We start from the raw sequence: 72,089 nt of genomic DNA on the forward strand, positions 1-72,089 counted from the left end.
GCCATATTTGCACCCCTCTTTTGAAGTCACAGAGCAGTCTTTTTGGTTAATCTCACTTTTGACACCTCTTTGGCACTAAAAGAATCTAAAATGCATTTACAATAGCAGTCACGCATTCTGAATGCAAGCACTGCCTTGTCAAACTTTCCTGAAAAACAGTAAAAATGACTTTCCCTTTTCAAACATTTTTTTAAAAGCTAGGGGACCTCTACCATAGTTAATACACTAAGGACTCCCCAACTTCCTCTTATTTGGTCAGTTTTTCAGAAGTTTCAACGGGCTATAACTCTGCAATGCCTATGACCCCAAATGTCTAGTTTTTTTTATTCCACAGAGAATGTTGACTACTTTTATGTTTTAATAGTTTTATTGAAGTTTATAACTGACGCTCTAGCCTTTACCGTACCTTAAACAGACTAAACGCGCACATGTATCATGAATATGCATCGTACGCGTAATAAACACACGAGAGTGAGTTCAGTTTTGCCACAGACATGTGAGCTTCGCCACACAAGTGAGGCAACAAACAATTCAAAGATACATATCATTGAGATTGAATGGGCAAACGTTGAGACAGCGACGCATACTTAGTGAGGTTTATCAAACACACAAGTGACTTCAGACACACAGGTGAGGTGGGCCCCACTCATATTCTAGGAAAATCCTCTGCATAATACACAAGTGACTTCAGACACACAAGTGAGGGGCGTTCCATTCATATCATTGGAAAATTGTCTGCATGTTAATATTACTGACATAGAATATATATGCGTCATTGTGAACAGTGGCGTACGAGTGAGACTGCTCACAGTTGTTGGGAAAGTTTTATAAATTTGCTATTCAAACTATATTGCTCAGGTTTCTATAGTTTTGATAGGTCTTGTGCATGGAGTGCATAGTGGAGCATGCTATGTTTGATTTAAGGTGTGTGCGAAGGTTTAAAGATCAACAAATAAATGCAATGATTAGTGGTGAAATAAAAGACCTGACGAGACTTCAACAACGAAGAATAAGCCCCCCTCCCCTACCACTCATCGGAATGATACTGGAACCCGGAGGTACAAATCGATAAAGCATTGGCATTACTCCGGTCAACATAAATTAAAAAGCAAGCACAAATATCGCGACCAATGACTACAAACACCAAATGTCTGTTACTGTGTCGACCCAAGCTGTATTTGCACTTCCGGAACTTGAATTCATTTTAGAAGTTTTTTTTTAATCCGCGAATTCATAAATTTCCAAAATACAGCCGGGCAAAAACATTATTTGGAGGCATGATTGCAAAGATAAAGGAAACAAATTGCTAGACAAATTATAACAATGAATAACAGAGTTTGAACTTATGTACAGGTGTAAATTTTGGTCTGTAGAAGAAGTAATGCAAATGAAAACATACAAAGTTTTTTGGCCGTCATCGATTATAATTCATTATGGAAAGACTGCATAAATTGCATGGTACCTGAAACCCGGGTCTTTGCCTGACCACCTCTTGTGAAAAAAGACGACTTTTAATACCCTCAGGGTGTAAATGTTCCATTGTCATGTTTATCTAACCCAGCTGGTGCCATTGTAGGACAGGCAGGTCTGTGAAATTGATCCTCTGATAACTAAGTAGGAAAGTAGGGTATTCCTAAGTTAATGGAGCCTTCCCGTAATGTTGCATTTTAAAGAACTCTGAATTCTGTTAGGTAACAGTTTACCATCTTTGGCAACTGCTCTATTGGAAAGGGGTCAATATGGCCTTTGCCGTAGGGGTCAGTTTGTACATGACAACAACTTTGATGAATAAAACATGACAGGAGACATATTGTACTCGGAATGAGACGGAATTCCAGTGTCCATGAACTAACTAACCCTAATCCTAAAAAGTCAGTGATGGTATTCATTTGCTTGATTTTGTGTTGGGTGCAACACAATGGGGCCAGGAATTGGGGTTAGCTGACCAAATTGTCGGAACGGAGCGAGCGTAAGCGAGCGGCAGTCAGCAATTGTGACAGTGTTTCAAAGAAAGTGCAAATTTATATTTTTTAACCTTATTAGTTGGTCAGTGCCGCAGTTACGGCATGTCTGTGTTTTATGGACGGCGATTTTGATGTCATCGGTTTGTAACTATATCACTTGTAAAATGGTGCCCGCTCTGCGTCTATGCGCCCCATAGACGTGTGCACATATGCCTTCTTCTCAGGCATAAGTACACATGTCTATGGGATGCATAGACGCAGAGCGGAATAGACCACAGTTGACTGTGAGCAAGGCTATAATACGGCCACGGCGTAGTCATAGCAGAGCATTCTTGACTCATACCGGCCGTAGGGCTAATAGCTGACCATCGTGCATCGGTTGCTACCGTGACAGAAAATTACTTTATGGTAACCTCCGTCGTTTTATTTTTTGGGGTCACGCGTACGTCAGTTCAAGGAGGTAGTGGTTAGTCATGGAGCCAGGAGCGGAGCTAGTACTTCCATGCTATACGGCAAGCATTGTTGAATATCTTGGTCATTACATGCTCACTGTGTTTCGAATATCATTACAAACGGCTTTGCCAGGTCTGCATAGTTTTCATTGATTGATGTACCTTAGTGTTGTGGTTATTGGGAAATTAGTGAAATCAACAAATTTGTCTTGCTTTATTCGAAATTTCAACTGTCTTACAAAGACGCATGGAGTTAGCCCCGTGCAAAGAGTAATCTTAATCTTAAGAGTAATCTTAATTCGCTGCCCACATGTGGGGGGTTGTCAAACTGATGTAATAGCCATTCCCCAGATTTCAAATCTATAAACTGTATGCGTAAACAAGAAAAGTAAACTCAAAAATTTTAAAAGACTTTGTCGGTATGGCCGATTTGGCCCAAAGAGACTATGCCCACCACGTCTAAATCTGTGTGGGGAAAATATATCAAGTTTGCTTTCAGGTATTCGACTTTATTTTCTCTCCACGACCGGTCGTAAGGCCGTGTCCGTAAAGTGTTAATTTTTTTTTCCGACATTTTCTCAATGACCGGTCGTGAGGTGATGCACGGCTTCAGGCTTCGACCTTTTTCCATCAATTTTTCTCCACGAACATGTCGTGGTCTAAAGTTTGATTTTCCAGATATTAACAAATGGGCACTGTAGGTTGTTAATTTTAAAGTAATTTTAAAATAATTTTAAAATAATTCATGGCGAGACGTGTGTTGTATACAGCCATGACCCTTGACCCTTTCACCCAAAGTTCGAAACAGAGCCTCTCTTCCTCAGTCGCCTATAGCTATATCTTTTCTTTTTTATGTTGTGTCGATATTGTTGAGTCTCCTGGTTTTCTAGGAGTATTGCAGAGAACAATAGTCTCTATGTAATTGCCCAATAAGCTGCTTCAATTTTAAATAATTTAAGAAAGTGGGTGCATGGGAAATATGAGTTATCAGAATAGTAAGTCAAGACTAGGGACAAGCAAAGAACAGTTTATTTAACTAGGCCACTCTCAGGTCAAACATTCGTCACGGTTTGTCTGTATCTTATACCATCCTTTGTATCTTATGTCTTTTTCATGAGAATAAAAAAAATGGTCTGATTTCATATGTGAATCCAGTACAAATATTCCTCTTAGATTGTCACAAGTAACCGTATAAAAATGTCACAGGTTTGAGATATTCAAGAAACATACATTTTCGTCACAGACTGAACAGTGAGTGAATTTACTGACATTTACAAATAGGGTCTGTTTAGACATTGCATGGTACATTGTGAAATGCCTTGTACCAGTTGTGCAATTGATACTTAAAGGGATATAGTTATCAGAACTGCACTCAAAGGTCGTACGGGAGCCATAAGACAAATGTAAACACTGTATCCAAGGTACAAAGGTTATTGATGGAAGCTAAAACAAGTTTGTCATAATCTAAATCGTATAATTTATATGTTGCAGCTATGATGATGAGTTGCATCTAGATATAGTGCACGAAATAGATTGCAAAGATGAAAACTCCTAAGATGCAGTTCTGACGACTGTTTCCCTAAGTTCCAAACATTTACATTCCAACGGTAATTACCGGTATAGTGATCTACACTCATCAGACGTATAACGTTGCTTGCCTCTGCAGGACCTCCGAGGCAACAACTTATCATAGCCACAAACACAAGTGAAAAGCGGCATAAACTAAAATTACATCATAGGTAGGCAATAGTTGACACTTAAGTAATCATAAAACAACAAATCCTGAAATTTACATTTGAATCTGGTTTCTATCTTTCATGATGGACAAACTTCCATGACAGTCAACAGTGAATAAAGTCACTCAAAAGGCTTTGATACATAACCCTTTATCATATCTTTGCCAAAAATCTCGCTTAGTCCCATCAATGTACAATGTGAAGGGCGTGTAGCTTTCACTGATAATCCGCGCGCAGTCGCCACGTCAAATATCGACCGTTGTCATTAAAAAAATGTGTTTTAAAAATGTTACCAAGTGGGAGTGCCACTTTAATGTCATTATACTTGTATATAAAACATTCGAATTTGACAACAATACTGGAGACAAATTTGTGGTTGAACAGTGGGACTCACAGCCACGCCAGACTAGCCGACATTACATTCCATTGAACGAAAATGAAAAACTACGTCAATACAAATCGAAAAAATATTATTATAAAGGGCTCAGCTCTTGGTTTCGCGCCAGGGGTTAAGATTGGCAATGTTGATTTATGATAAAATGTAATTAATTGTTACTTTCATATACGTTTACATGACAACTGTGCCCAGTGTCACTTTGATGAAAGCAGTTCACAGTGCAGGTATAGGTTTTCTGTAATGTGTAAAATTGTTGGACAGGATTGGCAATTTTTTACCATGATAACAGCCTATTTCGTTAAACAATGGACGTATTATGCAATTATTATCATTGGCAATGGTACCGCACTGCCCACCTTCCACTTGCAAGTTGAAAACTATAGCGTTCCGTCTAAAAACTGGCAATTTTTGAATCTAATTATTGATACAGGGGGCGCTTTCCTAAAATTCAATCCCAGAATTCTTAACATATGCCTCGCACGACAGTCCTCTCCCTTTTTCTATTTTTTATGCGTGATATTAACGATATTTTGTATCAGCGACAAGGTGGATAATTACTGGCTAATAAAAAAGATACATTTTATAAACAGCACGTTATAAAATAATAATTTGCACGTTTCGAATTTGTTTATTTACGAGTACTAAAACAAAACATGGCGGCGCCCATGAAAGTAGGGTACACTAACCGGTTACTCGCATAGTATATTATGAACTGCGCATGCGTAGTCAGCAAGAACCGCTGGCGCGATTATTACTCTGGCTTAGATTCAGAGACGACATTTCATGATCTTTTTATTTGAGTAAAACACGAACTGAACGAATTCACATCAGGTTTAACCAAACGCACCCTACCTTCATATTTTCGTTTGAAAGATCGACACACGAGATAACATATTTCGACCTTGTGTTATACAAAGGTCAACGGCATAACAGTGAAAAATAAAGCTTACTGGACATCAAAGCTCACACGAAAACCAAACGGATACATTTCAATTCCTACATAAAACATCGTCCATCAACAATCTGCGTTTAAAGGCCTGACCAAAGGCGAATCACTAAGATACATCATAGCTTGTAAAAATGACCAGATATGAACTGAAATGCTCACGTGTTTTCATTATATATTGCAGTTATGTGTAAATATGAACCCTTGACACATGTTGGCAACTTCATTGATAGTGGTTGTAGTCAACATAATGAACATTATTATACATCTACCATCGAGAACAATAGAACTGTTCGTGCGCTAAAAAAGCCGTACGGAACGCACGTTCAGTAACACGTATGGTTTAAAGGCGCCCCATTTCCTGCGGCTGTATCTGCACGTGTAGAATGGTTTCAAGGAACCCTTTGGACGAGTGCCAGAACAAGGCTCGCGCGTGCTCTGTACGTGTGTGTGTAGTGCACACACACACACACACACACACACACACACTCCAAAACTTGCAGAAGCGCGTCCGAGATAGCGTTCCACACTGGCGCGATAAAATCGGAAGAAAACTTGTTGACATTGCACGAAAACGGTCACTACTCTGACAAATTTGATGCCCTTACCAGGAATGTAAGATGTATTATGATAAGGTTATCACAGAAATACCGCAAATGATGCACTAGGACATTGGCGACGCGCATCGCCGTCCGCTTCGCGAAACGCTGCGCCAATGTCCTCGTGCAACCTTTGCGGTATTTTCGTAATAACCTCATAATATTCACCACAGATTAATTCAAAAGGTCACTAAGTATTCAAATATGTAATTAGCTGAAAAAATAGTCAATTTCTTTGACTGCTTGCATTGTATCACCACTTTATATAGCAAGTCTTCATGCTATATATGCCAAACTGTGAAATCTCATTTCAATTCATTTCATTTCAAGTAATTTAAAAGGTGTTTTTTCATGAGTAAATTGATAGTAAACAAAAGGCAGTATTGGTTACTATTAGCCATGGTTTCATGGTTTCAATGTTAAAAATGTCCTATCATATCAATCAGCTCTATCAAACAATTAACTCTGTGTGGCTTCTCAGGAGATTTAATTTGATGACTGGCAACAGTCTCATTACTTGCTGAAATTGTATTAACTGCTGCTCCTTGATTGATATTAATGATTAACATACATTTATGCACGACAGTTCTGGACAGTTAGTTTTGCACAGAAAGTATGGAATACGTTCACAGCTCATTCAAATACTGTATCCTGACTTTAAAATTGAAACTTTAAAATTACTATCGTACACCCGACATGTCAACAATTTAACAAAAACACAGAACAGATATAAGCATGCACTACATAGGTCTACTTTACACCTCAGTGTACTCAATGTTTTCCTTCCTTTTCTGACCCAAGAAATCATATTTGAGAATTTCTGTTGCATAATCTCAATGGCATCATAAGGCAACATCTATAGGGGACTATTTGACTTCTGTATATAAAGGGTCGCATTACACATGCAAGATATTTTCTTCTTGTTCCTGGTACTACTATGATGGCTTAAAAAAAGCAATTCACAGGGGTCAGGAGTACAGCACTCAGATCATTTAGCTCCTCAGAGATATTATACCAGTTCCTCTTGTACATAAAAAATTTAAGTCGCAAAAGTATAGTTGGTAGTCATCTTTCATACAAACTGCTAGTTCTTTCTACTTGCACAGAACAAGATATTTATAGGTACAGTTGTGTGAACCAGTGACGTGGTATTGTTAAGCAATAAAGCACACCAAGCGAAGGTATACCAGTTCACAACATATATGCACGAGCGATAGCGAGTGCATATATGTTGTGAACTGGTCAAAATCGAGTGGCATACCATCGCTGGGTGTGATTAACTGTTATTATACCATAAGAGTATATTGAAATTCTGGCGTGGAACGTCAGAAACGGATTTTTGCTCAAATTGAGAGCTCGCGCGTATGCCAGTCGTGGTATATCGCCGATATACCATGGTGCTTTTCGCGTCTCGACCAATCAGATTGCTGTATTTGGGACATCAATATACAGGTATGATATAATTATGAACAACGCATTCCTAACTTGATGACCAATTAAGAAAAATTGCCCTGCTACTTCCATTTGAAAACAAAATTGATGCAGGTCGGACAGTAGAAAAAAATGCAGATACTCTGACTGCAATTAAAAAATTGCTCCCATACCCACTTCCTCTATACGCCTCCCCAGAAATCAACGGTTCTCTCCCTAATCACAGTAAGATAGATAATGGTTTGACTATGATTACATTGTCAATCGGGACTTTAACAGTGTCAGAAGACTTCAAGGATCTCAAAGGTCGAATAGAATGGGGCCCTTCAACTCAGTACTGAATAGTATAGACAATATGTCTACCGGCCGCGGGTGGAATGTTGCTGGTTTGTTTTCTGTGTTCGTTTCTGTGGCGTTTGGATTATGATTTCGAACGTGGCTACAACAACAGGGAATCTCTAGAATCACATCAAAACAAAACTCGCCTCTTGAATAACGCAACAAGAACATCAGCGAACAAAAAAGAACACAAAAAACACACAATGTGTTACAATAAGATCTAGCCGATAAATAAAAACACGATCTATAAAACTAGCACAGTGTGAAAACTTGGAACACATAGAAAAGGACGAAATATTTAGGAATGTATTCCGTAAAATAACCGATCGAGGCATACAAAAGAAATGCAAACATCAGCGGTAAACTGATAAAGGCCAAAGTCCTCGGCCTTAGGAACAAGTCGACGAACGAACGAACACATTACGATCAAAACATAAATATTCTGGCTTTACCACTAGAAAAATAGGAGATTACCAACTTCGACACAATATTAAAAAATAAAGAAATATATCTACCGGCGGCTGAGGAAGATTCCGCTCTGGTTTCCAAACGTGGGGTCAAAGGTCATGGATGCATAAGGCACACTTAACTACGTCTCGCCATGGCTTAGTTAAAATTAACAAAGCGTTTGTTAATGTTCACACTAACAGCCAAACAACGGTATAAACTACAGGGACTCTGCGAAAAGATTTATGTTAGCTTAACTTGTCTTCATTTTTTGCCACAACTCATCGTACAAAATCAAGATGCAATCTGTCATCTAATCGGTACTACAATCAACCTACATTGCTGAGCAAAACAAAAAACTTATCCGGCAAAAAAAATCAAAAACTGAGAAAGCTGTCATATAACAAATCAAGGTTGGTAACTTCAGTTAAATAAACTAATACTCCCCTCAAATCAAACCAAAGTGATTTAAAGGCCGTCTATAGCTGATATTGTTACCGGAACCATTAAACCCGGGAATGGTTAAAAACTGAGAAATAAGATGTGGTATTTCTCAAAACAGCCTTTCACAACATGCTTTTCAAACACAGGAAAGCAGGCACTAATATTGATCCGAAATTACAAAGCACACGAAAAATTGACACAAAACCAAAGGTTTGGATAATCGATTTAAATGTCTAAAACAAACCAATCGTTGACAGATTAGTACAGCATTTACTGATAACATGACAAGCACTAACAACGCTCAAAATATGCCCTAATACAAAAATCCATATAAGCGACCAGAAACTCCGGTCGATGGTGGGTAATTATAATCATGTCACCACACATCGGATCGCTCACTATGAAATCAGTCAACAGCGACTAACATCCTTAATAACGAATCTGGTTTCTCCTCTTTGAGGGAAGATAATTTTATCCCTACAACCAAGTGTAGGGAATACATAACAAGGGAACGACTAATGAAGGAACCAAATTTTTGTTCCGAAACAATGTTAGGACGACTGACTCTGTCAAAGCACACATATTCAATGGTGTCTCGCCCTGTATTCCACACGAAATAACTACATTGATCCTATTATTCACCATATTGTAACATTAAAGAAAATTGGTGAGCCGATGTGTGAAGTAGCCTTCATTTCCTTTGTATAATATAGCTATATTACCATATATAACCATAATTCAAACACTTTGAGCTGTTGAAAGATATGAACTTTGCTCAACCTTTAACTGATAATAAACTCCATAAAACAACCACGAAAATACTATAACATAACAGATTTTCTTTCACTGATCGGTTCATTCATGTTGTACCTTCTTTCACACATCTCAAGCAATCGTGTAAGCAATGTTGCATAGATATTTAGTTTGTTTGCTGACTCAGCGGTATTTGTTAGCACGACTTTTCGAACACTCAATGATAAACGTTTTGGTGATAAATAGCCCGGGTTTGTTATGTTATTATTTACAACAATCGATTATATACTCACATTGCACTTCCATCACTAAAGATTCATTGCACATAAGTAAGTCTTCTTCCTCTTTGGACAAGCTGGAGGTGTTTTATTCCACAGTTGAAAACAGTTCCTATCATCGTGTCTACTGAATGTCGTCGTGTACAAATGTTCCGGTGTACTTTCTGTGGACATTGCTGTGTCGTCTTGGGTCCAGACTGTTTTACCAGGAGGCACGCCATTGTCGACAGTACAGTTAAAGTACGTAGGTCTGTTTACTATTGCAATATGTCCGGGTTGGACCGTACAGATAGGAACCTTCTCTGCAATTGTAGAGGTTCGAATACATTTCATAAATCCCATTGTCTATTACAGATATGCTCATACAGGCAATGGTGCTTGTATGCAGGTGACTTAGAAAGGACAATTAAAAAGTTTATAACGTACCTATAATGTAAAGGGTCGCATTGGTAGTCAGATCCACTGTTAGGACGCATATGTACACAGCTTGTAAATCTGATGTTGCATTTGATATTACCAAATTGTACTCTCCTTGATCTTGATTGCCATCGATACTGTATAGATCAGGCTTATAAACAAAGTCCCCATCGGTGAGTATATTGCTTACCACTGTCGCATCATGGATGTACCATTTCATTGACGGCGCCGGATCATCGAGTTCAAAAGTACAGTTCAGTTGTACTTCACGTCCTTCTATCGCCAATGTATCAATCGGATGATGAATAATTTTATGTTCTGTAAATACTGAAGAAAGAGTAATTTGATTTTACCTCAGTCAAAGTGGGATATCTGCACAAAGTGTCAGCGACAAAAAGAGAGAAATTCTATCCTACTGATTACAAAAGTAACTCTTTCATTACTCTAGATAAGTCATTGGGGTCGAACCAAATATTTGGAAACTACGTTTTTGAAATTTTACAAAACATGCTTACCTAAACGAACCATACAAGCTACAGCCGCACACAAACAGAATAGTCCAGTCACAACATGGCTCGGCATTTCTTGTTTTTGGTTCTGACAGAGACTGTAAAGGTAACTGAGAGGTTTTTAGTTCAGTACATGTATATCCAAAGGACGCAGGAACTTACTCTCGCCGTAAAACGGTGTCAGTGCCAGTGAGGTAGAGTAAGATGATGGGCGCGCTCTGACGAATGAGAGCTCTTTAGAGAAACAAGAGATTAATTCACAGTAAAAATGACTCTTGATAAATTCATAGGAAAGAAAAAAGCAAAACAAACCAGTCGTTACAAAATAGCTTAACCCGTTTAATTAATAACACATGTTATGAACTATTTGCCATAAAAAAGGTAGAGTGAGACCGAAAAACGGTAAAGGAATGTAGGGGCGAAGATATGAAAACACCTACGCTAGGAAATTGATGTTCACCCTGGGAGAGCTGATGCTAACTTTTAAATGTCGGAATGATGAAGGCGTAATAATCTAAAAAAAAAAAAAAAAAAAAATCTAAAAAACACTCGCCCGCAAACCACCTTTTGTGGTACTCGCTGTCTATCATCCGGCACACAATCAAGTACGTGATATGAACTAAAGAAGCTCACGTGTTTCATTATTTATTGCAGTTATGTGTAAATTTATACTTTTGCCACATGTTGAAACTTCATTGAAAGTATTATGATCAACGTAATAACACAAAATCACCGCACAGGTCATGAAGTATACAAATATGTAATTAGCTGAAATAAAAATATTAAAGTTCTTTTACTGCTGTCATTGTATCACCACTTTATATAGCAAGTGTAATACCGTTGGCCAAGTCCTTCAAGCTTTATATGCCGAACTGTAAAAAGTCATTAGATATACAAATTATAAATAAGCTGACATGAAATGTGAAATGACATTCAATACTGTTTTAACCTTGTGTAATCATCAATGTACATAGCATGTTTTGCCACCTTTGATCAAGTAAATCCCAGTATATATCCGTAATTTGAAAAGATCATTAAAATGCAAATTAGGAATAGGCTGAAGAAAATATGCTTAATGACTTTCAATAACGTTTTATCATAGTATCTTCAATATATGTAGCAAGTGTCGTGAACTTGGTCAAGTCAACTCAGATATATATATATAACTTATTAGAAAAATTCATTTAATATGCAAATTTGGAATTGGCTGATATAAAATGTCTTTTGACTGTCAATAATATGTATCATAGTATCTTTGATGTACATAGCAGGTTTCAACAACTGCAATCATGATATATCCCTAATTATGAAAATTCGTTAAATGTGCAAATTAGGAATAGGCTGAAGTAAAAATGCTTATTGACTTTTAAGAAGGTTGTATCATAGTAGCTTCAATATATGTAGCAAGTTTTATCAACTTTGGTCCACTCAATTTAGTTATAAATCCCCAATTAGCAAAGTTCATTAAATATGCAAATTAGGAATTGGCTGAAGTTAAAACGCTTAATGACTTTCAATAATGTTAAATCATAGTATCTTTAATATACATACCAAGTTTGGTTATTTTGATCAAGTCAAATCAGATATATGTCCCTAATAAGGAAAGTCATTAAATATGCAAATTAGCAACTATGTTTCATGTCACCTTTTAATGGATTCCCACTGCTGATATATCTTGTATGATCAACATTTGTAGCAAATTTCATCAAATTGTGTGCAGTCGGTCTGAATGTATAGCCGTTTTTTCCTAAAATCATCGATTTTGCAAATGAGCAAAAAGTAAGCAAGCTACACCAACCAAAAACTAATCAGTTCTTGCGATTTGCAAACTGAATCTCTGTATCTATTACGCGTAATCAAGGCCAATATTCAGACTTTCTTTTCGGATCCGCACTCCCATTTCGAATGTATAAATGAAATTTCAACTTTCGATCTCAACGTTTTTGGATTCATACTCGCAATGTTCAACTTTCGTACCCACAATGTTCGAACTCCCATTGGAAGTCCCACCATCGACGTTTTTTCTTAGCGGTCTTCAGTACAGTATTTGTGTAGGCATCCCTAAGTTGCTTCAGCATAGTTAGCCACGTTTTTCCTTCTTGGCCATTCTACGTCAGAATGCGTCATAGATACGTCACATGACGTTATCGGATTTCTCGGGTTATTCCTGTGTGATGCTCTAGAGGGTCCACGAAAATGTGAACCGGCGCAGTGCAGTTTTTATCCCTGCCGATCTTATCCCCGCACATTCTTCGCCGGGATTAGATTGACAGCTGCCGATCCGATTCTGTTGCTAATGTATATGCAGTGGTAATACTGCTGAATGTTTACTTATCAGAATATGTTCTAGTTTTAAAAAGTGATAAAAGGTTTACAAAATATGAAAGTCTGTTCATTCTTGGGGCAATGATGACAATCGATTTAATGACTGATTCATTTTCAGTCTTCCAACCCTACTTGACACCACTATGTCTGACACATAGTATATGTCAATTTTTTTTTAAATATGTAAAATCCTATTTTAAACGTTAATGTTTAGAGAGTTGGTGTACATTTCTACCACAATATAATATTTTCGGTCCTATTTAAAAACATTAATGTACATAAAAATATTCCAGAAAAATGTAAGAGCCGCCTTTTCAAAATCATGCGCAAAGCAGTATTTAGAAAACCCTTATGTGAACCTAACTAAATGGAATATAAACCATGTGAAAAATATCATGAAAAAATGACATGGCATCCCAAGCTGGTGACTATACTTCGTCTCAGTAATCGATTTCGGGATGTAAACAGGGCGGAACTTCTTACCCATTTCTAGACAAAATTTACTTACTCCATGATATGTCTAGATCTTGAGTTGAATAAATTTAACTTGTTACACTGTAAAATGTCTTTTTGGCATCGTTTTAGGTTCATGGACAAGAAGTAGCCACTAATAAGAATTCTCTGACAAATATTGTTATAGAAAGACTCTATCAACTATGTTATCAGTGACTCCAATAGTATCCATTTAGGTATAATTCTTACTGCAAATGTTTTAATTCCAAGAGTTTTTAGAGAAAAGGAACGAAAACATGATCTTATCGCCGACAGGTTCGTGGTGATCATGCAAACGTAAAGTTATTTTACTAGCTAAATTGTGCAAAATTGTATCCATGAACATCCAGTAGGTTTATGCTTGATGCGGCCCATATACAGGTGCAAAGCGTATCTAATTAGCAACCCATCTTTAGTCACTTCGTTGTCATTTTATAAAGAGGGATATATGATAGGAAATTTAAGCACTGTTTCAGAAATCAAATTTTAGTACTTCCTTTGACAACCATGCGATATTTCCGATCGAAATTTGCACCTTATCAAAAAGTATGTCTGCGATTTTCATTTCGTTTGTGTTCTAAAGTTAAGCGCATATAAATGTTCAAGACACTTTTAATTGCTCAAAATAGATATTCCGTTATAAAAAATTATTAAAGGGCCACAACGAAAAATCTTTCAGGTAGTAGCATACAGAAAACGCATTCTTACTGACAATAAAATACATCTAAAAATGCGAATCATATACCACAAAAGACAATGAAAAACAGCTCTCCGACAGAAAGTGGTTTCAGGTTCCAAGTTGGATTGTTCACCCATGCGTGGGGATGAGATCGGCAAGGCATAAAAACGGCACTGCACCGGAAGCACCTGCACGAGACAAACGACACGCTCCTCACAAATTCCAATAACATTTAACTGTGACAAGCATCCATCAAGACTCTCACACGTATTATATATATATATATATATATATATATATATATATATATATATATATATATATATATATATATATATATATATATATATATATACACTTCTCTTCATCTGTCAGGCTCGCCACGTTCATGTAGCAACCTTGTTCTATATCTATTGCCAGTTTAAATTGTTTACAAAACATGTAATAAATCGAGTTATGAATTAGTAAATAACACTGGCAATATTGGAAGCAAGAAGTAATATCTTACAGCTAACCGAGTCTGGCCCATCTCTCATTACATTGCATTATATACGAGGGCTTAAATGAGACAGTTACAGGTAAAAATACAACATGTTAATACAAGAAATAAGAAATCAATAGACAGATATCTACGTGATTTTGTACATATTCAAAAGATTCTTTGCTAGGGAATGTGTAAATGCATTTCGTAAGGTACTTTCTTTTACATTATGTGGTAAATTATGCCAGAGTCTGGAGCCTGCATACGAAATTGCAAACTGACCAGTTCTCGTTCTCGCTTTTTTGGCAGATATAATTTAAACCTTGTTTGAAACGTGTTTCGTGACAATGATCAACATTTTCAAAGAAGTCATTCAAGCTTTGCGGCAAATTATGATGATGTAAATCAAACATGGACTTTCCTAAAAGTAACGAGTGAAGTTAATATATATCTAACAAACCTAATTTTTTGAAAAAAGGTGAATTACTTTCTCGAAAAGCAGAGAATGTAATGATTCGTACAATCTTTTTTGGATGATTTAGACGGGTTTAAGGTAGAATGAGTAGGTGCTACCCAAACTTCCAGACCATATGTAAGAATGGGTTGAATGAAAGCCTTATAAAGTAAAATTAAAATATGCTGTGGTACATAACTTATTAATTTGAAAAGACTTCCATTTTTTTTGTGATTATTTATCTTATCAATGTGTTGCTTCCAAGTGAGATATTCATCAAATATTACACCCACAAATGATACTCGGGAGGCAATATTTATGACAATGTTTTTTACAAATTAGTTACCCTTTAAAAGTACTGTTTTGTGCTTGCTACAAAAGAGTATATAGTTTGTTTTACTGATATTTATTGTTAATTTGTTGGTATCACACCAACGCACAACATTTAGGAAGTGAGTATTAACTATAGAAAGATCCACTGTATGTGTTTCACTGGAGAATGTATGGAAAATGTTGGAGCCATCAGCAAGCAGGCGAAAGTCAAAGAAATCAGACGAGTAGGGGAGATCATTAATATAAATTAAAAACAATGTTGGCCCCAGAACTGACCCTTGGGTACCCCACACGTAATCGGTAAGTATTCAGACATGGTTTCATCAGCAAGAACATATTGTGATCTATTATTTAGGTAGTCGGCAAACCAAAGTAGGGGAGTGCCTCTGATACCATAATGTTGTAATTTTCAGATAAGTCTAATATGATCTATAGTATCAAACGCCTTGGTGAAGTCGATACAAATTTAAATTGTTTACTTTCCCTGGTCCATCTACTCAACTAAGGTATTCGTAAGATTAGTGAGGGAAAGCTTAGTACTAAACTTTTCTCGAAAGCCATACTGATGTTTATACAATAAATCATACTTATCTAAAAAAGAAACCACTCGCTTGTTTACAGCTTTTTCGAGAATTGTACCAATTAAGGACAATACTGAGATAGGGCGATAGTCCCAAGGCATGTCTTTGTACCCTTTTTAAAAACTGGGACAACCCTAGTTATTTTCAGCGCATCCGGGAATTTGCCATACTGAAAGGAAATATTGAAGATATATGATAAGGTCTTTGCAATTTGATAAGCGGCATCATAAAGAAGTTTTGCGGGACAAACTTGCAATAATCTGGACGAACTTGCAATAATGTTATCACTAACTAACTCGACGTCGTCCACGTTTAAATTTAACTTCAGTGCCATCACGTGTTTTGGACTCCCTAAAAAGTGATGAATAACTTGATGTAAAATGACACTTTCGATATTTGAAAGTGGCATTTAACTATTCGTAAATTTACTTGACTATTTTTAAAGAAGTGTTCACTTGCTAGGCTTAGAGGGGCCTCTATGGGTTTATAGCCAAAAATGAGAGGATAAAAAGTTGGATATACAACTCCAAAATGGACTTTGAAGACGAAAAGGGATATACGAAAGTAAAATGGGTAGTTCGAAAGTTGAAAAGTGCGTTTACAAATCCGAAATGGAGAATTTAAATATTGGCATTGATTACACGCCAAAATGTACCAGATTTGATTCTGATCTGGCACAAGACCACTAATTCATTTCCAATAGGCCAACACACTAGCGTTGAGCTCAATTTTCCCATTTTAAAACATACAGCGGCACGAATCCTTATAACAGGTGCCGGGTCAAGTCAGCTTGACCACTGATGAATCTTTCATGTGGGAAAGTCAAAAGAAATGTTGAGATTGCCATGAAAATAGCGCACTCAAACGTGTTTTTGATAAAATTCTAGCTTATTGTTATGATTTCTATGTACCCTAGAACTTCTCATATTACCACCGAATGCTTCAGCCGTTATTCACAACAGTCTGCATTTTGATTTTAGGCAGAAAAATACCTTTACAAAAATACTTGTCATTTTGGTTCCAACTTGACAAGCATCCATGCAGGTATCAAACCCTCAAGGTCTCCAGTATTTTTCTTCCAAACTCTCTTCTTGGGTAACGAACCCAGAAGTGAATCAGTGGTCTTGTGCCATCTGATGAGCCGTTTTCGAGATATCGGGCGCACAGACGGACGGACAGACAGACATACAGACACAGACAGACATCTCTGCGACATGAGCCCACGTGTGTGAACACGTGAGCTAAAAATATGCTAGTATGCGGCAGTTATTTTCTGCGATAGGATAGTTTGTGTGTGAATGACTAATATAAACATTAGGGCGTCAAATTCCATCAACAGCTAACGCGTCCAGCTTTCTTGTCTGCTCGGCAGACTAATGTGTTCCACACAGATCCACGCGGCTCCTCGAATTACCACTGTCGGGCAACACCCTATGCGGGCCGGTTGCCAGTAATTCTCCTCGGTCGCAATTTCCTCGGTTCCTGTGTATGCAGATCTGCCTCGAACCGGCATCCACTCGGTGACCATCATCATTACGCGCATCGTCATTTTCAGCACCAGAATTTGCTACACAATAAACATCATCATCGTCAGTATTTTCGAACACATCAAGATTCGTACGTCTGTATATCCTGATTGATTTGATGTTGTTATATAACAAATCATCACGGTATCGTACATTCCCTCGAAAAACGGCGAGTTTGTGGAAAGTGACTCGGGATATTAATGGTCAAAACATGGAAAAAAGTATAAGTTTAAGTTGGAATTGTAAAGCAGACGAAGGTAACGTAACCTTAAAGTTGCACGGACACGTATTCTTCCGACGCATCAAACCCGCATCCTTCTTGCTAATGATGTGATCTTTAATTCAATACGGAAACGTGACTATGCAAATTTGTGCTAATATCATTAAGGGGAGTTACCAGTGACCCAACTCACGATCCCTCCGTGTCCATCTTAAGGGGCCTAAAATCTCTGGTGAGCAATTCAATGATTTGCCGGGAAATACATGATGTTGATATGCAGAGATAAAACATATAATCATCTACAGTGATATGATGCATGTAAGCTTCAGTAAGAAGTCGCTTTTTTTCGTCTTATAACATAGATTTTTTTCAATTGTCGTTACAGCAGAGAAACCTACACAAGTTTTTTCGATTGATAATGAAATTTTATATGAAAGATACATTAAATTTTAAACAACAGAAGACCGACTTTGTGCAAGATATGGAATAGCAATGCAAAAAACAGAAAGTGGACAGCTGTTCGTGTTTTCTCTGGCAATAATCATACAGCAGTTAACATTAGGTGAGTTACATTATTAAACGATTAAATATCTAGCTGAATATTGATAGTCACAAGTGATTGTACATTTCATTTGTTTAGATTTATGTGCAAAGCATGATATGTAATATGTAAGCAACCTCATATCTTCTCTGTGGAAAAATCTTCGTGTACAAAAAAGCGTACTGAGAAAGGCCATTCTCTATGCGCTCAAGAAAAAAAAATATACATTCATATTATTGTAATACAAAGTTGCGTGCGTAAGGCGTTTTGTAATGATCTGCCCTTTAGTATGAGACACCGAAAAAGAACAAAAGCAAACCTTAGAAATAAACTATCAGTCCTCATCCTGACGCATCTTAGATGATGGACTGATAAAATAAATAAATAAAACAAGAAAAGACAAAAAAAGAAATGAAATATCCAATGGTTTTGTTCTAATCAACTACATACTTATACTTATTTAAAGAGATCATCAAAATAATGATAATGAAAAACACATTGCAATGACTGTTCTGGAGCTATCAATCAGAATATTAGATGGTAGCTAGTAAACACTTATACTATGAATTATACAAATATCTGGTTCTAGAACGTGTTGAAATGGGTACACTTGAGCTGCATTTAAATGTGAATAACTATATACTGTAAGGTAAAACTGTATAACTTGTTTCCCTAGTATTGACAGAACATAAAATTATTCATCATCCAATTGATACATTGGCGTTAGAAGGGCGGGAAGTACAACTGAACTGTACTTTTGAACTCGGTGGTCCGGCGCCGTCAATGAAATGGTACATCCATGATGCGACAGTGGTAAGCAATATACTCACCGATGGAGACTTTATTTATAAGCCTGATCTATACAGTATCGATGGCATTCAGGATCAAGGAGAGTACAACTTGGTAATATCAAGGGCAACATCAGATTTACAAGCTGTTTACATCTGCTTACTAACAGTGGACCTTGCTACCAATGCTACTCTTTTCATCATAGGTAGGATATTGATATTTTAATTGCTCTATGCCACCTGTACACACACTTTCATGTCTGTATGTGCATTTTCGCATTATACGATAATATATTTATAAATTATATTCAAACTTTTACAATTGCAGAGGAGGGTCCTTCTTGTAAAGTCCAACCTGGACATATTGCAATAGTAAATAGACCTATGTACTTCAACTGTACTGTCGACAATGGCGTGCCTCCTGGTAAAACAGTCTGGACCAAAGATGACACAGCAATGTCCACAGAAAGTACACCGGAACACTTGTACACGACGTCGTTGAGTAGACATGATAATGGAACTGTTTTCAACTGTGGAATAAAACACCCCACCTTGTCCAAAAAGGAAGAAGACTTACTTGTGTGCAATGAATCTTTGGTGATAGAGGTGCAATGTGAGTATGTATAAACGATTGTTGTAAATAATTATGTAAGAAACTTGAATTCTTTATCACCGAACTTTTATCATTTCAGTGTTCGAAAAAGTCATGCTTATAAAATCCGCTGAGTGAGCAAACTAAATATCCATGCAACATAGCTTACACGATTGCTTGAGATGTGTGAAAGAAAACACAATACGAATGAACCGATAAGTGAAAGAAAATACGTAATTTTATGATATTTTTGTGGTTGTTTTATTGGTTATATTATGTTAAATTTTCAAAATTGTAATTTTAACGTGTCTGTAATTTTTTTTCTTTAAAGTTATGGCAGTGTCAGGAGAATGATGGATAGTGTCCCCTTTTCTTTGAGAAATAAACCAAACATATTTTGCGTTTACATCGGTTTCAAGGCTTTACGGTATATCTGAGTAGGCTACCGTCTAGACTTGTTCTTCCTTGTATGGAAAATGCCTCTTGCGATTCAGATCGTCTGGAAGCATTTCCAGGCAAAAACGTAGCTATTTAGGTTTAATTAGTCACGATAGAATATTTGACGGTGGTTATTATTGTTATAAACGTATGATGTTGGCATTTCTTTCTGTTTGGTCAGTTCAGGCGATTGTTATCTTCACCAATAAGACAAATACCGCGGTAGTTGAAGGTGACGATTACTTTGCTGAATGTGAAGTACAACAAAAGGGTAACCCGGATGTTATTGACAAATGGTACTGGTATTTTCCTGATGGTACAAGGCATGACAACGGAATACTAAATTTAACCGATGTCCTTAGAGAGGATAATGGTACATATACATGTGTTGCTGAAAACACTTATTATGATAACACTACTGGATATGGCAATGCAACGTTGGACTTAAATGTATATTGTGAGTATAACATTTTGCATTGTGTGTTATTTAAAACACATATCCTATATGCATCGATACAACAGCAAATCAGCCATTACTGTGATAACCATAGCATTCTTGTCAATTGTTCGTGTACGGGCTATCCTTTTTGTGTTATTCAAAGCTCAATACAATGCGTTTTTGTTAACTATGATGTGACGCATTGTTTTCAGACCTTTCGATAATTATTTTGACGGGCGTGTTATTTTATCATATTATCGACAGATGAACCGGAAGTCGAGATTCAGGATATAAGCAACGGTAACGTTGTCGAAGGGAAAACGTACACAGCTGAATGCATGGCAGATGCAAATCCAGCAGCAACGTTTTCATGGACCGATCCGGATGGTGTTATATTGAGCGATAATTCTATTCTTGAGGTTGAAGATATTCGGAGAGAAAGTGGGGGAAACTACACATGTCATGCCACCAATGTATTTGTTAATGGTAGACAAGGTTATGGAAACTCATCAGTCGATATTGATATTCAATGTTAGTACTTGTATATTTCTTTCAACATCGCGAAGTGTTCGAATCATATTTAAGTTTCATCGGTACACGATGTTGTTACATATCTCACTAAACCTGATATTATTCAAGGCATGAGCGAAAGAAGTGACATGATAAAGTGGATAAAAGGACCTGAGATCAAAAGTCGTTCAATTATTATAACAGAGGCACTTGTTATGATGTGTCAAAATGTAAACACATAAGTAGCACTCACATGAATTATTAACTATCTGAATTCCTAAATCATCAAGTATCAATGTGTGTATATCTATACGTAAGTCCAATTGTACCGAAATTCTCATTGAATAATGACTGAAACATTTCCAATGACACATATAATTCGAGCAGACCAACACGTTTTAAATTTTCACACTTAAAATATGTCTCAAATATTTAAATTCCATGGTATAAATAGCATGAGCCACTCGTAAAATCTTTTTCAACCATGAGGCGGCCGTGCATTGTCCTTATATGATCTTTCGTTTTATCTTTTCTTTAAAATCGTTTTTATTTTTCATATTGAAGACGATCCTGTAGTCAAATTCGTTATCCATGGAAAAGCCAGTGATGCTGGTGAGATCATAGAAGGTGACAGTGTATCATTTGAATGTGACGTCATTGACGCCAACCCGGCACAAGTATCCGTCTCCTGGCAAAATCAGGGTATCATTACCGAAGACAGTTGGCTGAACTTCACGGATGTATTGCGAGAGGATCACGGTGAATACACATGTGTAGCGAACAACACATTCTGGGATGGTTCATCCGGTATAGGAATAACTAATGTATTCGTTGGTGTCCAATGTAAGTAACAAGAAAACCTCCCTCGCCAAGCGTGTTGTCAATTTAGGTTAAAATTTTACAAAATTTCCCCTGGAGGCTTACTTATTCGATCCTCGACATGTTTTTGTGAGGTATATTCAGGCACTCTTTTTTGCCGATATATTTTATTGTTTGGTGTAGTTAAACGTTGATATGAAATTTTGCTAAAAATCTGCTTTTCAACTGATATCAAACATAAACTTAAATTTAGAAATGGTGGGAAAGCAGGTCAAGTCAAGTGGTGTAAGGAATATCACTGTGAGCTCAAATGTTGATCTTTAGTAATCCATGGAGAAACAGAGTAAAATAGCAAATTAGTAAGACTATATTCACTTGACATAAAAATGTTGCAATCTACATTTATGCTGCTACGTTTCACGCTATTTCGTTCATCACGTGCACTTCAAAGTAATACAGCGTGATAACCATTGACGGTAATCACGAATATTATGTACTTGATTTACTGTTGTCTCTTTTAAGAATCTTCACCATATCTTTTATCGCAATTATTCGCGTTTTACCAAATATGTGATATTATTGTTCGCAGTTTTGTACAGTATTTAATTCGACAGACAATCTCATATAGATCAAAACTGTGTCTCAAAAGCATACCCCTAATACCAGCCGCAAAAATGATTCATTACAAATTACAATCTCATATAGATCAAAACTGTGTCTCAAAAGCATACCCCTAATACCAGCCGCAAAAATGATTCATTACAAAGATTTTCTCATTCGATTGAAATTGTAACATAGATACATTATACAATTAAATGTATATGATAGCGATTTATGTAGTTTTGAAATGAAAGAGTGTTGATCATCAATTCGACATTATGTAATATGAAATCCATGCTTGGTTGGAAAACTTGTTATTTAAGGTTATAATTTTGACTATAGTATTTTGTGTTCGTCACTGAATTAATTCAATGTCGCTAATTTTTATAATGATGTTCAACTTTTCATAAACTTTCAAGTCGTTATTTTGTCTTTGCAGATTCACCAGAGATCGTCATGTTTGATAACGTCACATATGCGATTGAAGGGAGGGAGTTTATTATAGTTTGCCAAGTCAGTGGAAACCCAACACCAGATGTTCAATGGAAGTACAATGGTAATCAGGTCAGTCAGACTGAAACGTTGCAATATGAAATCATTCAGCGACACCAAAGTGGTGAATATACTTGTGAAGCCAATAACACATTTTGGAATAATGAAACAGCGATGGAAGACTTGGCATTCTATCTTAATGTACAGTGTAAGTATTCTTGTTAATAGGCTTCAACAAATGACAATATGGTCAGTTGACCAATGCATTTAGTCAGTGAAGAAATATCAGTGCTATTCTTATGTAAAGAAAGAAATGATGATCAAAAGAACTAAAACGTGTCATTATGTCTACGACTAGTGGTTTAGCGTCGGACGGTCAACGTTACATTTTGTACCACCATCTCCACCTTGCAAATTGTGACCAACATAGCCAAGCTACATGTCCCATCATGATGGCACAAAAATAAACCCAAGCGACGTTTTTATTATATAATCGAAATACGACCAACATCTCAAGACTTAACGCAACATGAAATACTGTTAAACAGCTATATTTTTTTACATAATTATTTTGTTAATATTTTCTTTTATTTCTCAAGATCCACCATCAATCAATGTCGCTCAATGGCACGTACGCAAAGAGTACGAAAGTGTCATATTTACATGTGATGTTATAGACGCCAACCCGATGAATACAATGTTCACTTGGTTGTCATTCGATGGACAAATGACCACAGGGGCAGAACTAAATTTGCCTAACGTGAAACGTGACAGGACTGGGGAGTATGTATGCTTCGGAAATAACACGTACCACAATGGGGAAAAGGGAACCGGCAGTAATACAACGTACTTCGATGTCCAATGTAAGTTGAGAGAGAGAGAGAGAGAGAGAGAGAGAGAGAGAGAGAGAGAGAGAGAGAGAGAGAGGAGAGAGAGAGAGAGAGAGAGAGAGAGAGAGGGAGGGAGAGGGGAGGGAGGGGAGGGAGGGAGAGACTGTGGATGCTTGTTGAGAATTCATAGTAGAAGACAATTTGATTTACGTATTTAATCCCCACTTGTCTTGCATGTTGCATTTAAATAACAAAAGTCTTCATGCTAGTATTTCTTCGGTTAAAGTGTCATAAAACACTTTTAAACATCAACATCAGCAAGATTGAAAATAAGATAAAACAAGGCTTAAATTGTTCCTACAGACGGACCCGAAGTTACGGTACATGAATCAAATATCAAGATTAAAGAAGGTGCAGGGTTGACCCTTACTTGTGAAGTTGATTCTAATCCACCCGTCGACAGTCATTGTTGGATAAAGAATGGTTTAACAATCTCGTCGACTTTGAGTTACTCTGTTGAGGTAGTGAATCGTAATGACACTGGTGTATACAATTGTACAGCTGAGACAACCTTCTATAACGATGATGTTAATATCGGACACGACACGACCCAAGTCGTCGTTGAGTGTGAGTATATTAGGTTAAATGGACTACAATGAAAGCATGACCTTGTGATTAGTTTGGATTAGTAATGTAGCATAACTATTCACTTTCATACGAGGGATGTACAACAGAGTATATTTGTTTTATGCCCTCCATATATCTATCTATATGTATCTATCTATCTATCTATCGATATTTATATATACACATATATACATACATTCACATATATGTATATATTAGGGTATATATATTATATCTATGTATATCATATAGGGGTTGCTGAAGAAATGATTTTTCAATTTCATCTCTACAACGTTTGATTCGCGCCGCGAGACTCAGTCGTCAAAAGCTTTAAGGCTAAACTGGTGTTAATATGTTAATATACATCTACATGGGTACACATCGCTGATTACGCAGGTAGTGGAATGTTGGTTGAGATTGATTTACGTAGTGGGATGTATTTTTAAGGAAGCAATATCTTTAGACAGAAGAAGTCTATGTCTGAAGTTTGCAGGATACATGAAACTAAAGTAACAGCACTTGAAGTAATTTCTTTGTCACACCCTTCAACAGACTTGTCAGTTGTTGACGTTCTCGGACCATCAGATGCAGTCGAAGAAGGCAAAGACCAAGTCACGGTAACGTGCACAGTGACTGACGGGGTACCTGATCCTAATTCTATTACACTGTTTCACGTCAATGAATCTGTGAACCTTGTCGATAATGTTGATGATAAGGACGGGGTCACGATTCACACCTTTGACCTCGGAGTAGTGCACCGCTGGATCAACGGAAGCTACTATTGTATAGCAAACACTACATTTGCAGACCAAAGTGTAGACAGTGGAATAAGTACAAAAATACCCATCATTGTTCATTGTGAGTATTCTATAAAACTAAGATCTGCAGATATTTTCAACAATCGAAGAACTAAGAATTCATTAACGTGCAATTAACACTTTCAATGGAGAGAGTGTGGACTTGTATTCTGACAACTGTGTCGATCAGACTATATTTGAAGGGCCATTCATTGTAACTCGTGACGATCAAAGCTTTTTTCACTTATTTTGGTTTTTATGTCAATAAGAAGTCAAAACCACAATGGAATACAAACTATTCAGCTTGTTAATCATATATATGTAGCAATAATCGATGGAAAGTTTGAAATGTCTATTAATTGAAATGTTCGTATATCCTAATTATATTCTCACTGACAGACAAACCAAGCATTTCAGACGAGGATAAAGAGATAATGGATGTGATAATAGGGTCCTCTGTGAGTCTTAACTGTACCGTTGATGCCTACCCAGATGCCAACATAACGTGGAAGAAAGATGGCGAAAACTTGGATTTTGGAGAAGACAGTAGTATTTATAACATCACCTTTGTCGTCGAAAACGATGGAGGGAAGTATATCTGCATTGCTGAAAACTATCTTGGAACAGATCAACGTGAAATACAGCTCAATGTAATTTTATCAGGTAAGGAAATTGCAAATATGCACAAATGAATATTGCTTTTGGATTCGTATTGAAATAAAGTATTTACCGCGGATATGAAACAAGTTTGGTGTCACCAATCGGGTTTGAACTACCTACCTACGATATCCAGTCACCCAGGAGAGAAGTAACAAAACCGCTAGGGGAACCACACGCCAAAAAGAGTGGCTCAATAATCGGGCTAAGTTGTTCCGGAAAGTTGTTACACTTTTCTGACTGCTTCCCCTCCGGACGTTCTAGAGTTCAGAAGCACACTCGCAAACTCACTATTACACATTGCACACTATACATCGCTTAGACTGAGCGAATGACAGGTCAATCGATTATAGATGGAAGCAGTCAGTTAAGCTAGATATTTTATAGACACTTTCAATTATTTAGGGATATTTATTTATTTTTCAGTTATAGAAGTCCCAAACCCCAATAAAGTATTTATTTTCTGAAAGCCCTGATATTTGGAGATCCGACCTTGAACAGTACATAATCATTATTTGCATTATAGTCACGTGACAAGTGTTTTGCTTAGCCTTCCAAAAATAGTTTTACTTCCCTTTAGTGAAGGCACTGCACGATTTCTGGTTGAAATTTGTGTATTGACAAGCTTTGGTAATACTCTTCAAACCAGTGTCTTGGATTCCCTTTTTCCTTTTCAAGGAATTGTAATTGTCGCCCCATAATTTGAATGGAGGCAAGGAGATAAAATCGTAGACACGGATTTGAAGGGTCTTGCTAAGGCTTGAAAATGCACATATTTCAATCAGAAAACGTGCAGCGTGTTCGCTAAGGGAAGAAAAAAACAATTTTTTGAAAACGTCTGCTACGTGACTATTATGCAAATAATGACTCTGTAGTGTGTTCGGTCCGATTTCCCAATATCAGGACTGTCTGAAAACATATACTTTATTGGGGTTTGGGACTTCTATAACTGAGAAAGAAATACAAATCTGAAAGTATCCATAAGGTATCTAGCTACCTTCATGAAGATGTCGATTAATGAAATGATCATAGATTTTTTTTGAATTTACTCATTATCATGGTAAATATATAAATTTGCATTCACTATTTAATCAATAGTAAACACATTTGTGCCCTTTGTTGGAATATTGGTGTGGATCGTGATAGATTGGTTGACAAGACCTACTATTAATTGACAAGACAATTGGTTGACAACACCTACACCTTGATAATATTTTTTGCACATTTGCATGGTAAAAAAGTTCATAATGTATTACATTTGTCATTTTGCCTTTTTCAATCATGTAATTTTCCATTCAAAATAACCGCCAGTAGTTGAATGATGTTCTAGTTTAAAATGCACGATGCTTTGTTGTAGTCAGGGTAATCTCACTTTCAAGTTTTATTTAAGCGGCGTTATAAAAATATTTTGTTATCGTAAAATGTATATTGATAACAAAAAAAGTATACAGCGCTTGTCAGAAAAGTGTATCAAGAATGTTCTAAATCATATGTTATTTTTAATTGTATTTTATTTCATCATATACAAGTGTCTTACTCTTCTTCGAAAAGTGTTAAAAATGAAAAGGCAATTTTCATACTTCTTGTACACTGCAATTGCATGAAAAACAGCTTCTACTTTCGAAGTTACTGTCTTTGTAGGAAATGGTTTTGATTTTGAGTGTCTGTTATACTTAATACGGGTGTCAGGTATTTATGTACATGGTCTTTTTTCTGCTCTTTTGAGGTGGATCCTCAGTCGCCGTACCGGTTGTTTCAACGCTCTTTGTCATCATGGTGTTAGCTGTGTTGGCTGTTGTTTTTGTAGCCGTCTGGAGAAAAAGAAAACGGAAATTATTGCGGGAAAGAAGGGTAAGCAGCATATTGAAGGAAATCAAAAGTAATTGACCCGATAATGAAATCTTATGATGGTGAAATCGTACCTAAATTCTGACACTTCGGTGGTGTTATTAGGTTTGAATATTCAGGCGTATTGTTGACGGTGAAGGTACATACACATAATCTGTGGGTGGAATACCTCATCGCAGTTATGTCAATTCTTTCTTGTTTTATCAAATTCATATGTTATAATGCAGTTGCAGGAAGAGGCAGATCATCCATATCAAGAGATTGACCTGAAAGATATACCACAGGTAAGATTTATCACATTTGTTTATCACTTTAGGGCACGCATGTCATATCTTGTATGAGAAGTCCACAAACATCCTGTCGGAAATATAGTGTGCGGATAGGAACACTGGAATGGTTTTGAAAATTGCATATTGTAAGCCTACTCAAGTCTGCGCAGTAATAATCTCAAAAAACAGGATGGTTGGACAGTCTCATATACATTACGTTTACTTTTTTGTACGTGGCACACAAGCTGTGTAAATAACATTGTAGATAAAAAGAACTATCTCATTTGATTGTCTGGATAGAACACACAAGGGAATTGCTAAGTTACTTACCGAGTTGATAGTAGAGACCGAAGGTAATTAGGATAGCACTCTGGCTAACCATAAGACGTACTGATGCCAATCTATTTTTATAGACACACAAAGATAAACAGTAGAGTGGAGTGTTACATGGTTAAATATATATATATATATATATATATATATATATATATATATATATATATATATATATAATTGTGTCTAATTTAACAATAACTAAGCCAAAGTGATACATTACCGAAAGACATAATATTAATTAAGCAGTAAATCACACCAAGCGATGGTATATCACGAGATTTTGACCAGTCCATGACATATAAGCACGAGCGATAGCGAGAGCATAGATGAAGTGAACTAGTCAAAATCGAGTTTGAATATCCAGGTGTGATGTCTCCGGTGACAGTACGTACATATAATAAGTAGGTAGTATACATCATCGAAATATGCACCGTTTCCTGTTTAATCTAATTTATATGTTTCAAATGCAGTTGGAGGGAGAGAATGATCCTCAATATCAAGAGCTTGACTTACGGGATATCCCTCAGGTAAGTGTTTTTTGTTTCTCACCTTAGGGCACGTATATCTTTTATGAGAAGGTCAACAAACATCCTTTCGGGAATATAGCGTGCGGATAGGAATACCAGTGAGTAAGACTGGTTTTGAAAATTGCATATTGTAAGCCTATTCAAGTCTGCGCAGTAACAATCCATTATATATATTGCCACCTGTGTGACGTAGAACAGGACAGATAAGAAATCCGAATTACCCCTGTTGTACGTCATCAACCGGAACTTTTTTTCCTGTAGGGTACTGTTCATACATACAGGTCGCGACGTGACATAGACCAATTTGTCGTGATCGATGCCGTGCTAGCTCCAATGATAAGTATAAAAAAGGTGCCTCGATAAATCCAGACATGAAAACATCATGTTTAACGAAATTTCGAGTCTCTAAAACTATAGCTTTTCCCGAAAATCGAATGGGGATACCGTCGATTGCTTTATTTTGGCTCAGTAACGTCGCGGCGCCAGTCGAGCCGTAAGGCTCAATGCGGACATCGTACCGAGCGATCCCGGTTGGCGATAAACCCGAAACCCACACCTGAACGCAAGTTCAACTGAATAAATGAGTAAAGTATAATCTTCGGGAAAGCGACATAGGAGGCACAAGCATAAAGTCATTCGACTAACAACGATAAATTTCCTTCATCACACAAAAAATTCCGTAATTCTCGCCCGGAATCAAACCTGTAGCGGCGTATTGCGCAAGGCTGTATCGAAAATATCAGCTGTTGAGCTGTGCAGCGCTGTGGAATCCGATGTACTGCTAAAGTGGACTCAGACAACACTCAAAACAGAGTTTCCGTCAAATAAAACAAGGATGTATCCACGGGGTGAGATATATGTCACTGCAAACATCAAAGTGAGGCTTCCCTATGGTCTGATCATATCTGTTAGACATGCAAATTGCCTTTGTTACGAACGTTAAAGAAAATCAATACCCTTTCTTTTGCAAACAAAGAGCAACTTATTCTCTTAGTTTCCTTGAAAACATTGTGTATGGCTGTCAAAAATCTATGTCGACAACATTGCAAAATTACTATCTCCTCCGCGGAAAAGGGGTTGATCTTCTCATTATTCAGGGTGAGAAATCAGAAAATTATGATTATCAGAACTATGTTGCCAGAATTTTGAAATATGGACTGAGTTGTTCTGTGTACAGAAGAAATTTGCTTCAGTTTAGTGAGTGATCTCCGTGTGTACAGATCATGGAGAATTGTGGGTAGCCTCACTTACTGTGTAGCACTCCATGTATCTAAATTTCAGCTAAATGGGATTTATGAATGAAAGTATCTCCTGGGTGACGGCCGCTTTACTCATTAAATGATAGTAATCCGCGCAAGTAAAACACAAATCGCGACGAAAGTCATGCACTTTGCTACAATAATTTTGATCCATCTACGTCAAAAGAAAAATAAGAAGACTGTTCATGTTTTCCTCTGTTTGACGTCATCGTATACTCGAGTTTTTCGCGGAGCCGTACAACTTCGAGCTGAATATATATATATATATATATATATATATATATATATATATTTATATATATATAACTTAGACCTATTTATCATAATAGTATGACGTCACACTATAGGTATATGACAATGGTGAATCCATATTCCATAGGTGGTGAATATGGGATCCGGACTACTTTCAAAAGTGAACAAATAAAATTAGCTGTCAAGGACACGCTGAAAACTGCTATCAATTACCCGGGGCGCAAAAGATTGAAGGTAATTAAGTTTATGGAAATACGGGGTATTAATATACAGGTGTAAAATATAAAATACGGCTGCTTCTATAATTTTCATTTAGTTTATGTGCGGGCGGGTAAAAATTGCAGTCTGATGTCTCTTTTTGGACGCCCGAGTAGACAACACAAAATGTCGGCAACGGAGCGTCGTCACGTAAAGTCAGTGGTGAAGAGATTGACAGATTCATCGCAAATCAACGCCGTAAAAACACAGTTAAAGCCACAAACACATCGGTAAAGCAGTTTGTAAGCATTTTTGCAGGCTACCGAGTGCGGTCAAGTCGAATTTTAATTGTCGCCAGCAGAAAATCTGGATCAACACCTTGCCAAGTTTTCATCGAAGCCCGACAGAGTGATGGCAGTAAGTACGAACCCGATACTTTAACCAGCTACTTAGGAGGCATCGATCGTTACCTTTCAGAGAAAGGCTACCGTTACTCCATCTGTGAGGATACAGTTTTTAAGATCTCTGAAGATGCACTCAGAGCGAAGCGTTGCGATCTTAAGTCGAAGGGCAAAGGAAATAAATCTCGAACCGCCGAGCCACTGACAGACGATGACATTAAACTTATGCGAGAAAAGAAAATACGGTCCATAGATAATGGCGGCCAAGTAAAATTCTAATATTTCCTGAAATGGACATATTCGGTTTTAGGCGTAATTTCGTTTTTTGGAGTTAGTTTTAATTCAGATATTGCATGTTTTTGTTCTCACCATTCACAATTCGACGCGATTTTCGAATTTAGTTTTCTCGTTATAATCTTGAATCTCAAATTCGTTTTTTAAATTCAGAAATCAAAATCGGAAAAACAGAAACGAACAACGTTAAATTTTACACGGGTGCTAGGGAGTCTCGAGAGATATTAGAAACAGTGTAGCGAAGATCGGAGAACAGCTATCCTAATTATTGTATTATACATGGCCTATCTGTCCTCCGCCAATGGCAACACTCTTCATTATCACATGAACTGGCCCGAATCGCCACCTGTGTGACACAGAACAGTACGGATAAGAAATCCGAATTACCCCTGTTCTAAGTCAACAACTGGAACTTTTTTCTGCCCTTCGCCGTGACGCTTTCGTGCACAGACCGATCTGTCGCGATTGATGCCGTGATCTGGTGTCATTTTTACGAAGCGATAATGCGATAAATTCAGACATGGAAACATGAAAGTCATGCCCAACGAAAGTTCGAGTCGCTAAAGCTTGTGTAGCTATTCTAAAGAATAGAATGGAGGTGCCGTCGCGGCTAGCGCTCCAGCTCGGACGGACGGCTCAACGTCACCGTGACATGTTAAACCTGGCGTAGCGATAAACCCGAAACTTCGAAAGCTGCACCTCAACTCAAGTTCAACTGGATAAATAAGTACCGTGATCTTTGGAAAATGACATCGAAGGCAAAAACATCAAATCATTCGACGAACAACAATAAATCTTCTTCATCACATAAAAATTCCGTAAATTCTCGATCGGAATCGAACCTGCATGTTGCACTGTAGCGGAGACTTCAGCTGTCAGTTACAGTTCTAGCCTCAACTCTTTATTGCACACTTAGTATGCATCATCGAAAGTTGACTCGTACAACAGAACAGTGTTTCCGTCAAGTGACAACATTTGAAGGTATCTACGGGCGACATGTGTGTCACTGCAAACATCAAAGTTTGTAGGACATAAACATTGACGACTGGGATCGGGATTGGCGAGTTGACATCGGCGGAGACCGGTACAGGTGGTGACGGTCCGTTGTGGCCACGTAGATTTGGGTCACAGTAAACAGTGGGTGCCATCGAACAGGATTTTTCGGGCTCGCTAAGATCGTAAGTGCGTGATATTTTTAAAGTAACGCCACATCCTAGAATACGAACTACCGTTTCGATCTTGTTGTTGCCTTCCCTTCATAAATAGATCTGAAAATATGTCTGATTATCTGAGGTACGCGCCCGAAGAATGCGCCAAAAATGCAAGTGAATGATGAAATTCCTGACTTGCACGAGTATGAGTCGTTGTCGAAATTCAGAAATATACTGGCCCCCTATTGGGCATTTCAAAAACATGGTGATCCCCTCCCCAATCACCAAAGTGAAAAAAAGGTGACTCCCCAATGGCTCCACCGCCCGCCAGGCCTAAGAAACTTACCAGTCCCTTACGTAGTGCACTTGGCATATGATTTTATACGATTTAATAAAATACTCATCGTAATGCCATCAGTCAGTGACGATACCACTCTACAATACTCAGAGTCGTGAAAAATTTCTCGACTAAAACTTATTCATTTGAAGGCTGATTAACTTAATTCTCTTGACAAACACATCTAGAGGACGGGAGAATTGACCGAGGATATTTAACAAAAAGTTTGAGGGTATGCCGGGACAGTATAGAGAAATCCTGAGATGGTAAGGAGAACTTGAAATTGTATCGACGTCTGTCTCAGAATGCACAAAAAGCACCATTTTTGTCCAACAATTACAAGATTTCGAGAGAAGCAGCCGGGTCAACTCCCTCCCATATCCACCCTGCTCACACACTATGTATACCCTTTTCACCTACAAAGAACGAGAGATGCCGGATAATCAAAACCCAATATCTGCTCATTCCACGTTTATCATATACATTTGTAATAGACCATAGAAACAGAAAGAAGCTCGCCCATGCTGTCTAGTGTGCACGTTTGAATACAAGAGATAGGAAATAAGTCACCCCAAGATTAGGGACAATTGTTTCAACTTTTTGGCTTTTTTAGTATTATAATTTCAAATTTAAGGAGGGAATGGAGCCAGGAAATAGCGCACTATCGCTGAGAGTCCCCGTTCAGTTGGATGTCGGGCTGCCAATTAGTCAGATCAATCTACGAGATTTTGGTAGAAATAGACAGCTGATCTCGGCGTGAGAAGTGCCTTTTAGCGTCGACTACCTTTAGAAAGCTCCATAGACGCTCAAAGTTGTCCCCGTTCATACCTTGGCCTTGTAAACCACACCTTTGACTTGACAGGTACCCTTCAAGAGGCATGTAGACTTTTCCCGGCAATTATCATCATCTGGTCTACTATATATATATATATATATATATATATATATATATATATATATATATATATATATATATATATATATATATATATATATCGCTATATTTGCGCCATCAATATAATTGCAGATAAAGTTGCAAATATTTCACAAGCACTCTCGACAGCATGTAATCTTGTGACATCACTGCCAAGCCTGGTACAACAATATCTTGAAAGTTTGTATTCAAGTAATAGACCCAAGTTAAAGCAATCTATGATGAACTTTGCCAACCAATCGTACATATCCAGAAAATCTAACTTACCTTCTACAGGCTTCTGTCCACCCGAACCTTGAGCAAAATGCTTCTCTGTCGAATACGAAGTCTGACACCAATACAGAGTATGCGATGCCTGGCGAGATTGTCCTTGAGTTTCCAAAAGAATACGTCCGTCAGAAAGATTTTATTGGCGAAGGCACGTTTGGCAGGGTTTTCAAGGCTGAGGCATGGGAACTTTGCGACAGAGACGGTGTGACTGTGGTGGCATTGAAGACTACCAAGGGTAAGGAGAGAGAGAGAGAGAGAGAGAGAGAGGAGAGGAGAGAGAGAGGAGAGAGAGAGAGAGGAGAGAGAGAGAGAGAGAGAGAGAGAGAGAGAGAGAGAGAGAGAGAGAGAGAGATGTGTATTTTTGTCATTGGTTTTATGTCTCGAACTAAAAATAACTAATAATAAAATCTAGACATTTGATTTTATGAATTCTATTTTCATCTTTGTGCTTAGATAATGCTCCTGAAGATGACAAACAGAAGTTGACGGGTGAATTGGAGTTACTTAAAACGATCGGTCGGCACAAGAACATCCTCTCCCTGGTCGGATACTGTACCAAGACAGGTTAGTATAACATCAAGTATTTTAAAGAGAATTGATCTCGTCTATTGTTTGCTCATAATTCCACTGATAATGGTTTGTATTTTACAGAACCAACGTATTTGCTGTTAGATTATATGGCACTCGGCAACTTGCAGAAGTACTTGAGAGATTTTCGGAAATCAAACGCTGACAACTACACAAACGCTGAAGGAAAATCGCCGAGTCTGAGTAGCAGCGATCTTATAAGTTTTGCCGGGCAAATTGCGAGTGCTATGGTTTACCTGTCATCGGAGAAGGTAGGCTATGGACATGTAACTTAATAATCGATTTCAAAAGAGTGAAGAATTCGTTTTAAGACATTTAAAGCGTTGCATTTTGTAAAAGCGTTTTGACGGCAGGTTACAAATATTACGCTAACTAGTAGAAGAATGCAAAGTAACCAAAACACAACAGCCGGGTAGAAATTTGATGTAATACATTGATAACATTCTTATAAAGTTGAATACTGTATTGCATGGAGGCAGGTTAAGAAAATGAAATCTTATAAGTTGATACACAAGTTCGGGAAAAAATTATCAGGGGAAAATATGAGAATAAGGCAGGAAAGTGGAGCAAAATTGTTTCGACTCCCAATATCGATGAGATTTTCATGTTCACGGCATCATGCTTGTCCGTTCAATTACAAATAGCTTGAGCTCCTTGGTAACAAGCTTTAGGTGAAGGACCTCGACTTCCATTATTTCCAAGTAAAAACAACATTCAATGTTCTTGTAAATATATAACATCAATGTTATCTGAACAACATACAGGTAATTCATGGTGATCTCGCTGCGAGGAATGTTATGTTAAATGACGACAGAATTTGCAAAGTGACAAACTTTGGACGAGATTTGGACAATTTAAGAGGCAACGCGGACGACAACGAAGTAAGTGCACCTTAAAGACATTCATTGATTACAGAACGCACTAAGTACTATATTTAATTTGCTGTTTTGATTGTCAAAAACAGTAATAGTAAGGGGCCTTACGTTTGAACACTTTCCCTCATAAAGTATGCGTTCTGCATTTTGTGTTTCAGACGCAATTGCCTGTACGATGGATGGCACCGGAAGTACTGTGGTCGTCCGAATTTTCAATAGAGGGTGATGTTTGGTCATTTGGTGTGGTCGTGTGGGAGATAGTCACGCTAGGTAGGTGCACAGACAAAAATGGTTGATTGCATCATAGATTGCCAGCGTATATTAACGGATATGTCTGAATATTTTATGTTATCCGGTTAAACATATTTGGTATTATGTCACGTATAAGATATCGTACGGCATCAGAACTCTATGTTTACCTTCTTCACGCTACTCGCATTTCAGGAAACACACCATACCCAGGAATGTCAGCCAAAGAGGTGATCGAATATCTGAAGAAAGGGAGTAGAATGGTCAGACCTAAGTACTGCAATGAGGATCTGTGAGTTTAGATTTTTCTTCAAAATTGAGTCCCATATACTTTGACATGGAGCAAAAGATTAAGGAATGGACTTAGTTCATTTAACACTAAATTAAAAAAAATATTATCAACGTTTTCAAATAAAACAACACTGATTGTACAAAGGTAGTGAATATTTTAGCATATCAATCATTCAAGTATCCCGCTATCATTCCATCTTGTGTAGGTACCTGCTTATGATGAAATGTTGGTCACAAAAGCCAACGCGGAGGCCAAAGTTCAATGACCTCGTTCACGAGCTAGAAGAGATGGAGGGCGACACAGAGGTATTTGCATACTAGTGATGATCTTGTAATATTTTAAATCTTAGACACGTTCTGAGCAGCAGTACCTAATTTCGACAAGTAGTTTGCTGAAAAGAGCGAAACTTGGAAAACTGGCTCGTCTGTTTGAAAACTCTCTTTCGTTCGTTATACAGACTTGTAGAAAAAGGCTTTGGAATTCTGCGTTTACATTAATTATGTACTTCATCCTCAATTTGTTTCGTACATCTTTCATGGCTCATGACTATTTGACAGAATGCAGTGTGAGTGAATGGAATTGAATAGTATTGTGTATTTTCATGTATATACGCGGGTGTGCGGCTATAGGGTGTATTTATACGTACAATCTGGGAGAAAATTGGAGTAGAAGAGACATCATCAGTACAACATAAATACTATAAGTCGTCGTACTTTATTGACTGAGTAACATACAAGTTACACGGTACAGTTCTATACCTAAGCTAGTCGAATAATAGGCGTCAGGTCCTGGTCGTCTGTCGTCTCCAAACGGCTTTCAGGCGTCTCGGAGACTAAAATGCCAACAAGTCGCTCCATGTTGTTAGTATATGATTCTCAGGAGTCAAACTGAAGAGGGACATTTTGAACAATTGGCGTATTTGTTTTTATCATTACATAAATATTGGTGATATCGCTTTACTTTCACAAACCAGACCAGCACCATATATACAGGGAAGAGAGACATTTTAAATGTTTCTCCTCTGTATTAAAATAAGCATAATGCCATGAATAAAACAAATGTAAAGAGAGAAGTCGTAACACAACAAACAGTAAGCAATTTCTTTTAACAGAGGAACTTTTCCCTCTAATAATAGGCGATACAATAACAAAGAGAAGGACAAGTTTTCAATCAAAGAGAGATACTTGTGATAAACGGCGCTGGTGTGGTTTATTAAAGAAAGGCGATATCGTCAACATTTATTAAAAACGAATACGCTGATTGCTCAAAATGTCCCTCTTCAGTTCGACTCAAGAGAATCATATAAAAATGACATAGAGCGACTTTTGCTGTTCAGGTAGAACACTGAGTTTGTATAATGTATGCCAAATAATCAGACCATTACCAACGAGTAATAATTTATTTTGATTTCACGAGTAATAATTTATTTGATTTCGCTATTTTAATGTTTGTAGGATTATGTTGACATGAAAGGCGGGATTGATGACGCACAAGAAGATGTTGAAACAACAGTTGAAACAAACAGTTCGGAGGTTTCGGATACAATGCTTCAGTCACAATGACTGTTTCCTCTAAACCTTATCTGCTATCGTCTTTTACTCAGCATGGATATTATGAAAGGATTGTGTATCAACAAAATATTATTCTTGTATTTCTATAATTATATTTTGGACCTACCTACCACATAATAATGCTTAAGTTTCCTAGCAACCTGCAATCCCAGACAGAAGTAAAGAGATTTTTAGCTCTACAGTCTTATTGTGAGGTCGGGATATACCATTCTATCATGAAACACACATTAAAGTGACAATAGAATGATAGCAATCGGAATGCACATTCTATTTCATTTTGTTTAGATACCCAGGAGATACATTTCTTGAGGATTGCGTAATTAAGAGTGCTCACAGTTCTTTTGCGAAAAATAAAATAAAATGGAATAAAATAAAATAAAATTTTGAAGTAAACATAGCTGGCTTGTACCAAGACAGTATATATTTTTGCTGCTTTGTTGTTCGTTTTATTTTATTTTTAATCATTGTTATCGTATTAACAGTTCTTACGACATGTATATTGAACTATCCGGAAATGTAGAAAATAATGGCAAGACAGTATATACTCACATACACATGTTTTTTCTTAACATTAGATTAAGAAAAGCACTATATGGAATTCACGTCCACCAAATAAATTAAGATTTAATCGCATATATATATATATATATATATATATATATATATATATATATATATATATATATATATATATATATATATATATATATATATTATCCAATTAGTGTATTCACAGCAAAGTTGTTAGCTTAACTTAGCTTTACATTTCTCTCTTTTCCGTTTGCTTTCTTTGGCGATATTCCGGTATGTTGTGATGTTTATACGCAATGTACTTCATCCTTTGTTTTGAATTTGAACGAGTTTTTTTTAGACCATTACAATTCATTGTATGCACGTAATCAAGGAAAAATAGAGATAGCTTCTTTACCTATAAGCTTACATGGATTGTTTGTCAACTTCGTTGGTATGAATCTTACGCATTGATGTCCACATACATAGGGTCAGCAAAACGCCTCTTTAGGAACATGCACAATGCGCAACTGAAGATATTTCTGCATTGTGTATAATTATGCTAGAATGCGTCACAGTTTCACACACAAAACACAGAGGAACATAGACAGAGTGGCCACGGGTATTGTTTAAGGCGTGAAGCGGTTATGTAACCCAGCCATGTTCGCATCGCCTCACGTTGCTCTCGCCTATCTTTTCCGAAGAGTGCCGACCATTTATCCTTCGGTAATTTTCGGAAGTATGTTCGGCAAAGTTTGTGTTGTTGTTGTCGTGTGGTGCTGAGCGGAATTGATGTGCTAGCGATAACGGGAGTGTTTTGAGCTTCAGGAAAGTAAGTTTTACTGTTTTAAAAATTCCTCTCATATTTTTATGAATATATAATGAGTGTTTTTGAATCAAATTTGAAAGTCTTTTATCGATACTGTCTGGTTTTACTCAATGGTTTACGGTCAGTCATACCGTCTTTTACACGTGCGTCAAGGAAGGACATGTTTATGAAACTGCTGGCGGGTTATGTTTTCATTGGCGTGAAGCAGTGTTTCTTGCCTGAGAGATCAGACACAGTAACCAAGGTTGCTACGCGACTGGCAGTACGATGCCATATCGTCGTATTTTGAGCATAATCTCGTGTAATTATCAACCACAAACAAGGCCACCAAAAAGTTTAACACCTTTGAAGCTCATTTTAATATGAAAAGCCAATAGTCGACCGAGACGACCATGGAACAAAAGGCATGAGAGTGTTGCCACTCTGTCTATGTTTCTCTGTGCACAAAACAACTAAACATAATATACACTTACAGTATACACATCACCCTGCGCAAAACACAATCAACCAGATATGAATGCTGTTGGGTTGCTTTCCGATTGATTCAATATATGTTGAGTGAGGGCAAATCGCTGAGTCGGGTTATCGTTAAACTTGGCTTATCTAGGAGTTGTCGAGATTGAAGGTTGAACAAATGTAACAAAACCAAGTATTTGCACAGACCACAAAGCGCATATCACAAACAGCACGATCCGATCTTGAATATCACACATTGGTATACGGCACCTAACACTTTTGAGAAATCAGAAAAATTTGAAAATCCAATAATACCAAAATAGTTCCAATCGTGTTATAATAAACAATTAAAGAAAACAGCTAGTCATCATGCTTTCTTTTCTACGCACATTCGACGAAAAGTCACAAAAACACTTATAAATAAATATATAAAACCGTAGGTTTAAGTTCATGCAGTGAATAAATGTTTACGTTCTCATCGTGCAATAACCCATATGGAAAGTTTGAAAGTCAATATGCTAAGTGAAATGAAGAAAATTTTGGATCCATTGAAGTTTTCTTATTTTAACCAAGCTTGTCATTGTGACACCTTCATTTTCAGAGTTGAAAGTTTTATTTGATTAACATTCCAACCTTCCGCTTTTGTCAATTTGTAAAATTTATGTAAGTAGCAGCTAGGTCATATATGTCTTTTACTTTTATACATTTTTATAGGTCAGAATGCTCAGTTTTGCATTATATGGCAAAATGAAGGCAGGAATGAATAATTTGCGTAATCTCTAATGATCGATATTCTTGGTGTTTTTCGGCGGGTTTCATTGTCCCATCGTGCTTTGAATTAACTCGAGTCGGCTTAGACTGATAATCCGAAACATCAACTCATGCATTTAACATGAATCAATTTAAGACTCGCTTTTGGAATATGGCTCTACAAACTGCTGACTTTGTATAACCACTGCAGAATATTCACGTGTGAGTTGAAAAAATGTAGTGTCGATCTTCAGGCAGAAGAACTGCGCAGAATAAGTTTATTTTTTTTCTTTGCATACATTGCTCAGTAATCATATTTGGCTGTATGTTAATGTTTAGTTTGTTTATTTTTTTCGGGGGGGGGGGGGCTTGAAAATTTTTGATCATAAAGACGGGGGCTGGATCTTAAAATCCGATCTTAAAAATCCGATCAGATCACCTCAGCATTGTTTGTGAATATCCCCTGCATTGATCTCTAATAAATAGGCAACCTAAAATGCTGAATACTGCAGCTTACTGTCCATCAACTATTTTGGTAAAATCATTGTTCGCACAACAGTTATTCCGCGAGAGGACGTTTATGAGTTCAGTGTGAGTGTTGGATTGAGCTGAGGATTATGTCATGTCGATGCGGTCTCAGCGTTGTCTGTTAGTTTGTTTTAGGAACATTTTACAACGAATTCTAAAGTCCCCGATATGTCGCAAACAGCTTCCAGGGTCTAACAAGGGGGTGGAAATTCGGTATGTCTGTTCAAACATATGAGTGTGCTACTTGCATTTAAATGCGATCACTTACCTACAAACACTAATATTGGCAAGACCATTTTTGCCGGCTGCATGGTCCAGTCTTCGTCATTCCTTAACGGAAACCTCCAACGTTTCTCACCAGGAACAAAGAAATATATTATCTTATACTATGACATTTTTAATCTCCCGGGTCTTCTTTCACTGCCAGCAAGAAAATTCCCTCCTTTCGGCTATTCCTTAGTCGGGTGTTGGCATCTACAAACTGTGACATAGTCCAAGGAAGAATGCATGTTTGAGTCACGGGAAAGTAAAAAGGGCGATTTCGTTGGGGGCGCTGTTCATAACCGAGTGAAATTTCCTTCCATCAGAGTTATGTTTTACGAATGTCTAGGTGATGGCCAAAACTGCCTACCACTACGGTATTCGATGCTGATTGCTTTGTTCTACATCTATTACGAAAATGAACATTTCAAAAACAAGTTTAAGACTATGAGCATTAAAAAAAAACTTAGTAAAGTAAAAAGACTCACAACAAAGCATTCTAACCGAAAAGAGATGGTCTTCTTTCCAACTTGACTTAAAGTTACCCAGGTTATTTGGTTTTATTTGGATATTCTTCTATTCGGTTATTTATTGTTTTTATTAATTTAATTTAGTCAGCTAACCGCGCGGCAATCTTACATATCTGGAATTAGCCCTCTTGAAATATGAATCTCTCCGTCGAATTTGTGGATTGTATCAGTAAATATCACGAAATTTAACGCCAGAGAAATAAAATATGCACTTTTTGGATTCTTGTTCAGCAGAAAGTGCCGAAGTGTGTCTTAAAGATGTTTGAAGAAGTAAGCACGACGTCGGATATAATGAAACTTTCTAAACTCACATCGTGCATACGCCCTCAATGTATGCCGTGTATTATGTAGTGCCTTCGTTTTTCATTTTACCTAACCTTCAACCTTTATCCCTGAGTATTAATAGATCGTAATGTCCGTGGCAGGTTTATCGGCGTTCCATTCGAATGACGCTGAGACGCTTAAACTTTTGAACTCCGGCTGGCAACGCATACATGAAGATTTAGATCCGCACATGTTTACCGCCAAACACTGTGTTTTTTGTTGTTGTCGTTTTGACCTTCTTTTTTAAGTGTCACTATTCTAAAAATTGTCACTAACCTGTTTGCAAATTTAGATGAACTAATGATAAGATCAACAAATTGAACACAAATTAGATTAAAACATATTTGATTTAAGACATTTCTTGTCACCACAGTTTTTTTAAGGAAAAGAAAGGTGGTGTTTGCATTCAAACCTTCCCCCCCCACAGAAACTAAACATGTTGGACCAGTCACCGTCTCTTAATCCTACTGTTCTCAATGTTTATCTCATCAAAATATCTATCGCACGCTTTTAGCACCTTTCCCCAGGTTCTTGAAACTAATTGGTTAAAATTGGCTGTTCTTGCCATCTTGGTTACCCTTTTAAAAATGGTTGGGTAGCTGACTTGGAAAGCAACGTTGTAATTAAAAGTCTCATTAGCGGTTTAGCGAAACACAGCAAAACATGACACATTGCAAGTAAAATAATGGAACGCAGCTGTACACATCGGCTATTAAATTACGTGGGAGTCGTGTGGTTAAATGCTTTGTGGTGTGGTCTGATTGCGTAATTGTTTAGTGACTATTCAGGTGTAGTATATTCTCATGCTATGCAATATGTTATGTGTCGGCCAGAATTGCTAGAAATTAGCCATGGCGAAACGAAGCCGGGGTCGGTTATGTCTGACTGTGACCCTTTTGACGCTTCGTTTTGGAACTCTGGGTAGTTCCTGTATCAGTCACTTGAGTTTATGGGTTTTGTTTTGTTCTTGTTTGATTGCTTTGCTCTACTAACAGTGTTGTTAGAATATATATGAGTGTTGTTAGAATATTTATGTTTTGATTTGTTTAGCTGTGTTTAAAACGCTGTTACCACGTCGTTGTTGTTCGTTTGTTTGTTAAGTCTTGCCTTCACTAATGTGTCTTTTATTTTTTTGTGTCATTTGTATGAGATTATTATTTGTTTCGGAAAGATTAGTTTCAGTATTCCATGGGATATCTTAGGCCGGATATCGTGCCATGATCTCCTCACCAACGTAGTATTATTGGTTGAGTGAGTAAATGAGTGAATTGGTAAGAATATATATTTTCTTAAAGGAGATTCTCGCTCCAGGGTCCATTCTGTGGTATACAGCAGAAAAAAACAAAAACAAAAACAAAAAACGTTTCCGTAAGAAAGTTCAGGTTGGGCTACTCTTGGTCTTTTCCAGTAACCATGAGCTACTGTCAACGTAGCTAATGCACCATAGGTACGATGCTGTGTGGACCTTTGTGTACATGTTCTGGTCACTATGTTACTGCACCGCAACAGAGGGAAACACTGTGGACGAATACAAATCACCATACACAGACTTAGGTGGCTGCAGAGTTTGCAAGTGACGTTCATCGTTAAATATCAGCCATGATTTTCAAGGTAAACGTCGAGATATGCACGATGAACGTCATCAGTTTTAGAGTTTTCCCGAACTACATTAGCAATTTGTTGGTAAACAATGTAAACAACAAAATGGCTGCCGCTCCCCGCCTGGAAGCGATGTCGCCGACGTAAAACTTGAAGGGCTTCGAGGAACACGGGTATTTCTGGTTGCAAAATACGGAAATATCACGTTGAGTCTTGAAATGTTTTCCATGGTATTTTTTGCCAAGTTCTAGCAAACATTCTGCGTTCGCACGGCGCCGGCACTGTGCAGGGTCTCCACCGAACAGGTAGTGAGCGCGTGGCGAGACAGCGATGTCGCGCGCGCCTGACGACTGTTGACATGGCAACTCCAAGGGTAAACTAACAAAAGGCGTCCTCTCCGTGCGAGCTCCGTACCGTACGAAGATCGAAATCGGGATGGATTTAAAGCTGAGCAGTTTTTGATCGGTTACAGTTGTAATAGCATATTGCACCTTAAAATATTCCTTCTGTATGACGATTTTTGTATCCCGGTGTCTTTCTTCTTGGGTTTCATGGAGATATGGACGACTTGCAACGATGTCGCGCGTGATGTTGACATCTTCGTCGTATACTTTATGAATGAAGCCTGTTCACATAAACATTCTGATATTTATGCGCAAGGCGTAATATTATTATTAGTTAAAATTCCCTAAAATTATGGGCATGGGTATATTATATATCGGCTATTACCCAATATCGCCTGTTGCCTGTGTCGTATCAGCATTCGTGTCATTTGTGCTGCGTCAGACAGTCGATTTCGTCTCGTGTCTGACGCAGCACGAATGACATTCATGCTGATACGACACAGGAACAGGCGATATTGGGTAATAACCTCTAATTGTTTTACCTGTCAGTCAAAGGATATAGTAGTTCATAGTTATTTGTTCACTCTGTACAGAACGAGTTACCTTACACAGGTCAAACGGCACCAATTAATTTTGCTATTTAAAATGCTACAGTTATTCACAGTCTGTCGATAACAGCATGATGGACGGTAATGCTCCTCCCACAAAACAAATGTGAATGTTTTTCGTGGTCGTTCAGAAGCTAAATTTATTTATATGGCCGCTTTGCATATATAATAATCACAAATAAAGAGGGGGAGAGCGTGATCTGTTTCCCATAACTGCCAGGAGAACACGCTAATTAAAAGATTGTAGAAATAAAAAAATGAAAGCTATATTCCTTATGAAAGGTTTGTACCGAAACACCGTACTAACATCAAAGACTGAGACAGTGCTGCTTACTCATCGCTATAATAAATATCGGTCAATGTTTTGTCCTTGTCACGACCTGTTGACTATCAGAAGAGGTAACCGCAATCAGTTACTACGGTCACCGGTTCGACTGTAGAACTGTACATCTAAAAGGAATAAATGTTTATTCAGTGCATTGAAGTCAGTCAATGCGTACTGACACTTTCGTCTGCACAGAAGGGTTGACTGTGATGTTTAGCCAATCATCATTAACACAATTGCAACTCCGGAGTTACATTGTGCGTGCCAAAGGGACGTTGATGCACTATGCTATTCTTGCCTGTCAAAATTCTCTTAAATTTCAAGCTTTCTATTGTAAGCCAAGCTGCTGTACTGTTGCTTATTTGAATTCACAAGAGGGAGAAATTCCCCCCCTAAAGCCCCAAAGTGATTTCCCACAAAGGTCAACGCCGGTATGTGCTCAATACTAGAAGGAGGGATTAGTGATAATAACGTCCATCATGTGGACCATTTACATTTAAAAATAACACACTTGCTTGACATAGAGAATATTACCAATCCACCCAAAAGGTTGCAAGGCAACGACTTTGGTCAATATAACCATGCATCCCTGTCACAAACAAACAAAATCATAGCGGAACCTGAACCGTAAATTAACCTGATTCTAATAAATTATAGTACCAGCTGCGCTCTCATATTATAAAATTAGCAGCCAATCCTAATCATATATTTCAAGGTTTGATGAAATCGCTCGAGGGCACCCTGACTTTCTTGGTGATGGGTGGATGACCTGTACTGTTTAATGCCTATCTGAGCTATTACTTGTGAAAATTCCAGACAAAATGTATTGGCCTTGATCGGACTGGACACATTTAGGAAGGTCAAATAAAGTGAAAAATTTGACCAAAGTTTTCACTATAGTCTTTGCCTATGTTTCTCAGTATTTATGTTTCTCAGTGGAATGGCTTCTGGGGACCGAGTGGATGTACACATAATTATTAACATGTACTCATTCCTGATCTTGTGTTTGGCAGGGGCCAAACACAGTAAAGTACTACTACTAAATGGCTCTTGAAATGCAGGAATTTGCTCTATTGGCCCTGGCTCCTGATCTAAACTAGGATTGTCGGTCACAAATGGACTTGTAATGACCTTGTCCCCGACAAGATCGTTTCCACTGTTTCCTCGAAGTCCGCCTCAAACGTTTTCTTCACCTCAGGAACCCCTCTTCATCCCCCAGAAAGACTACCGCTAAGCCATGTGACTTTCACTGCTCTGCTCCCTTCCTCGCTTTCGCCAGTGACTGTGACCATACTTATATTCGGACACCAGAAAGCCTGCTTCGTCACGCATCTTAAGCTTTGACTATGCAAATCTATTTTGTAGAGACATTAGCCTCTTGATAGCCACTTTTTTGCTCTTGCACCTTACATGCACCTTTCGGACCTCTCGGGACCCCGCAGGGCCACCTGCAACCAACGTACCATGCAGGGCTACCTGCCACCCACACACCATTCCAAAGCATTCCATGCTGGGACCGCACAGGAGCACCTGTCCCCCCAGATCATTACTACCCTCGAGCCGTGCCGCCAGCCCCTCGGGCCCGGAGTCCCATTATTTCATCTCCACATTGCACAAGCACCAGCCGACATTGCACAGGGGCACCTGTCCCCAGATCATAACTTCCCCCAAGCCGTGCTGCAGCCCTTTCGGCCGTGAGCCCATACCCCCCCCCCCCGAGCCGTGATGCCGCCCCTTGGGCTGTGACTCCCATCCTTTCATCTCGAACCAAGTGAGTCAACTTGGTTTTTGAGCGTCACCCCCATTGCACAAACACCAAACATCATTGCACCCTCATGCTGGGGCCACACAGGGGCACCTTTCCCCCTTGATCATAACTTCCCCTGAGCTGTGCTGCAGCCCCTCGGGCCATGAGCCCATAACTCCTCCGAGTGGTGCTACCGCCCCTTGAACCGTGAGTCCCATCCTTTCAACCCAAGCCAAGCGAGTCAACTTGGTTTTTGAGCGTCACCAATCCATACTTACATACACACATACACACATAAAACACTTTCATTGGGTCTCTCCGTCCGGTCTGTCAGACTTTCCTCCGCTTGCGCCGTCCATTGCATGTACCCCCACTCAAAAGGTGGTCTCACCGGCCCGGCGGAACCACTTTCACTTTTGGTTTTCCAAAGGTCTGCAAACACATTTTTGCAACCCAAACCTTTGCCCGAAGAGTGGCGGAGACCCGTCACCCAATCTTTGATTATTTTGTGCTTAGTTGTGACATAGTATTTTGCCTAGTTTTTACTTTCTTAGTTTTGCTTGACATTGTGTTTTCCGTAGTTAGGTTATCACTGCTTTGTATTTGTCCACTGTCGCACATTAAAATTCCTTGAACACCATATCCTGTGTAGCGGTGTGTGTTTACAAAATAAAGAATTGTGTGTTAACACAAATCTAGTTTGTAAGTCCACGGAGCTGGGCCGCCTGCAGAACAAACATGTTCCGAAGTCACTTTGCATTGTTGACATAGGCAGCTTAGTACCTGCTTTCCAGCTACCCATCTTGCTGATGTTGACATCTTAGTACCTATCTAACTACCTATCTTGCTGACGTAGACATCTTAGCACCCGTTATCTAGCTACCCATCTTTCTTGCACACAGCACTTGACCTCAGCCTTGCTTCAAGCTCCTGGTCCAAGTCCATTCATTCAAGGTCATCAGGCTGCCTGCCAAGCTTTTCCGTAGTTAGGTTATCGCTGCTTTGTATTTGTCCACTGTCGCATATAAAATTCCTTGAACGCCTTATCCTCGCTGTGGTTGCTTGGAGAAGAGGCAAGTTATACTCTAACATTTACCGTTTTCGAAAGTTGCCAAGAAAGCGTAACTTCTATTTTTAAGGGGTCTCCTGTTTGCTATGGTGATGAATTACAGCTCTATTATTAACCACGACACAACCTGATAACCCTGTCAACCTTATTAGAGGGCAATTCAGACCCAGTTAAAATGGCTGAAACAAGCCTCTGGTACATGCTCAAGTTATCGTTTATATTTGAAAATATAACCACCTGGACAAAAACACAAATGAATTGACATCGAGACTCAAGCTTACACATGGTTTTCAACGCATATTGTACAATTACAAAACATCATTATCATGGGCTCTCCTATCTGTATCAAAGTAGCGATTATAGTGAGAATAATATAAAGGTAAACTGGCGACACTTGAATAGAAAAGTACGCTTAAACAACTCAAAACATACCTGAAAGCAAGGTGCTGTCTAAACAAGCTGACCATATATTTCATTTGACAGATAATACCTGATGAAAAATGGACCCTGCCGTGTGGTGGACCTTTGTAATAGTCATTTTTAGGAAGAAATAACACGAAGACCCGAAAAGAGGGAAGTAGATGCTTTGAGTATGCTTTCGTTCTGAAATGAGTGGATATTGCTGCTGCACTGAAAAGGTGATAATTGAATTTTGTAGTTTCACAGCATTTGAACTCAAAATATTCCTTTGAATGGCAGTAGCTGTCCTAACATTCGACCTGTACTGTGTCCCTATCGAACCACTGTAGGCTTAAAGAAAGGTGAGTAGGTACAATGCTTTTCACTTGCCCAGACGTGTCCGCGGCATTTTCTAAGGCTCGTTGTGTGAACTCGGGTATCAGCGATGATTGGCTTGTTTGCTAGCACTGTTAGGACTGCCTGAATTTATTGTTGAGCCCATCCGGGGTCTATGACTGTTTTAGCCACACAGACCTATTCGATAAGAAATTCGCAATATCACGGGCAGGCACTGCTCGACTTCGGAGACAAGGAACGTTCGACGTCAATTCTTTGTCTGGAAGAACGACATCGACGCCGATAAACGTATTATAAGTTATAGGCTTCCTCACCAACATTCTAAAATTACTACTCCTACATATTAATGACCAGCTGTTACAGAAAAGACAGGAATGAGAAAACCACATTGCCTCATTTGGTTATCAAAAACGACAAACTTTTTTTCATAAAATCTTTACTATAGCAATTTAGAATGACCTATGTTCATACCCGTTTTAGTTTGTGGATTTTAGTTCTGCAATCTAAATTGAACATTCACATAGCAAAAGCGCCGTGTTTATTACCAGGAAAATGATATGTAGTGGTACAGAATATTTCACTGGACAAAATGCTCGATATACGTTCGGTATATTTATGTATTATGTAACGTATACCTTTGTATATGGAACATTCCAATACGTTGATATGCGTAGCGTATATCTATGCAGATGATGAGTATACGTACGGGCGACATTTTTAATTTTTGTGCTTCTCATCTCCAGACCGACTGGAAATTTCAGCTCCGACATGAAAATAAAAAAAAATATTTGCGCGGCCTCTGAGCCGATCATCCTAGTATGTAGTTTTCATCTGGGCTGAACAATTGCGCGATTTCCGCTCTTTGGTATGCTGGGTGCCGCCAATTGTACATAGGCGGGGCGACCCATTGCGCACTGCACTGAGCTGGTGGAATGGCATATCAAATCGTACATGGAAGGAACTACTTTGAGTTCGATTTTGATACTTTTTGAACTGCTTCAATAAAATGATGTTGACACAATACCACACGTAAATTTTGGGACGTTGATTTTGCACATGTAAGCCTGTCAGCCAGTTGACAGTTACGTTCACAAAGTTCATTGCCCTAGCTACATTAGGTTTCTGTGTCACATTTCTCTCTGTACGATTGAAAAAAGGAGACAACTAAAGTTTTTGTGCATGTTATGAATGTCCACAACACTAGAATGTAATTCTGGTTTTAATCAGATTGAATCAAGCTGTGATGTAATTGGTCCGGTTTTTGAATTAAAGAACAAAGACTGACTTTTATTCAGGCAAATAAACCCCAAAGTAAACTGTCGGTGACAACCAGCCTGTCTGCTGTAGTCTATAGAAGCTTTGGGATGGGTATCCGTCCGGCGTCCGGCGTCAGTCTGTTTGTTTGTCTGTCTGTTGTCGTGTCTGTCTGTCTGTCTGTCTGTCTGTCTGTCTGTCTGTCTGTCTGTCTGTCTGTCTGTCTGTCTGTCTATATGTATGTATGTATGTATGTATGTATGTATGTATGTATGTATGTATGTATGTATGTACGTACGTACGTACGTACGTACGTGTATGTATGTATGTATGTATGTATGTATGTATGTATGTATGTATGTATGTATGTATGTATGTATGTATGTATGTATGTGTGTGTGTGTGTATATATGTATGTATGTATGTATGTATGTATGTATGTATGTATGTATGTATGTGAGGTGTCCATCCACACAAATATCTTGAGAACAGCAGTACTTAATATTTATTTGATATTTGTTGTGTAGATGGAAAATATGATTTAGAGAAATTATTTTTTTAATTTTTTGATATTGTTGAAAATATGCAAATTAGCACCAAAAAGACGTTTATGGTAAGAATTCTACTTCCTCATAACCGCTGGTCAGACAGCTTTGTTATTTGTAGATAGGCCCCTAGGGATTACCAAACTTAGATTTGTTCAAATTGTGATGAAATATGCAAGTCTGTATTTTTAAGGATTTTTTTTGGTCCTTTTTGGTCAAAACTTCATTTTATCAAAACCGCTCCTCTGACAGCCTTGGTATTCAGTATACAGGTTCCTAGAGATGAACTAAATATGATATACTGAATATATGATGAAATCTGTAATTAAGCATAATAAAGCATAAACTGGAGTGTGTAAACTGAGTGTGTGTCGGGTTTTGAAACATCACCTCATCCCTTGGCGAAAGTTATTAGGCCCGCCAAAATCGGGTAAAAAATCTTGCACCGCGCCGGCGTTCGATTTCAAACTCGATCGAGTATGAACAGATGGTAGAGTTAGAGCAAGCAGCTCTGCGACATCTATGAATGCACAGTGGATTTAACAGCCGTACCAGTTAGTTTATCTCCAAGAATTATACACGTCCTCAGACGTAAAATGTGCCGAATTTACCATCTTTAGAAAGGAATTTGTGAGCGGATTAGGGAAAACGTGAAGTGAGTACACTGTAAGCTGTAGCGTCAGAACGCGTTCGTGATTTTGTGGCTGTACGAATTAAACATTTCAAAGGTATTTACGTCTGCTCTTGTATTCTCGTTACTGGCTTGCCTTAATAGAACTAGACTTCTTTGAAGAACCTAAACGAAAGTTTGACTACTAGTTTATGTTTTACGCCCGCCGCAATTTTAAGCTCGAAATACATCTTCTTCAAATTGTGAAAACCTGTGTCGACATCTTAATGTTTAAATTGTTGGATTTAAAAGTGCATCATATAACCTCCCTTGAAGTGGAACGGCCCAACAGCAGAGTAATATCAAGAAGTGATACGTTTTCATCACTCCTTAGCAACCATTTTTGGTGAGTACAGCGAGTAAAAAGCAAGGTCGATGTCAGTTGATTTCTTCGCTAAGTTCGGAACGTCCGTAGGAAAACGGTCGTAACCAAACTATGCATGTATGATAAATAGGTTATTACACAAAAAATGGGCGATACCGCCCCGTATTCGAGTGATGTGTCTGTATTTTGACTCGTTGCTGCGCAACTCGTCAAAATACAGACACATCACTAGAATACGACGCGGTATCGCCCAAACTTAAAACACTTAAATCACAGTGATGTGTCTGTATTTTGACTCGTTGCTGCGCAACTCGTCAAAGTACGGACACATCACTCGAATGCGACGCGGTATCGCCAAAACTTCGTGTAATAATCCCTAATGGCATAGGTGATGGTCTCAAACTAGGAAGTTCAAAGTAAACTGATCGTTTAAAATACTGAATTCATTGCCAATGCCTCGTCAAATATACACAGCTATCACTGATGTTACACTGACGCTAACTACTATACATGTGGTTTAACTTCGCAGTCCCAAAGCAAAGGGAGAGAAAATAATCCGTGTCCAGAATACTCAATTGTTATCGCCAAAATCAAATGTCAGTCGAAAGCTATAGTTTAATGTCGTAATAATAATTAAAGCATGGTTTACATTAAAATGTATTTCCAGTGGGCCTCTAGTAATATACTTCATCCATATCTTCAAACTCTACGCCGACCGACTACTTATCCAAGACGTGATCATGAATAATATTAAACGTTCTAAACGTTGTTTCCGTGAAGCGATATAGTGATCTGACCACCACAACAAAAGCTACAGAATTCACTTTGGCTAATGCATTCCATATGACATTGACGTGTATTCTGCAGAAGAATTACGTTACAACAGTGATGACAAGAATCGCGTTTTAGCTTTGTTCAACAGAGTAGCCATATAAACCCGTCCACTTGCATTTATAATATAACCTGTAGCTCTTACAATTTTGTACACAAAATGATAGTACAGCTTCAGTTAAAATTTCATTTAGATTATCGCCTCTCAGTTGGAATAACAGTTAAATTTATAAAATAATTTATAGTATCATCATCTAACAAAATAACAGAGGTAAATAGGAAGCTGATATAGTTTTATCATCACATCAATGATAATATGTTAATAAATGAAACCACAATCATCTTAGGATTAATTGAAAATTCATTGATAAACATTTTCTCTACGTAAATGGCAATTTTTGCTTTAATGAACTCACACATTTCTTCATTGTGAAAATATAATTAAAAGATCATACTGACATGTCAAATTACAATCACTGTTTAACATATAACATAAATCTCAACTACTTACATCAAATGAAACAACAACCAAAACAACCGCCGTCGAATAAAGCAGAAACTCTCCATCATAAGCTGATATTAACTCTTAGTACGCATGTCACAGTTTGTGCTCCTCTTTGGTTTAAAGAGTGTCAAGAACCTTAATGAAGTTTGAATGACTTTAGTCCTGTGTCTATATTACACAGACACGAATGTTTATGTTATGATCGCCCGGACATGTTTGTATGCAGTTTATTTCGCTTCTTAGTTCCTCTTACATGATAACTTGCTAGTAAATCAGTAACTAAACAGAAATATTGATATTGAAAAAAAAAAGATATTTTAGTTTCCTACGACACTACGAGCATCTCTGCCAACCGGTACAAATCGACAGATTAATTAAAGTTGTTACAAACGATGTCCCTCTTCGTATTTGCGTTGAACAAAATTGTTCTTTTATAATAATTTACAACTCTGATTTTAAATTTTGAATTATAAAAGAAGAAAGTATACTCAAACTATCGGTATGCTACTCTTTACACTATAATTAGTCCTGGTATATTTTTTTACAACAGATTTGAAGAGAAATCAGGATATAACGTACTTGTAATGCTGTAAATTATAGATGCTGCTATTAAAGCTATATTTCTGTCTCGGTTTGATCAACCCATAAGTTCGTAAACATTGCTTTAAACTGAAGCAAAGGGGTTAATTATTTACATTTTTAACCAAACCTTTCGAAGTAGCATTGGTATTCGGTCAGTCTTTTGAAATGGAAGTTTTGAATGCATCATGTATAACCTAGACAACACACGTTGCGCCAATGAAGGAGTGATATTTGCCCTTTACAGACTCATAAAAAGCCCGGCCCCTCTGACAAATGTCATGAACTGCCTGGTATTTATGGATCGAGGGAACTGTTCAGATGGACAAAATGCCTGTCGTCCGAATCGTTGTTGCACTTCTGTATACAAACCTGAAATATTCTTTCTTCGTCGGTTACACAGAGTTAAAATAGTTGTTTCCTCGCTCAGATTTCTAGATGGTAAATACATGATGTGGTATATATATTATATATATATATATATATATATATATATATATATATATATATATATATATGCACCCGTTCCGTGATACATATCTAAAATCAACTTACTAGGGCTGATACGTTCATTATTCGTATGACAAAGTCAAATTGTCAGTACAGAGCTCGAATATATCAAAATTTGGCGAGTTACTTAAACCATCAAAATGATTCTGCGGTGGTAGTTGTCAAGGTTACAAGTTGATTATGGCAGTGACTTTAATCATGGGGCAGTTCTACCGAAATCCAAAGTTGCATAGTCAATCGTTCCCTCTGGTTGTTTCACGAGTGCGCTGACTCCTGACCCGGGAGCATGATCCAAGTCAGCGTAGGTGAGACCCTCGATGTTATTGTCTACCTTGCATTTTCATACAAAAGTCGAAAAGTGCTTACTTAATATTTGTTCATTTGCCCTATTCAATCACTTGACAGAGTTGCGAGAAAGCAACCGTTCAGTAAACTTGACTTTGAGTTTTACCGTGTATTTTAAAGATTTTGATCAGTAACTTATTTAAATTGTAGCTCTGAATTTGACCGTAAATGCATATCATTGTAAATATAGAATAGGCTCGTGCTAGTTGCTATTTTTTATAATTTGAAAGACGAATGCTTCAATAAAAAACTTAATGGTTAAACGCTATGCAATTTTGAAGCGTATTTTTTGAATGAAAGTGTTGACCACTGTTACATACAACATGAGACGTTCTGTTGGCGAAAGAAGATAAATATACCGTCAAAGATGCATATCAATTTTTTTACAAACAATCATCTGTCTGAAGTCATCATAAGAAATAATAATATTTTGCTTAATTCACGATAAACAGTATTTCCCTTGGTTTTCAATATCTGTGACTAGTCATAAAAACGGTAAAATCATCATAGAAACTTCTCCCTATTAGTTTCTTTTTACACTTCATCACACTTAGCTTGTGTTCTAATATATTTCTGTTTGCCAAATAAATCAAGTGCACTTTTCATACTTATGTTTAAAGTTGACTGGAAATTCTCCCTACTTACTGTTAAAGGTGAAAACGTCTCATCTCTGAAAACAAGAAAACATGGAAACAAAGTTTAGTTGCAGACCAAACTTCTTCCTGCCTGGAACACAATTATACAAGACCAGACACAGCAGTTAAACTGCTAACTAATAAACAACAATTTGACCAGTACATACAACAAGTGTTTTTGAAGATGTCTCTCATCTGATGTAAAAGAGAAGAAATCTCACTAATTGTCATAATTTGCTTGGAAAATAACCTACCAGATACGGCAATAAGTACTGGTATCCCTGCACATAAACCAGCTATCAAAGGGATGCTTGCTTGTCCTTGAATGGGAGAGAGCAGACCATATAAAATAAATATTAAATAAATAATAAATAAATAAATAAATAAATAAATAAATAAATAAATAAATAAATAAATAAATAATTAAATAAATAATTAAATAAATAAACACATGCTTATAGTATGGTGTCAATTAATAAAATACTTTTATGTACCCAATTCATAGGTGAAACTCCTGGTGTAATTAGTAGCAAATTGCTCACCTTGTGATAAAATTACATTGAGCTGTATTTCACGTTGGTCTTTTCCAAGATAGTTTTCAGCAGTGCAGATGTACTTCCCTTCATCGTTTTCGACGACAATAGTGATGTTATAAATACTACTGTCTTCTCCTACAGCGAAATTTTCGCCATCTTTTTTCCACGTAACGTTTGCATCTGGGTAGGCATCAACGGTACAGTTAAGACTCACAGAGGACCCTATTATCACGTCCATTGTCTCATTATCTTCGCCTGAAATGCTTGGTTTGTCTGGGAAGGTAATGAAGGTGTACGAACATTTCAATAAATAAATACTGGTCGTTGCATCGTCAAACTATTGTTCGATTACTCTTAACGAGTTATTTTCATTCAATATTTGTGATGTAGTACATTCCAGTACATCGGGTCACTTGCTTTCTTATTCAATACTGCAAATGGTGATTAATTTTGTCTTAAAATCATTCATAGTTTTTTATGAAGTTTGATTATTATGGAAAACCCTTTTCATACCCGTTGACATTTTTCAGCCTTGGACATCGATTACCAGTTATATTTGTTGCCTGCATCATATGTGCGTCATGACCTCTATCATTAAAAATCAAGACAACATTTATAGTTTGTGTTTGAGTCTCACTTCAGTGGGCCAGTAGGTTATTTTGATAATATTTTTCCACTATTTTTCGGTATCATTGTCAGTTTACACCATGTTGAGATACACATCAAATAACCCAGTCCGTACATGTAAAGACAACATTGTTACCCGTTGACTAGTGAAATCAGGTTAAGAAAGCAGTTAAATGTAAGTGATTATGGCTACATGCTTCACACATTTGTACGCTATACATATGATGACAAGCTAAATTAAAGCTGCAAGCAGCGTTGGCGGTGCCCAAGCCTAATATTACATATACACACAAAAAGCATAATCAAGCAAGGCGGCCATGTTTTTTTTTCAGATGATACTTAAGATTGGAGTCTTTTGCTTCTTGTTAAGAAGGAAATTGACCATGATTTCATAGTTACTGTTGGTGTTACTAGTAAATGTAAGTTTTACGCAAAATCCAATATGGCGGCAAAACCGCTTGACAGATCAAAATGTCTTTTGCAAGCATGAAAGAGATCACTTCAAGGATGACATGAGTAAAATTTCGACTCAATCGGTGGTTTAGTTTTGGAAAAGTAGATTTTTAAAGATTAAATTGGTATTTTTCGAAAATCCAATATGGCGGACAAGTCATGTGACCGATCCAAATGTCTTTCGCAAACTTGAAAGAGATCACTCTAAGGATGACATGAGTAAAATTTCAGCTCAATCGGTGTTTTAGTTCTGCAGAAGAAGATTTTTGAAGATTAAATTGGTATTTTTTCGAAAATCCAATATGGCGGCCAGATCACGTGACCGATCGAAATGTCTTTCGCAAACTTGAAAGAGATCACTCTAAGGATGATATGAGTAAAATTTCAGTTCAATCGGTGTGTTGGTTCTGGAGAAGAAGATTTTTAATGATTAAATTGCGATTTTCGTAAAATCCAAGATGGCGGCCAAATCACGTGACCGATCCAAATGTCGTTTGCAAACTTGAAAGAGATCACTCTAAGGAAGACATGTGTAAAATTGCAGATTATTCGGTGTTTTGATTCTGGAAAAGAAGATTTTTGAAGATGAAACTGCGATTTCGCAAAATCCAATATGGTGGCCAAATCACGTGACCGATCGAAATGTTTTTCGCAAACTTGAAAGAGATCACTCTAAGGATGACATGAGTAAATTTCAGCTCAAACGGTGATTTGGTTCTGGAGAGAGATTTTTAAAGATTAGAAGGTTTTTTTTCGAAAATCAAATATGGCGGCCAAAGTCACGAGACCGCAGGCAATTTTATTTACAAAATCTCAAGACCTTAGGTCATGCTTGCTATGTAAAAAATTCAAATTGACCAGACCCCTAGATCATCAGGAGAAGCCTTTTTAGGTTTTTGGAAAATCCAATATGGCCGCCAGGTCACATGACCAATCAAAAGCTCAAGGGTCAGGTGCACCACTTCTCATTGGCCCCCATCATTGTACCAAGTTTGAAATGTTTAGCATAGGCGTTATTCAAGTTCTAGGATGGCAAAAATTGACACAAGAAGAAGAAGAAAAATTCCAACGAAACCAATAGGTGCCCAAGCTTGGGCTTGGGCACCTAATTATAGGTGTTTCATCATGATCTGGGGAGGGGGGTGTAAAACAGGACTTTGTATTGGCATACAAATAAAACATAGGCGAAGAAGATAAGGTCATGGACAGTTACAGCTGATGGACATCTATATAGTCTGATCGACAAAGTTGGACGAATACAAAGCCACTGCTCTTTTAATTGGAAGTGTTATTTGCATGTCAACGAATTCGTAATTGGCAATTTCTCCAAATGCTTCTACCTACTTAGTTTGTTGTCTGATTTTCCCTTCCTATTACCAACATCTAGAATACTCACAATGAACAATGATGGGTATTTTTGTACTTATTGCACTGTCTACACTTTGGTCTGCAAATGTTGTGTTGGCTTCACAATAGTAGCTGCCGTTGTTCCAGCGTTGCATGACCCCAAGGTCAAAGGTGTGATTCGTGACCCCGTCCTGATTCTCAACACTGTCCACCTGGTTCACAGTTTCATTGACGTGGAGTAGTGAAAGGGAAGTTGGATCTGGTACACCGTCAGTCACTGTGCATGTAACTGTAACTTGAGTTTTGCCTTCTTCAGCTGCAGCTGATGGCCCGACGATGTCAACAGTTGGCAAATCTGTTGACAGGTGTGAGAAAGAAATGTTCACTGGCAATCGGGTCAAGGAGAAAAGAAATCTAGAAAACAAGTACACACACACAAACGCGCACACAGGCATATATATATATATATATATATATATATATATATATATATTATATATATATATATATATATATATATATATATATATATACATACATACATACATATATATATATATATATATATATATATATATATATATAGTATGTATGTATGTATGTATGTATGTATGTATGTATGTATGTATGTATGTATGTATGAATATGAATGACTGTTATATAGCATCATGTAAATTCAACTTCATGAACTCACACTCAACGACGACGTAGGTTGTGTTGTATCTAAAGTAAACATCGTCGTTAAAGAAGTTGTCTTAGCTGTGCAATTGTATACACAAGTGTCATTACGATTGGTAATCTCGACTGAGTAATAAAAGCCGAAGAGATTATTAAAGTGTCCTTGGTTCAATAAAAGCTGTTAACGGATGGATTAGAATCAACTTCAACTAGCTTTCATATGAACATTACAACTGTTTAACAGTATGCCATATCATATTTACTGCTATGGCGTTTTATAATGAACATGTCCCCACCGTAGATTTTGTTTGTGTTATGGAATATATTATGTATTCGGGTTACATTACACTCCATATGTAGGGAGGAGACCGCAATCCGAAGTTGCAACAATTTAATTCAGTCATTAAAAACTAAACTACCTTACGCAGAGTTAATGATACATTAAAGTGCCTTCGATCGTGATCTTTTTATTGAGAGGGAAGTACCGTAAGATATTAAGTTATTTATAATGGAGAACGTCAGCGTTGATAAATCTGATTAAAAAAATAAGGAGACAAGGAAAAACATTTGGCAAGTAGCCCAGATTAATGAGTGTGATTTTATGGCAACATTTCGTTAACAGAAAGATCACGTTATTCATCATAGTTTCATTGACTAAATTAATTGCTAAACTGACTATACTTTTATTTGTTAAAGCCTATTAATCTCAAGAATACCTACATTGTACATTAAGATAGAAAGCCTCGTCTTCCATCGCTGTTTCATTATTCCAAAACGTTGTATTGGCTTCACAAGTATATTCACCACTTTGATGTCGCTGAATGACTTCATATTGCAACGTTGCAGTCTGACTGACCTGATTACGATTGTATAGCCATTGAACATCGGGTGTTGGATTTCCAGTGACATTGCAAACTATGATAAACTCCCTCCCTTCAATTGTATGTGTGACGTTATCAAACATGATGATCTCCGGTGAATCTGTGACAACACAGTAACGATTTGATGGTTTAAGAATAATTGAGCATTTGCAACATTAAAGTAATTCAATAATTCAAATGAGACCAGTTATATTTGAAATGAAAAAAAATGTTTTCAGAGCAGGCACATATCTCATATTACGTAATGTTGCAGTGATGAACCAAATCTCTGTCATCTCAAAACTACAAAGACGCTGTTATACACAGAATGTCAATTTTAGATCAATTTAAAACAAAACGGATATTTATGTGACTCTTATAAATAATATATCTTAGTAATAATTCATCTGTCTCGATACCACTTTCATTACCTAACGTGTTCACACGCTTGAGCTAATGTAGCAGCAGTGTCTATCTGTCTATCCCTGTGTGTGTGTGTGTGTCTGTCTGTCTTTTTTACACAATAACTCAAAAACGCCAGAACGGATCCAAGTCATATTTAGTAGATCGGTACCATATGCTACTCGCAAGAACTGTTAAGATTTTGATTAGTGTGGCATGCATATTATAGAAGTTGTGAAATATCAGTTTTTTTCATATAATGGTTTACTATGGAGACAGTTATGATATTGTCGGCATATATTAAGAAATACTGCACACAATTAATGAAACTGAGATGACAATCTCAGAACAGTATATGGTACTGTGAGTGTCATGTCAATTAATTGCTCATTTGCATATTTAATGAACTTTTTAAATTAATGATATAACATTTAAATTCCTTCACCAAAGTGGATATTACATGCAATAAATATTGATCTGATAGATATTTAATTTTACTGAGGACCAGTGTCAAATTAATAAGTAACTCATTTGCGTATTTAATCAAGTTTTGTAATCAATCATATTCCGAAATAACAGCACCAAATTTAATGAAATCTGCTGTAGACACAGATCCGACAGATATTTTACTGTTTTGTGAAGCATTTAGTAGACTAAGTTAATCAAGGCTTCATATTCATATTAAATGCACTTTGTAATTGGTGATATAAATGAAATCATTGAACCAAATTTGGTGGAACCTGCTACAGGGATTTATCTGATAAATATTTAACTGTCACGCGAAGCACTGAGTAGTGTCAGGTCATTTAAGGGTCATTTGCATATTTAATGAAATTTGTAATTAGTAATATTACTGCAAAATTCCAGCATTAAACTGGATAAAAAAAGCTACTGATGTTAATCTGAATATATATATTTAATGGTCCTATGACGTATTGAGCAGTGCCAAGTTTATGAATAGGCCATTTGAATATTGAACGAAGTTGTGTAATTATTGATTTAACTCCGAGAGTACTGTGCTAAATGTGATTAAACTTGCTTCATATTATGACTTGACAGATATCTTATTGTTCTGTGAAGCGTACCTCTATGTAATGAACCTGTTGTAAACTACGTCAGCACATTAGTTCACATCTGTTTTTTTTTATTTTACGTTTGATTTAAGCGGGCAAAGTGGAAAGAAAACTCAAATATCAACTTCACAAAATCAGTACTGAAATAAAAGAATGCCTGATCGTATTTCAACAGAGTTTAATTAAACCATATAGCGTGTATAATTAGTACGCCTTTAGGTCAATTTAATTAAAAGTTTTTGTTTACAGACTGTAAACCTTAGTTGACATTTGACTTTGGAAGGTTTCTTGTTACTTACACTGGACATCGACGGATACATTGATCATTCCTGTACCGGTTGAACCATCCCAGAATGTATTGTTCGCTACACATGTGTATTCACCATGATTTCTCGCAATACTTTCGTGAAGTTCAGCCAATTGTCATCGGTAATGATGCCATGACTTTGCCATGAGACAGTCACTTCTGTTGGATTGGCTTCAATGACGTCACATTCAAATGACACACTGTCACCTTCTACGATATTACCAGTATCACTGGCACTGCCATGGTAATAAATTTTACCTCTGGATCGTCTTTAATATAAAAAAAATATCGATATATGATTTTTTCATGAAACGGTAAATCGAAAGATCAGATAAAAGCACTGTATGAACGCCTCATAGTTCAAGAAGATTTTATGAGCGACACACACCATTTATATATTTGAACATCTAAAGCAAGCAAAATAAATCAATATATCGAAAGTGGCATCCTATAAAATTTTCTGTATGAAAATGTTACCATGTTTGATGGACTACTCGAATTTAAACTTTATTTATCATAAGAATCGTTTAACTCTATCATCCCATGACAATCTCGGTACAATTGAAGGCTTACATATCATTTATTGAACTTTAACGAGTTCAGATAAATTAATAGATCATGCTAGTGTTTTTTCTGTCTTTATGTTTTGACATATAAGCAACTGAACGCAGCTTAATTTGCAGCTTTATCATTTCGTTTTCTTCGAGACATATCAGGTTAAGTGAAGGCAACTACTGACATTGTGTAGCTATGAGGCGCCAAATGAAACATAATGAGTTTACACTTTTTAAACGTATAAACGCATATATTTACATATATACACACAGCACCATAATCTCTGCTTGGATACATACACTGACACTCACACACACAGACACACACAGACATACAGAGACACACAGAGACATGCAGACACAGACACATACAGACAGACACAGACAGACAGCACAGACACAGACACAGACAGACACCACAGTTTATATATATATATATATATATATATATATATATATATATATATATATATATATATATATATATATGTGTGTGTGTGTGTGTGTGTGTGTCTGTGTCTGTGTCTGTGTCTGTGTGTCTGTGTGTCTGTGTGTCTGTGTGTGTCTGTGGTGGTGTGTCTGTGTGTGTCTTTGTGTGTCTGTATGTGAGTGTGTCTGTGTCTCTCTGTCTGTGTCTCTGTCTGTGTGTTTTTGACACTTATACAGTCTTATTTCATGTTTCAAGTATTGTCTGATAAATATTGATGATTTTCAAGTCATTAGCAGCCGTCATCGTAGAACTTGATTACTTAATTTTTAATTCTGTTACAAACTTCTGTAAAATCTATACCACAAGTCATTTGCATCAAGCCAGGAGATGCCAGGAGACATACAAGAAACTCAAAGGTCAAGTAGAATCGTGCCTTACAACATAGTATTGAATAGTACAGATAATATGTCTACCGGCCTTATGTGGAATGTTGCTGTTTTTTTTTCTTAGTGCGTTTCTGTGGAGTTTGGATTTAGACTTCGAACGGGGCTGCAAACAACAGGAAATCTCTAGCTTACTTGACAAAGTCCGCCACACGAATTACCCAACTAGAATATCAGTGAACAAGAAAAGCTGAACGAAAAACACACGTGTTCAAAACAAGATAAAGCCCATATATAAAGACACGAGCTATAAAACAAGTACTGTGTGAAAACTGGGAACATATAGAAAAGGACGAAAATTTAAGGAGATTATTCCATAAACTAACCGATGATCGCACACAAAAGAAATGCAGACATCAGCGATGCATGCATCAAGTATGTATGTATGTATGTATGTATGTATGTATGTATGTATGTATGTATGTATGTATGTATGTATGTATGTATGTATGTATGTATGTATGTATGTGTGTGTGTGTGTGTTTGTGTGTGTGTGTGCCTGCGTGCCTGCGTGCCTGCGTGCGTGCGTGCGTGCGTGCGTGCGTATGTATGTATGTATGTATGTATGTATGTATGTATGTATGTATGTATGTATGTATGTATGTATGTATGTATGTATGTATGTATGTATGTATGTATGTATGTATGTATGTATGTGTGTGTGTGTGTGTGTGTGTGTGTGTGTGTGTGTGTGTGTGTGTGTATGTATGTATGTATGTATGTATGTATGTATGTATGTATGTATGTATGTATGTATGTATGTATGTATGTATGTTAATGACTGTTATATAAGCATCATGTAAATTCAACACCATGTACTCACACTTAACGATGACGTAGGTTGTATCGTATTCAAGGTAAACATATTAAAAATTCTTCTCTATATACATTTTGCATCTGTTCTGTGTCTGAAAGAAGCGTGATTATGTAAATTAGTTTTTTTTACATTTTGCTCCTCATAAGTAGCGATTAGATGATAGATTGCATCTCGGTTTGTGCCAAGAGTTGTTGCAGAAAATTAAGACAAGCAAACATGAATCTTTTTCGCAGAGTCCCCATAGTTTATACCGTTGTTTTGCTGTCAGTATGAAAATTAACAAACGGTTTGTTCATTTTTAATAAGCCACTGCGAGACGTGGGCCAAGTCAAGTATGTCTTAATAGCCATGGCCCTTTTACCCCACGTTTCGAAACCCGGGCGGTTTCTTCCTCAGTCGCTTGTAGATATAAGTATATATGTTTCTATTTTAATGTTGTGTCGATGTTCTTAATCTCCTGATTTTTTTTTTTCAGGTGGTGAAGCCAGAATACTTATGTGTGGATCGTAATGTGTTCGTTCGTTTTCGTCCACTTGTTCCTAATGACGTGGACTTTGACCGTAATCAGTGTATCACTGATGTTTGCATTTCTTTTGTGTGTGATCATCGGTTGCTTACGGAATAATTCGTCATTTTCTATATGTTCCCAGTTTTCACACAGTACTAGTTTTATAGCTCGTGTCCCTATATATGGGCTATATCTTGTTTAAACACGTGTGGTTTTTGTTCAACTTTTCTTGTTCGCTGATGTTCTACTTGGGTAATTCGTGTGGCGAACTTTGTTTGTAGGCACGATTCTACTTGACCTTTGAGTTGCTTGATGTCTCCTGGCACCGTTGAAGTCCCAAGTCACGGTGTAATCATAATCAAATCATTAATCTGTCTGACTCAGATAAGCAGGACTACAGGTGTTTAGCACTTGTCGGATATGTGATGAAAGAGGGACACGAGTCAGGAACTTGGCAAGTCTACTCGTATTCGATTTTGACAAAGTCTGAACAGTGTCAATGTCCATAAAATTGGTAATTCTAATAATTACATCACATACCAGATCATTCACTATAGAGTCAGTCAACAGTGACTAACTGCCTCAAAAACGAATCTGGGTTCTTCTCTTTGATTGAATTTGACTTTGTCAGACGACAAAGCGTAGGGAATATATAACAACAGAGCGACTGAGGAAGGAACCCCATTTTGGTTGCGAAACACTGTTGAGACCAATCACTCAATCATAAACCGGTTTACCGCAGACGCAGATCACATGACCAGGGTCGAGGCACAATAGATTCACTGGTGTTCACCATGTATTCCACACAAAATAACTACAATGATCCTGTTATTCACCATATGGTAACATAAAACAAACTTGGTAGAGTCGATTAGTGAAATAGCATTCATTTTCTTATACAATATAGCTATATAACCATATTATATGACATGTAGATACATGCCAGGCATTTCAAAAAAAATTACCATTATCGGCCAGAATCAAACAGATTTTAACGAAAGGGAAAGGAGCATGGATATTTTATGTGCAGCGTAAGCGTCTACTTTCACGTCGGAAACGTAGAGGCGATTCACTGGACCGGGTCACCACGAAAATCGGCCAGCACATTTTTCACTGGGCCACTAATTCTCCGGATGTTCCTATTCAAATCACTGCACTGATTTGCACTAACGTCTAGGCATGTAATAAATAACCACAATTAGAACACCTTGAGCTATTGAAAGATGTGAACTTTGGTCAATATTTAACTGATAATATGACCCATAAAACAACCACAAAAATATTATAACATAACATATTTTCTTTTACTGATCGGTGCTATCACATTGTATTTTCTTTCACACATCTCAAGCAATCATGTAAGCAATGTTGCATGGATATTTAGTTTGCTCACTCAGCGGATTTTGTAAGCACGACTTTTTCGAACACACTCAAATGATAAAAGTTTTGGGGATAAAGAGCTCGGGTTTGTTATGTAATTATTTACAACAATCGTTTATACATACTTACATTGCACCTCTATCACCAAAGATTCATTGCACACAAGTAAGTCTTCTTCCTCTTTGGACAAGGTGGGGTGTTTTATTCCACAGTTGAAAACAGTTCCATTATCATGTCTACTGAATGACGTCGTGTACAAATGTTCCGGTGTACTTTCTGTGGACATTGCTGTGTCATCTTGGGTCCAGACTGTTTTACCAGGAGGCACGCCATTACCGACAGTACAGTTAAAGTACGTAGGTCTTTTTGCTATTGCAATATTTCCGGGTTGGACGGTACAGATAGGACCTTCCTCTGCAATTGTAGAGGTTTGAATACATTTCATAATTTATATTGCCTATTAAAGATATGCTCATACAGGTAATGATGCTTGTATGCAGATGACTTAGAGAGGACAATTAAAAAGTTAATAACGTACCTATAATGTAAAGGGTCGCATTGGTAGTCAGATTCACTGTTAGGACGCAGATGTACACAGCTTGTAAATCTGATGTTGCTCTTAATATTACCAAGTTGTACTCTCCTTGATCTTGATTACCGTCGATACTGTATTGATCAGGATTATAAATATAGTCTCCATCGGTGAGTGTATTTTTTGCTAATGTCGCATCATGGATGTACCATTTCATTGACGGCGCCGGACCATCGAGTTCAAAAGTGCAGTTGAGTTGTACTTCACGTCCTTCTAACGCCAATGTATCATTTGGATGACGAATAATTTTATGTGCTGTCAATACTAAAGAAAGAGTAAATTGATTTCAATTCAGTCAAATTGGAATATCTGCAGAGAGTCTCAGGAACATAAAGAGAGAAGAGAGTATTTCTATCCTACTGATTACAAAAGTAACTCTTTCATTTCTCTTGATTAGTCATTAGGGGGTGAACCAAACACTCCGAAACTACGTTTTTCAAATTTTACATAACTTGCTTACCTGAACGACCCATAAAAGCGACAGCCGCACACGAAAAGAAGAGTCCAGTCACAAAACGGCTTAGCATTTCTTGTTTTAGCTTGTGACAGAGACAGTAAAGGTAACGTGAGAGGTTTTTTAGTTTCAAGTATATCAAAGGACGCAGGGATTTACTCTTCGCCGTACAACGATGTCAGTGCTTGTGAGTAAATAAAGATTGAGGGCGCGCTCTGACGAATGAGAGCTCTTTAGCGAGACTAGATATCAATTCACAGTAAAAAATAAACTCTTGATAAATTCACAAGAAAAAGAAAAGCAAGTCAGTCGTTACTAATTATAGCTCAACCCGTTTAATTTTTAACACGTGTTCTGAACTTTTTTCCCATAAAAAATAGAGTGAGACCGAAAAACTGTAAAGGGATGTAGGCGCGAAATATGAAAATGTATACGCTAGGAAATTGGAGTTCACTATGGGAGAGCTGATGCCACTTTTAAATGTCGGAATGTTGAGGGAGCATGATCCAAAATCTCTTGCCCACAAACCTTCTTCTGCAGTACTCGCTGTGTATCATCCGGCACACAATCAATTACCAGATATGAACTGAAAATGCTCTTGCGTTTCAATTTTCATTGCTGTCATGAGTAAATTTATGTACTTTTGCCACATGTACGTATAGTATAGTATGTTTTAAAACTATGTAAAATCCTATTTGAAACGTCCATGTTCAGAATGATGGTGCATTTCTACTAAATTGAAGTATTTTTGGTCATATTCATAAACATTAATGTACATAAAATATTTTAGATGAACATTAGAGCCGTCTTTTGAAAATAATGCGCAAAACATAGTGTTTAGGAAACTTTTATGTGATTTGGAAGAAGGCCTCTATTGAAAAAACACGAACTTTCGTAAATGGAATATAAACCATATGAAAAATATCATGAAGAAATGACATTACATCCGAAACTGGTGATTATACCTAATCCCAGTAATCAATTTCAAGATGTAAACATGGCGGAACTTCTTACCCATTTCTAGACAGAATTTACTTTCTCCATGATATTATGATACATGCATCTAGATTTTGAATTGAATAAATTTAATTAGAAACACTGAAAACGTCTCTTTGGCACCGATTTAGATTCAGGGACAAGAAGTAGCTTCTACTAAGAATTCTCTGACGAATATTGCAATGTAAACACTCTACAAACTATGTCATAATGACTGCATTTCAGCGCACCTTTTGTAGTATTCATTTTAGGTATAATTCTTACCGCAAAATGTTAAATTCAAAAAGAATTTCGAGAAAAGGAACAAGAATATGATCTTATCCCCAACAGGTTTGCGGTGGTTGTGCAAACGTAAAGCAATTTTTCTCACTAAAATTACGCAACAATGTGTCAATTACCATCCTGTAAGTTTGTGCCTGAAGCGGCCCATATACAAGAGGAAGGCCTACCTTATTAATAACCCATCCAGAGTCACTTCTTTATCATTTTATAAAGAAGGATATATGATAGGAAATTTAAGCACCCTTTCAGAAATCAGTTTTCAGTACTTTCTTTGACGTTGCGATATTTTCGATCGAAATTTGCAATTTCTCAAAAAGTGTGTGTGCGATTTCTACTTTTTTGTTTTAACGTAAAGCGCATACAAATGTTTAAGACACTTTAATCGCTCAAAAAGATATACCGTCATGAAAAAAATTATCAAAGTGCCGCATCGAAAAATCTTTCAGGTAGTAGGATACAGATGCATTCTAACTTACCGTAAAATAAAATTACAAACGCGATTTATATACCACCAAAGAGAATGAAAAAAAGCTCTCAGACAAAAGTGATTTCAGGTTCCGTATCAAGTTGGATCGTTTGCACATGCGCGGGAATAAGATCGGCAAGGCATAAAGACGGCACTGCACCGGAAACACTTGCATGAGTTGAACGACACGCTCACCACACATTCCGATAGCATTTAACTGTGATTAACATCCAGAAGCACACCTATGCATCACATCTCCTCATCTGTCAGGCTGGTCAAGTTCATGTAGCAGCATAGACAAACTGCCAATACTGGGGTTAGCAACTCACTCGACTTCGTCCACGTTCAAAATAACTTCAGTGTCACCACGTGTTTGGGATTCCCTTACAAAGTCACAGTGATGAATAATTTGATGTAAAATGACACCTTCGATTTTTAAAAGTGGCATTTGACTAGTCATAAACTTGTGTTTGCTTGCTAGTGTTCTAGGGGACCTCTATGAGTAGTCAAAAATGGGAGTTAGTCAAAAATGAGATTTCGAAAGATGAAAATGAGATATACGAATTCAAAATGGAGAGTTCGAAAGTTGAAAATTGCGTTTACGAATAAATAATGGAGAGTTCGAATATTGGCATTGATTACGAGCCATAATGTACCAGATCTGATGAGCCGTTTTCGAGATATCGGGCGCACAGACAGACGGACAGACAGACACACACACAGACATCGCTGCGACATTATTTTCTGCGTTAGGGTAGATTGTGTGTGAATGGCTAAAGGACGTCATATTCCATCAACAGTCTCGTTTGCTCGGCAGACAAATCTATTCCAACACAGATCCGTACGGCTCCCTGAATTACAACTGTCGGGCAACACCTTATCCGGCCGGTTGCCAGCATTCTCCGGGTCGCCATTTCCTCGGGTCTCGTCAAGGCATAGCTGCCTCGAACCGGCATCCACTGGGCGACAATCATCATTACGCGCGTCATTTTCTGCACACAAATTCCCTAGAAATACATAAACCTCATCATCGTCAGTATTTTCAAAAACACGAAGATTCTTACGTACCAATATCTCAATTGATTCGATGTCATTATATAACACGTCATCACGACGCAATACATCACATTTATTCGGCGAGTTTCTGGTCAATGACTCGAAATATGTATGGTCAAAAAGTGGAAAAAAGTATAAATTTAAGTAAGAACTGTACAGGGAGACGAAGGTAACGTAAGCTAAAAGTTGCACGTACACGTATTCTTCAAATGCGTCAAACTTGCATCTTTCTCGCTATGACGGGATGTCTTAACGCAGTACCGAAACGTGATTTTGCAATTAATGCTCATATCATTAAGGTAGTTACCAGTGACCTACTTCACGGTCCCTCCATGTCCACCTTAAGGGGCCTAAAATCTCTAGTGAGGCAATTCAACGATTTCCCGGGAAATACATGATGTTGACTGGTGTAGAGATAGAACATAATGATCTACAGTGATATGATAAATGTAAGCTTCAGTAAGAAGTCGCTTCTGTTGCGTCATGTAACATATATTTTTTGTCGATTGTCATTACAGCAGAGAAACCGACACAAGTTTTTTTCAATTGCTGACGGGAATTTATACGAAAGAGTCTTAAACTTAAAACAGCGCAAGAGTGACCTTGGTGCAAGATATGAAATAGCAATGGGAAAAATAGGAACCGGACAGCTATTCGTGTTTTCTCTGGCATTAATCATACAACAGTTAAAATTAGGTGAGTTGCATTATTAAACGATTAAATAACTAGCGAAATATTGATAGTCACAACTGAGTGTAAATTTCATTTGTTTAGATTTAAATACAATGCGTGATATGTAATGCAAGCAACCTAATCATTTCTCTATGGAAATATCTTTGTTTACATCGAGAGCGTACTTGCCTGAAGACCTGAGAAAGGCCATTCTCTATGAATTCAAAAGAAACAAATATACGTTTATATTATTATAATACAAAGTTGTGTGCGTAATGCGTGTTGTAATGATGTACCCTTTAGTATCAGACACCGAAAAAGAACAAAAGCAAGAAGCCTTAAATTAAACTGGCGTTATTGAAGGAAACACAATTGCTTCTTCAATTGAACATTTGAGATATCATTTTGTGTGTTCGTTATCAAATACCATATGACGTACATCGATTCACATCTAGACTTTGTACAAATCTGTGGAGTTATATGTAGTTGAATTTCTGTCATTATTTTCCCAGATGCAATATGGAAGATTAACTGTGATGTAAATCAGAGCAAAGTTAGCTTGCTTAAATGGCTATACCTTACAGTATCGCCCTCCTTACCAAAATGCATCTCTAATCATGACATGCTAAACTGTCTGCGGTTACCGTGTTTACCATTGAGTCATTCTCTTTAATGAAATGACGATCTGTATATTTCGTCCAAGTCTAATATTTGAACGAACTTTCATAATACTGAAAGCACAAACAATCCGTAAACTTTCACCATAACACTAAATGGAGGCACGGACTGACTATCAGAGGATGACGAGTTCGAGACGCGTTCGAGATCCGGTAGGTAACGAGTAACGGACTCACTGTAAGAGAATGAAGAGTCAACAGCTCTAGCATAAGGCACTTTTCTCCCCAGTGCTCCACAGGGGTTAGTGGGTTATGCGTCCCTTATCCATTATCAGTCCTTATCCTAATACATGTCGGATGATTGACTGATAAATAAAACAATAAAATAAAGTAAATAAATAGTGTGTGGCTTGACCTCGATTTAATTTTAATGTGATTAATTTTGTTATTAATACTCCGTGGTTGCTTTTGAATATTATACAATGTTACATTATATAAAAGCAGACTTTAGAAATGATACAAAGAAATGAGAACTCAAACGTCATTTGATCTAATTATCTACATATAATTACACTCTCTTAACAGATAATCAAAATAATGATAATGAAATATACATTACAATGTCTGCCGTGGAGCTAACGAACAGAATACTAGATGGTAGCTAGTAAACACTAATATACGGAAGCGTATTCGTGCCAATTTTTGTTAGAAAAAAATTAAAAATCTCTTAATAATGAGATTCTGATTCTCGTAATAATGAAGTTTTGATTCTCGTAATTACGAGTTTTTGATTCTCGTGATTACGAGTTTTTGATTCTCGTAGATACGAGTATTTTATTCTCGTAATTACGAGACTTGATTCTCATAATTACGAGTTTTAATTCTCGTAATTTTTACGAGAATTAATACCTCGTAATAAGGAGTATTTGATTCTCGTAACTATAAGCCTTGATTCTCTAAGTTATGAGACAATCCATAATAACTGAGTCTTTACACAGTTTTGAGCTCTTTAATGTTATTTTTCAGACATATTGTTGGTTATTGTTCAACGAGAATATGGTGTTTTCAATATGGTATTATCTTGATTTATAAGGTGTAGTAAGCAATTATAATACACTCGTAGATTAATTAATAAATTAATGAACTTTGGACTGTTGTATGGCTACAATTGTAGATAATCAGTAGGTTATCCATTAGATCAAAAGTCAAGCCAAGCATGCATAGCGTGTAGATTGTGTCTGGCATGGTAAACAGTCTTTTGGGGGTGAAATATCGATAGTATGACATTATGCAAATATTTCACATCTATCGACGGGTTTATTAGAGTCTGACAACATGACAAACAACCCCCGCCTCAGGAGACAATCTCCCAACTACGAATACATGACAATGTGATGTTATTTCTTTACATCCGGCATAGATTGGCAGTTGCCATCATGTTGGGTTTGCACCAGAAATTATGACGAACAACTGATATCTTCTGACACCCCTTCATATTTGAAAAAGACATCTCTAAAATAACAGTGAATGAGGAAGTCGAACAGATTAGTATTATTTGCTCACAAAGATTTACACAATCAAGGTTTGTATTCAGACAGATAAAATAAAGAATGTTTAACAATTAGTGTCTTTGCATTGCTTCCTCCTAATGTAAAAGAACAATACAAAAATATTGTTAATGATCTAGATGAATGATCGAATTGAAGTGCAACTCTAAGAACCTAAGAAATGATTGAAAATGGCTAATAAAAGCGAAAAGATTTTTTTTATCACAGGTGTTATCAAAGGGAAGTGAAAAGGAAATCTCAAAGTAGACGATGAGTTGAAATAACGCAGTGATAGTTAAATTTTCACATGATTCAATAAACATCGGCATTACAATATACAAACATTCTGGCGTTTTGAAAACCACACGATTTTGAGATTTTAGAAATTTGTGATTACTTGACTACAGTTTTTGAAAATATGTATTCATTCATAGTGACAAAGACAGACTATAGATTCTCATGACAACATAATTCTCGTAATTACGACTTTTTAAATCTCGTAATTACGGGTTTATAATTATCATAATCACGAGTTTTACTTCTCGTTATTACGAGATTTTGATTCTCGTAATT

At 37.2% G+C, this 72,089-nt stretch overlaps 1 protein-coding gene across 1 annotated transcript; it reads left to right on the forward strand.

The window, feature by feature from the left end:
• The first annotated feature begins 22,260 nt into the window (after positions 1-22,260).
• On the forward strand, positions 22,261-37,895 carry LOC139127460 (fibroblast growth factor receptor 4-like). The gene is made up of 17 exons (XM_070693382.1): positions 22,261-22,273; positions 22,970-23,230; positions 23,622-23,885; positions 24,216-24,479; positions 25,032-25,337; positions 25,676-25,939; positions 27,660-27,784; positions 28,009-28,065; positions 28,857-28,913; positions 34,016-34,244; positions 34,463-34,573; positions 34,661-34,848; positions 35,362-35,478; positions 35,631-35,742; positions 35,917-36,013; positions 36,219-36,318; positions 37,468-37,895. The coding sequence occupies exons 1-17, from the start codon at positions 22,261-22,263 to the stop codon at positions 37,573-37,575; spliced, it is 2,673 nt and encodes an 890-aa protein (XP_070549483.1). The 3' UTR covers positions 37,576-37,895.
• Positions 37,896-72,089: the final 34,194 nt, after the last annotated feature.

Source organism: Ptychodera flava, unplaced genomic scaffold (assembly GCF_041260155.1).
Source record: "Ptychodera flava strain L36383 unplaced genomic scaffold, AS_Pfla_20210202 Scaffold_32__1_contigs__length_2955704_pilon, whole genome shotgun sequence".
NCBI lineage: Eukaryota > Metazoa > Hemichordata > Enteropneusta > Ptychoderidae > Ptychodera > Ptychodera flava.

What these genes read in the sequence shown, in the direction of transcription:
- LOC139127460 (XM_070693382.1), top strand. An exon ending in AATTATTGCGGGAAAGAAGG is followed by an intron (nt 27,785 to 28,008) that starts GTAAGCAGCATA and finishes GTTATAATGCAG; the next exon opens with TTGCAGGAAGAGGCAGATCA. An exon ending in AGATGGAGGGCGACACAGAG is followed by an intron (nt 36,319 to 37,467) that starts GTATTTGCATAC and finishes TAATGTTTGTAG; the next exon opens with GATTATGTTGACATGAAAGG.